The sequence below is a fragment of the Pholcus phalangioides genome, unplaced genomic scaffold (assembly GCF_987345545.1).
Source record: "Pholcus phalangioides strain wild (caught in Gottingen) unplaced genomic scaffold, Ppha-v1.0 ptg000031l_1, whole genome shotgun sequence".
NCBI classification, from domain to species: Eukaryota; Metazoa; Arthropoda; class Arachnida; order Araneae; family Pholcidae; genus Pholcus; species Pholcus phalangioides.
The window spans coordinates 6040398-6112486 of record NW_028301621.1 but is presented as its reverse complement, the minus strand read 5'-3'; the positions used below and the strand labels follow the sequence as shown (position 1 = coordinate 6112486).

General features: G+C 38.8%; 1 protein-coding gene across 2 annotated transcripts; it reads left to right on the top strand.

Annotated features, from left to right (window-relative positions):
* The first annotated feature begins 38942 nt into the window (after positions 1–38942).
* On the top strand, positions 38943–65610 carry Hn (phenylalanine hydroxylase). Of its 2 annotated transcripts, none has more exons than XM_089252878.1 (13): positions 38943–39087; positions 48259–48387; positions 48477–48654; positions 50293–50387; positions 54872–54939; positions 58784–58834; positions 59382–59527; positions 60386–60521; positions 60611–60737; positions 60851–60946; positions 61171–61304; positions 65109–65224; positions 65445–65610. In XM_089252878.1, the coding sequence occupies exons 1-13, from the start codon at positions 39046–39048 to the stop codon at positions 65486–65488; spliced, it is 1362 nt and encodes a 453-aa protein (XP_089109004.1). In that variant the 5' UTR covers positions 38943–39045; the 3' UTR covers positions 65489–65610. The 2 variants fall into 2 exon arrangements, with proteins under 2 accessions (XP_089109004.1, XP_089109005.1); XM_089252879.1 differs by lacking the exon at positions 38943–39087 and adding an exon at positions 44267–44444.
* Positions 65611–72089: the final 6479 nt, after the last annotated feature.

Genomic DNA, 72089 nt, shown 5'->3' with positions numbered 1-72089 from the left:
TATAGCTAATGCTGATGTACACCATTGATGTACACCACCGGTTCCCAAATACTTTTTCTCGAGGATCCTCCGGAAATCTTGGTGTCCGCCATGGACACACTTCATAGCAGCAGAAATTACAGCCATCTATCTACGAGAATGCTTTTAAACAATGGAAGACATTCTATCTAGTATTAGTAAATATGATGCGATAGCGATGTCATCTACTGGACTGCAAAATAACCAAAAGAGCTGAAACAACATTTCATACTCCTATCGACAGGTGTCGCCACAAGTACATTTTTGTCAAATTATAACAATATTACTACTGCAGTCTACCAACTTTGCAGCGGTGCTTTTTCACGTTAATTTAATCAAAGTTTTTCTTTTTTTAGTAATTCGTTTTATTTTTTTCCAACTTGGCATTTATTTTTTTTATAATTCTACGATTGGGCCGTGTATCACATTTACGAATTACTGATGGGCACCTTGCAAGGTGTGCATGGTGTCATGCACTAAGCACCTTGCTTGCTGCATGACACCGCCACACCCGTGTAAGAATTATTTCTTTTAAACTGGACTTCCATTACAACGGAAAACTTTCAGCACCTATTAGTCCGTTATAATGAGGGTCTACTGTTGTAGTATTTGGAGAGGATTCAAAAACAAACAGATTAAAAATGGTTCGTGTTATATGACAGGTTCGTGTTCAATGTATAAGAAATACATTTTTTTACTACACAGATATGGAAAAGCAGAAAATTCGCTAATCCCGAATTCGACGTCTATTTCTACACTGCATGCGTGCGTGCACCACAGCGTATAACTGAATGTTCGAACTGAAAATGTTTCAGTGCCCCCAAAGTTTCTGATTTCAAACTGTTCTTACTCTTCACAAGTCCACATAGGTAAGAGAAATCCTAGAGGTCATGTTGCTATGTAGTTAAATATTTTAAATATTTTTTCGAGCATAAGAGGGGGGGGTGAACGTAAAGGGGTGGCAACTTGGGCTTTAGGGGCACAAAAATTTCAAAAAAATTCCAATAACAAAAATCCACAGGACATCACCCTTAGCGACGGAGATGTTGAAAAAAACTTTGGTATTGCCATTCCAGACCCTGTCTGTTCCCTGAGACCAGAATGCACTCGATCACATGGGAGCTGGTGTGTGCATTTCGGTGACCGCACCCAGTAACTTTTCTGAAACGGTCAAATGGGGGCAAATTAAAAATTTGGCTTCTCACTTGTCCGGTCCCTGGAGAAACAAAAGTGTCGAGAAAATCGCCTAGATATTGTTCGTGAGTACGATTATTTGGGTACCACAATGAAGAATGATTTTAAATGTGGAACTCGCACTGTGATATTTTAATAAAAAAGATTAGAAAATATACAGTAATCATTTACAAAATAAAAAACTTGATCGATGAAACATTTTTAAAAGATTTATTTTACGCATGGATATATTCAATTATTAATTATGCAATCAGTGCCTGCGAAGGAGTATATACACTGCTCAAAACAATTAGGGGAGCAAGCAAAAAAGTGAAGAAAACCGTGCGAGACAGCCACGTATTGGCATACAATGTATAGTACACGCGTATCAATGCGCAATACAGAAAAAAGACGTAAAAAAATTTGGAATTAAGCTTTAATTCTTTAAAAATATGGAAAAAACATGAAAAGATGATTTAGGGCAACGATTTGGTTACATGTAAACGATAAAAAAAAGTACTGTTTAGACATTATGCATGAGTTTCAATAGGGCGTGTGGTCTCCTCGAACAGCTAAGACTGCTGCACACCTGTTTGCCATGGATGCGATGAGGTTATCTATCAGACTTTGGGGTCTGATTTGTTCCACTCCTCAAGAAGTGCAATCTGCAAGTCTCGGACAGTAACAGGCGGCCTTGGTCGCGCAGCAATGCGTCGTCCGAGCATGTCCCAAACATGCTCGATTGGATTCAGGTCAGGAGAGCACGCTGGCCATTCCATACGCTGTATTGTTTCAGCTTCAAGCATGTTCTCCACCAGACGAGCTCTATGCGGTCGGGCATAATCACCGTGGAAAACAAAGGAATCTCCAGCGTAAGGGATGACATGAGGTCGCAGTATCTCGTCTGCATACCTTCGGGCCGTCAAAGTGCCATTCCGAATGATATGCAGGTCCGTACGTCCGCCTATGCTGATTCCACCCCATACCATCCAACCAGCTCGTCTGTATTGTGACCTTTCACGAACGAATGCGGGGTTATTTTCAGTGCCCCTGTCCCTCCATACCAGAACACGTCGGGTGTCACACTCCAGACTGAATCGGGACTCGTCTGTAAACAGCACTTGGCTCCAATCATGTTGCTCCCAATCTCGATGTTCAGCAGCCCATCTTCTTCGGGCCGCACGATGGCGTGGGGTCAACGGAATGCAGACCATTGGCCTACGTGCATAGAGCCCTCCCTCATGAAGCCGATTACGTACTGTTTGGCTGGACACCCTTCGTCCTGTTGCCAAGAGCAACCGTCTTTGCAGCTGCGTAGCATTCTCTGTTCTGTTTCGACGGGCTGTTAACCGTACATACCGGTCATCAGTTGCTGTAGTGACGCGTGGCCGACCTTGCCCTGATCGACGTCTAACGTTTCCTGTTTCTTGGAATCGATTCCACAGCCTTGGAACAACACTTCTGGCGACTCCAACAGCGTCCGCGACACTACGTTGTGTTTGCCCGGATTCCAGTCTGCCTATAAAACGCCATGCCATGGATTCCGGTAAATCACGTTGTTGAGACATCCTCAAGTCACCTTGTCTCAAAAAAAAAAAATACTGCGCAATCGAATTTCACAGTTACGGCAGTAAAATTTCTGCAACATCCCGATTTCTGCCCTTATCTCCTTTTTCTGGTTTTTGACGTCATGAACTTTGATTTGCATATGAAGTTTTCATCTTCCGTTTCCTGCTAGGCTTTAAATTATGGATGATTCATTTTATGTTACTTATCGGTATACATCTTTGCGTAATTTTGTTAAAACCATGTGCTCCCATAATTGTTTTGAGCAGTGTATATTACGAGAATATTCGGAAATTAGATAAAAAATACACATATAACAGAACAAAATCTCAAATATTAATAGATAGTTTCAAAACACAATACCCTACTTTATCTCGAAGACAAATTTTTTTGTACAGGGTTATCAAATTTTCACAATCAAATGAAAAATTCTTAATGAAAAATCAAAATAGAACTACAAATAGATACAATCCAGTTTATCAAGTGTCAAAACCTAATAAAACATTATATAAAAAGAGCTTTCCATACAGTTTGCCCCTAAGATATTGAACATTTTTCACACTGAAAATCAATTTAATAATAATAAAAACATACATCATATAATATTTGACTTCGTTAGAAGATCACGCAAACATTTTAATGAATGTACAGAGTACGAGTAAAAAGTGCAGCAATAAAAAAGAGATGTGATTCGTGATCATTATAAAGTATTATATTGAGCTTCACAATAAGTAATTTAATTCCGAATTTTATTCAAAAACATACACAAACGAAAATACATTTGAACACATCTCCTAATAAATGTAATAACGCCCCGTTTTGACAAGAAATTATTTAATGACTAATTCTTTTAGGTCTGCTGGGAAAAACTTTTGAGTCCCTTGAGGCTACAAAGTGTATGTATTATGTGTGTGTGTATGTATTTGTTTATTATGTGTTTGTATTTGTGAAATAAATAAAAGAAATTCTCATTGCTACATTCGCTCGAATGTAACAGATACGCTTATTGGTTACATTTTTCAAATATTGTAAAAGAACTTTAATAGTACACTGAAGAGCCAAAAAAACCGGTACACCTGCCTAATATCGTGTAGGGCCCCCACGACCGCGCAGAAGTGCCGCAACACGACGTGGCATGGACTCGACTAATGTCTGAAGTAGTGCTAGAGGTAATTGACACCATGAATCCTGCAGGGCTGTCCATAAATCCGTAGGAGTAAGAGGGGGTGGAGATCTCTTCTGAACAGCACGTTGCAAGGCATCCCAGATATGTTCAATAATGTTCATGTCTGGGAATTTTGGTGGCCAGCGGAAGTGTCTAAAGTCAGAAGAGTGTTCCTGGAGCCACTTTGTAGCAATTCTGGACGTTTGGGGTGTCGCATTGTCCTGCTGAAATTGTCCAAGTCCGTCGGAATGCACAATGGATATGAATGGGTACAGGTGATCAGACAGGATGCTTACGTACCTGTCACCTGTCAGAGTCGTATCTAGACGTATCAGGGGTCCCATATCACGGCAACTGCACACGCCCCATACCATCACAGAGCCTCCACCAGCTTGAACAGTCCCCTGTTGACATGTAGGGTCCATGGATGCATGAGGTTGTCTCCATACCCGTACACGTCCATCAACTCGAAGCAATTGGAACCGAGACTCGTCAGACCAGGCAACGTGTTTCAGTCCTCAACAGTCCAATGTCGGTGTTGTCGGGCCCAGGTGAGGCGTAAAGCTTTGTGTCATGCAGTCATCAAGGGTACACGAATGGGCCTTCGGCTCCGAAAGCCCATATCGATGATGTTTCTTTGAATGGTTCGCACGCTGACACTTGTTGATGGCCCAGCATTGAAATCTGCGGCAATTTGCGGAAGGGTTGCACGTCTGTCACGTTTAATGATTCTCGTCAGTCGTCGTTGGTCCCGTTCTTGCATTATCTTTTTCCGGCCGCAGCGATGTCGTAATTTAATTTTTTACCGGATTCCCGATATTCACGGTACACTCGTGAAATGGTCGTACGTGAAAATCCAAATTTCATCGCTACCTCGGATATGCTATGTCCCCTCTCTCGTGCGCCGACTATAACACCACGTTCAAACTCACTTAAATCTCGATAACCTGCCATTGTATGTAGCAGCAGTAACCGATCTAACAACAATGCCAGACACTTTTTGTGTTATGTAGGCGTTGCGGACCGCAGCGCCGTACTCTGATTGGTTCCATATCTCTTTATTTGCATACGCATACCTGTACCAGTTTTTTTTTGGCTCTTCAGTTTCTATATATATATTTATACTAGTACATGTTACTTTGAATCTCGTATTTGAATGCATATTGTCCAAGTGTCCTCTAGGTACCCTAAAATAACGCCCTCAAACTCATTGCATAATCTGAGTCTCTTCGTCACATGTTTGACCTCGCATATGTTTTTTGTAACTGTATACGAATGCATATACATGACTAGAAGTCCTTTGGGACCCCAATTATTTTTTATCTTTTTCCTTGTAAATCTGTGAATATTTTCTCCGGCACGACTACGCAAGCAATGAACCTCTGTCGCGTATCCGACAGAGCCTGGTCGTGCTCGGTCCGTTCTCTTCACGGTCGGTATGCCACACAAAAATTTACTGCTCCTTCAATTTTGACGTACAGCAAATACGTCCTTGGGTACCAGTCTTCTAAGATATTTCAATAAGTATGTTGCGAAGCCGTATAGAGGCCTAACGAGGTTGTTACACTGAATATCGATTGAAGTTCGAAACTTCAGAAATTCAAATTAAATGTAAAACGCACGGATAGAGTTGACCAAAATTTTCTGTTTCGAAATGAATAAGTGATGAATTATTCAAAAGTCGTTTTGATCGACTGACGACGCGTCGAATCTAAACTCAGAACTTGCCCGATTCCATCGTATCGATAATCACATTCTTTTTACCTGCGCTTACTTTCAATTCCCAGCGATAAGAGGAAAAAAACTCGGTATGAAGCGAGATGTATTTGGGTCGTACGGAATTGATCGAGAGCTCGGTCGATCATTAAAATATCATTATCGTTTACCAACACGAACAAAAAAAAGTGGTGACCGCCTCTCACAAATGTTTCGCCACCGTTAATTATCTCTTTCCTCTCCCCCCTCCCCCTGAATATATATCGCCCAATTTTTTTATTTCTTTTTCAAATTAAAAAAATATTTTTTTTTTCATTTTCCGAAGAGGTGTAGCTGTGAAAATACTTGAGAATCTGCGCAGAGCTGGTTTTTGTTCTTCAAATGCGAGTGAAAAGCGAAGTTATCGGTGTTGGTGCAGACGCGGCGATGCCCAACTGGACCTAGTGAGAGGTTAACACAAGGAGAGAAGGTTCAAATATAAGCTTAACGTTTCATGGCTCTATTCGATTTGGAGATGGTTTTTCGATGCGAGTAAATAGAAAAATCCGGTCAATAAAGCAGCTTTATTCTTATATTTGATTTCTTCTCTCTGAGTAACACTCGGGTGGGTCAATATTATCTATCGTACTTGCAGGTTTGCTTCGTTTGTTTTGCCGCTGGCGTGGAAAAAAATATAAATGGTTTCACTCTTCAACTGCAACACGTTGAGGAAAATTTTCCTCAGACCAGTAAGAAATTCTAGCGGTTGAACGTGTTGTTCAACCGCTACAATTTCTTACTGGTCTGAGGAAAATTTCGCAAAATTCATTATAGCCACAACGTAATTCGAAATTTAATAAATATTGGCTATCTCTTCACAGGTTATTTTTGTTTTAGCTGTTATCAATCCTGGGAATTTTTTCTCATAATAATTTACTTTTTTGCCGATAAGCAAATTATTTCTCCTGTTTATTGAATTGCTGCTGGTTGTCAAATTATTTTTTCTCCTGCTTATTCTTTGCTGGTCTGCAAATTATTCCCCATACGTATGGTTTTTTTTGCCGATCTACAAATTATTTGTCCTATTTAATTTTTTTTTGTCGGTACCCAAATTATTTCTCATACTATTTCTCATACGGCATTTTTGAGCGTCAATTTACAGCAGGGTGTATTAGCTTTCGTACACAGTGGTATATCGTGTTAGCGATATCTTCATGGTATTTTACGCCCACGTGTATTGCTAGTCAGCACTTAACTCCTATTAAGCATTTTTCTCATGATGATGCTCACTCACGTACCGAAATTGTTTTCTATGAAAATGCCTACGCCATGTTCAGACCCTTTTCTATAGCTTGTTCACTGAACCAATCGAACATGCAGACATAAAAATCACACATAATTCCATTAGTCTTTCTTTGACGAGCCATTTCTTCTGTGATTGGGAAGCTACTACTACTATACGGTGGTATTTAGACGTACATGCAACTCGTACACACATTCCTCAGCGGAATTTCTAACGAATCGGTACATACAGAAACGTGCGTGCGTGGTCCTAACGTATTTATGTCGTCAGAGTTGTACTGGTTTTATGGACCGCTAGCGTTACATGTGTCTCTTCTACAAGGGTTAGACAAAATAATATGAACACCTACAAAATGAGACAAAAACTTTACTAATAGGCTGTTGGCCCTCCTTTTGCATTGATTACAGCTTGCACTGTTTGGGATGGAGAAATACAAGTCATGCACAACAGCCGCAGGGATACGTAGCCGCCACTCCTGCAAAAAAGTCACTAATTCAGAACGTGTCTTTGGAGGTGGAAACCTACTGCGCAGTTTGGCCTCCTAAATACCCTACAAAGGTTCAATTATATTAAGATAAGGGGACCGAGCGGGCCACACGAGGTGTTGCAGTTAATCATGGTGTTCATCAAGTCAGTCTATGACAATTTCAGCAGTGTGGACGGGCAATTATCTTCTTGGAACACAGGTCGAGAATCAGGGAACAAATATTGCACCATTGGATGAAGATGGTCGGCCAGAATACTGACATAAACAGCTGCATTAACCCGCCCATCCAGGACAACAAGTGGGTCGAGACCATGGTGAGACATCGCGCCCCACAGCATCACTGATCCCCCTCCATGCTTAACAGTAGGAAGGAGACGGTCAACATCAGAGGCTTGTGCTGGCGTTCTTCAAACGTAAACACATTCTCCCATTGTTGTTGTGTCCAATTCTTATGTTCGAGACACCATGTTCGTCGTTTCAAGTCATTGCATGGTGTCACCAATGGTTTTGGAATAGCCGCTCTACCTTGTATGTTTGCTGGCATTCAGTTCACGGCGGAGGATAGTTTTGTCGATTCACCTTCCTGTAGATGTGTGTTCATCTCAGATGTTATCTGGGACGCTGTTATCTTGTGCTTTCTGGCCACAATCCACTTCAAAACCCTTCTGTCTGATGATGTCTTTCCCTGTTTGCTATAGGCTTTTATTACCGTCGACACGATGCTTCTCCCGACACCAACAAGTGTGGCCGTTTTCGTTGCTGTGGCCCCGGCAAGACGGTCTCCAATATTCATGCCTTTTTCGAAATCTGTGAGGTCAGCCATAACGAAGTTTTAACGCCCCCATATGCATCGCATCCGAACGCTATCACTGCTATGACTAGACTGATGTGTGCAAATTCTCGCCCGCAAGGTGACACTCTTCCACACTAGTGGGCGGGAGTATACGACAGGTTCCCCCGAATGTTGTTTTTTTCACAGGTGTTAAGATTATTTTGTCCAACCCCTATATATCTTAAAGTGAACACGGTAAATGCTTGAAATTTAATGTCTGGTAAGTATCATGTTAAAGGTTTGCATGCTCTCTGCAGAAACCGGCTAGCATTCTCACCTCGAAGTTGGAAAATCACAAAAAATAAACTTCAGCCGATCACAACTGGGCTGCCAACGGGGTTCGAACCTGGATAGATTTGGAGGCTATACGAAATAATCTAGAATAAATTTTCCAAATTCGGTGATGGAAGACTCACATGAGGAGGAAAAACAGCCTCAATAAATGCAACTTTTTCATTCCCTTGCAAATCTTCTGCTCATTTTCATGAAAACGTCGTTTCGTATAATCGTACGTTTTAAGTGAAAAGATTACGTATTTCATACAGACGTGTATGAATTAACATCGTGTCACAAGATTGACGTCGGCGAATAATAGAAAGATATATCTTTTATATATATATGCGAAAGGGAAGACAAGTAAAGTGTAGAAAAAAGGTAGAAAAGGGGTGTGCGTGGAAAAGGCTCGTTCATTTCTTCCCAACAAGTCCTGAAGAAATGGTGACAGCTGCGAGAGACACGTCCTTTTCACTGAGAATCGGTGCGAGGAAACTTCCGATAAGAAGAACCATCGGCAACAGCGAAAAAGTCTTGTCCTTTTTCTCTCACAGCCGTCGCCATCTCCAACAAGATACAGCGTGTGTGTATATATATATATTCTTAGAAAGAATATTCGGTTCTCATTTATTCAAGTTCTTAGAACCTTTTCTGCCAAAGAGATTTCTTATTTTTCTTATTCGTCCTTTTTAAAGCTCTTCCAACTGATATTTGGTGCAATCGATAGCAATGAAGTGATGTAATAGCAACACTACCGATTGAGAAAGCGCATAGGGACATGCGCGTGCGTGTATTTCTCTAGACATTATTTGCTAGATGTGTTTGTATATGTGAGTTAGGTATATGAAGAGATAAATCAGCAAGGATACCTCCATATGGTGGACTTTGGTAACTTAAACCGGAGAGTTCATTTCTGCAGGGTGATGTGGCTGTTCTCCTATGGGAGGCTAGCCCAGGCCAGGGGCGTAACCAGACTTGTGAGGAGGCACGCTGGGTTTGGGAGGGGCACAATGAATTTCTTCCGAAGAATTCTTGGTTACCATCGTTCAAAAAGAATATTGAATTAACAGTAATTGATAATGAGATTTCTTTTGATGTTTTAATCATTTTACAAAGACATTCAAAAAAGTACAGTCGGCCCCACAGATAAACGGATATCGCGCTTGAACGGATAAATTCTCAGACACCAAAACTTCTCTCATAGAGACAATTTTAAAAATCCCGCTTTATAGAGTAAAAAGCAAGACGTTTTTCTCGTTTAACAGAACGTTACATTTCACACAGGACAACTGTAAATATTTATCAACTACTATGCGCATAATATCGTTATTAGATGACACATTCGAAAATATAGCAAATATATCGTCCCCCTCTTATGCTAGAAACATAAATGTGCAAATTTTAATTTTTTTTTATTATTATTTTTTTTTTTAATGTTTTGCCAGAAACACGAATGTGTATCTCTATTGAAACACATGCTACAAAATATTTCAGGAAAATTACCTTCTCAGTAACATGGATAGAACATTCAGACGTCCTTCTGTCCTTCTCCAAGTCCTTTCTTTTCCCAATAATTTGCATATTCATGTTTCTGGCATGACGAGGGACGATATGTTATGAGTTGAGAATTGTGAAAGGTGCTGACATTTTTAATGAAAATAAGGATCTCATAAAATCTGCACAGATGCCATGGATTCATGCATTATCTTGATATTTGAAAAATGATCGTGAAAAGAAAGGATCTGAAAAAGATTCTGTGCAACAAATTAAAAGTTTTGGATACAATAAACAACAACAACATAAAAAACTGAAACTGCCAAAAAGTATGTTCAGGTGTCAAACATTAAGAAAAATTCTGATGAAATGGGAGAAGATTCGCGATAGCGTGTAGCGTGATCAGAAAACGAAAGAGAAAAATCTGATTTCGAAAGTGTCAACCGAGTTGTATTGCAACGGTTCAACGTCACCATGATGAGGAAATCGATAAAGATTTTGAAAACTGGGAAAATTTTTCTGCTTCAAAAGGATGGTTACACAGATGTCTAAAACTATACTTATGGTATCAAAAGACAATTCAATTCCCCCCCCCCCTCGCTTAATCGGATATTATGTGCTGGAACCGGTGACATACATTCAAGCGCGCCCGACTGTTTTTTTTTTTCAATTTTTGATCACCTTGGGTTTGTCACGGGCCTCCCTACCCTGTGTCCCTCCTGGCGTATGCCTCTAACCCATGAATATTCAAGGCTAAAGAACTGTCGGGTGACTTCTGGTATGTTCGAGTGACCAGAATCGCTGTCTAGCTTCGAGAAATCAGAGAAAAACAAGCATAACTTCTCGGCTGATTCGATGCTTCTACAACTCGTCTCGTCATTTGCGCACTGATAAGATCAGAGCGTCGGTTATTCAGTACGAATACTCTTTCGGCATCATTACTACACTTTATCAGGTGGGTGTAATAATTTGGTAGCGGAGTTTTCCTTCAGATAAAAAACGTGTTTTCACAATTCCAATAAAAGAACTTTCCACTGTAAAGGATAAAAACGACAAGCAAGGCAAAGGTGGAATCCAGTAATGAGCATACATTGCACATACATATCCCCCCTTCCTTTCTTCTACCTGAAACGAAAAATCGGTGAAAACCTTTACGTAGGCGCGCGAGGTAGCCCAGGTCGATAAGATACTCGCCTCAAGTACCAAAGGATGTCGCATGTGTCGCGAGTTTGATACCCGGTTTGTCCTTGTCAGAAAACTTTCCTGATGCAGGGGTACAACAAAAACTGCGACATCGCCGCAGCAAAAATTGCTACCGCAGGGAGTCCCCCATCGAGGGGTTAGCGCACCAACCTCTCGACGAGTATATATAAAAAAAACAAGCCTGCCATTCGGAATCGGCAATAAATTGTAGGTCCGGATCTAATCAGCACTCGTGTGCAGAAAATGACCGTGGTGCGACAAAAATGATCAAATGAACAAACCTTCACTTAAATCATTCCTGCTCTTCCCAAATACAAATACAACGCCACAACAGGCAAATTGCCCAACAAGGTGGCTGAGGAATTATTGTTTGTGTAGAATGCACCTAAGTTTGTTTGTTTTTTTGTATTTAGGAAAAGTGTGCATTAATTATATTTCTAAAAGTACAAAAAAATTGTTTTTTTGTACTTGCATTACTTTCGATTTTTTTGTGTCTTAATTAAATGAGGATTTGCTAACATTCATGTTTTTAATGTATTTTTTGAGTCCAAGATTCATTGAAAGACTGGTTATTTGTGGAGATGTAGATTACAAGGAAGAAATTTCATCACTGCCCCACGGGGACTCGAACCCCGTTCTCTCGCTTGCCGGACGAGTGCTCTACCATCTAAGCTATGGAAACACTGGGAGAAGTTTTGTGTGCGATAATGCAAGATGTGTGTGATTCTTCTGTATGTGTATTCTTCTTATATACATGCAAGATATGCATGTATATACATGCATATCTCTGTGTGTGATTCTCCTCTAACATCAATGCTAGCGTGCACTACACGGCTTTAGAGAAGCACAAGATATCGATCGATTGGGACGTTTCTCTTTGCCACTGGTATTTAATTTATCATTGCCAACCTACTTCATCCCCATCTATCTTTTGCTTTGGTTCCGGAAATTCTTTTTTCCTTTTTAAATAAATCGCCCAGATTCTGAAGGAGTCAAGTGAGTCGCCAAGTGATTTCATTCATATAATCCTTTTCCTTGATCTTTCATCTTGATTTTTGTCTCGAAGAAGATCGAGAACCGATCAGCTGATTTCATGGTGTGAATGCTTAGGATCTCTCGCACACTCCGAACAACCCCGGTGCTGAAATTTGAGAGTAAAAAAAATCGTTATTTCTGTAGATTTCTGTCTGCTTTTGTTGGAGTTGTTTTCTTTCGCTTTCATTCCATTCTGATACGTTTCATAAAGAGCGATGATGGTGGAGAAGTGCAATTTTCGACGTAAAAGCGAATGTTATTCAGCTATCTCTATTCGCCTGAGGTTGGTTTCTAGTTTTCTAACTTCAACTTCGAGGGTTTAAAAAAAAGGCTCACCGCGTACAACTGCGGCAGTCCCAAAACATCTAATCTAAAAATACATTCTTTCTTCAATCTCGCATTCACTAGGTGTCATCTACAAACAAAAACGAAATTTGCACACCTCAGTCTGATATAGGCTTCAAAATATTCATGCTGCCTGATAGTATAAACTTCACTCACATTGGGCTCGTGAAATATTATTGTTTAAATTCGGCGGCAAACATAAAAAACACGTAAAGCGGTATATCATCGAGTATTAATGCTATCACACCATATGTTTTTCATTCAACGAACATTTCAAAACGAACAACCAATTATACTAAAAATGAATTTTCCCAAATTGTTTTGTTTTTATTTCATAGGTTGCACCAGCAATGGTTCCAATGCAATGCTGTTTTCGCATAGATAATAATAGAGCACATTGCCCTAGAACCTTTGTTGCCATCTATAAAAATACAAATCGTATTGGCTGGCTTCCGGAAAATACTCTATGGCACTGTAGTTTCAATTTCAACTCTTGCCATATTTGGCACAACAAAAAGAAATTACTGAAATACTGAGACAAAGAAACATAGAAACCGGTAATTTATTATTTTTTGACGCACAATATTTACACCGATGTGCAACATGATATTGATAACATATATGGTATGGTACCGTATATTCATTTCATGCTGCACACCGGTTTAAAACCACTAAACAATTTTACCTGAAGTAATAATAGACAATGATTGTTACAAATAATTTTGTTTTTATTCCCATCATCTGTCCCAGCGCAACGCTTTTAGAATCGTGTACAAAAATGTCGTATATATTAATGTTACCGTGTAAACAATGCTGTTATATGCAAAAAATAAAAGTGCTGCGCAAAATAACCGGCACGTTAGTTTCAATCATATTTACATGGTACAATATAATGGTATTCATATGATAACGTTAAATAAGTTTACGTAAGCTCGACAATAATCACTCTTAGAAGGATAAACATTTCCAAAAAACAATCATCGTTTTCACAACTGGTAATTTGCAGATCAAACGGAAAATATGACGACTTATCTTTCGCAGCGTGTTGAAACCAACTTCTGGTTCAAAAATTTAGTATAAGAAACTCCCAAACCAATCAATCGTAACGCAAAGTATAAAAGTGATCAGTTATAAATGAATGGTACGCAAAAAATAAATGGCGAAATTCTGTGGCAAACGTGAAAACGTGGTAACCGGTGCTGTCACCATAAAATTTACACCGATGCACAGCATAAAAATGAACAACATGTAGTATCATATCATTTCCAATTCATCCTGCACACACTGGTTTGAAAGCAGCAACCAGTTAGTCTTTACTTGAAGAACTTGAAATGAATTGTTCTGGATGTTATTTCACAGGTGGCAACAGGGATTTCAGGACGAAGCTTTTTTTGCATTCATGTTAATAGAGTATACCTCTCACTTCGGTAATCCATTGCATGACTGACGACCTAAATCGATGTGAACTTTACCAATGGTAATGTCGCTCCCTCCTCTCTTTTTTTGCAGGATTTCTTTATTCTTTCTCTCATCTAGTTGCCTCAGTTATTACTGAAAAAAAGAGGGCACACTCGAAATTAATTTTTGCACTATTATCTGGTAACTTAGCACGTTGAAGGGGGGGGGGGGGGGGTAGGAGCGATACTCTTGATTAGGCAGTGCATCTTTTCTTATCGGACTTTCATTCGTTCGTTTGCTCCACGTTGCTTTTTGAGTAAAATACCACTAACGGCAATGAAGTGGAACGTTGTCTGGACGAAATTATCGAGTCACGAGTAAAGGAATTATATCATGGTGGAATTTATAAAATCATAAGTTAGTAGAGGAGAGAGCCAATGCGGAGCATCTCGATGATTACGAAAGGATTTTATGAAGATCTTTCACGAATATTTTCCGAATACTTTTCTAATAATACTTGATTTTGAAATAAATCGCGAATATCTACATCCATTCTAAAAGAGGAATCTGAATGATCAGCCGAAACAGTACTTCGCCCATAGAGAGAACATAAAGAGCCTTTCTTTGTTTGATCTTTAAGGAGCACTCAGTATAATTACTTCACCGTGAGGCAACAAATGCTCGTGTTTCGGCAGAAATTAATTTGCGAAAGCGATTTCGCTCGATTCTCCGAATTCTTTTCCCGACACTCCTTAAATCGGCGAATCATTTCGAAATGAACTATAAAGCCATAATGATTTCATTATTTTATCTTAATATTATATTAATATAGCCTCGATATAGGTTATTTACAGTTCAGTTTATTACAGTTCTAAGCAGAAACAGCTCCTTTGAAATGATGTTCGTTGAATCACTATCGGGAAATCAAAATTAAGAGAACAGAGGAAAATGAATACACAATTCCAAATAGATGTTCCTTCCGGTGTGAGATAAGCGAGAAAATAAAATTCTAAAATGATTTCGGAAAAGACAATCACGATAAGCATCAACTACCTCTCATCTTGTTACATACTTTCGTTGAAATGGCAGAAAATTTCCGACTACAACGCGCTCGAGCTGAAAACGATAATGTTCTCTCTCTCTCTCTCTCTCTGTAAGTTCGGAGGGTTCAAATGTCTTTTTGGTTGGCCATTCAATTACCATCTTGAAATTCACCGGAATATGAACGCAAATGTTTTCTTGATGATGACGACGAGACTAAAATTGCCCCCCGTTCCAAAAAAAATGAGTTTCACAGCTTCAGTTTTCAAATTTAAATAATAATGGAAAATGAACTCCAATATGCCAGGAGTAGCATTACATTAAAAGAAAACAACAATATGAGAAAAAACATGTTCTTATTTTTTTTTCTATGTATACTTTTATTTTTATATTTCCCGATTTAAAAATAAATAAATGAAAAGCTGCAATTTTATATAAATAAGGGCTCCAGAAAATAAAATAAAACGTTTCTTTAGGGAGGATGAAAGCAACTCGGTGACTTTATGTACCTACAAATAATCGGAGTTGTATCGTGATTTCTTTTTTAATCGTTGTTGTATTAGAGGTATGGCCAAGGCTGGAGTGGGCCAAACGCTCCACAAAGGGCAAATGTGCCCGTGTTGGCTGGCTCTGAGCAACTCGAGTTGAAGAATAAGAAGATATGGCAATAAAGCAAGTTGTTGACCAAGAACCAACCATTGTTGACCGAGAAAGGTGTCTTTTGCAATTTTGGAGCTACCACAACGTCGCTCGTTCAATTATACACAAACAAACTTATACAAATACAACGCCACAACAGGCAAATTGCCCAACGAGGTGACTGACTTAAGAACATCATTGATCCCCGAGCCATTTTTTGGAGGCCCTACCTACTACTGCTACACCCCACAAACAACCCCCCCCCCCGGAACCCCTAACGAATCGGTACATGCGGGAATGTGCGTGTGCGTGTAGTGAAACCTGACGTGAAGTTTTTGTTTCTCTGTAATGCTTGTTATGTGTAGTGCTGCCATCTGCCACCAGTTTTTCTAACCATGAGTGAAGTGTTATGATTGAATGATTTATCGTTGTAGGTCTGTTGCTCTCTGTGGCGAGACTTTTTAACGGGGAGATCGGCTCGCATTTGCGCCTTGAAGTTGGGAACCACAGAAAACCAACTTCAGCCGACCACCACTGTGGGGTTCGAACCCGGATCCTCGCATCGCGAGTCCGTCACTGTAACCACTCGACCACCACAGCGGCAAACCTCTATTGATTGAATCACCTAACTCAAAAGGTAATTCATTTCTAGATATGACAATATTCTTCTTGGCATACGAATCTCGAGCACCCGCTGGTGATTCGTGTTTTGCCCAAGAAAGGCTAGAATCTGTATCTACCTCCAAATCATCGGACGATAATTAGAACATGCTCACCTTATACCTAACACGATCGCTTATAAAATGTAAACTAAAAGCCTCCTGTAGCTCGTCTCTTCACACTGGCAGGATTTCACTATGAGCGATTGAATTTAAAGCCCGTGTACCATCTACTCCGCCAGGTCCGGTTAAACTGTGCTCTCTCACCCCAAAAAAGTGAATAGTATCAGAATATATTTTAGGTGATCGGCTGGACATGGTTTTCTACGGTTTTCATCTTCTAGGTGCGAATGCGAGCAGGTCTCCCATTTGAAAAGATCTTGCCGCAGAGAACAGACAGAGCAGGCTCTGTCGCATACGATCATTGCCACGGAGGGCATTGTCGTGATAGAGATAATTCTTAGTTGCAAAAAAATATATTTTTGAGGTCCCTATCGTGGGACCTAAAAGACCTCATGTCATGTAAATGCATTCAGATACAATTTCAGAAAGCATATGCAAGGTCAGGCATACAAGAAAATTATCATGACGTATAACGAGTTCACAGGGCTCTTATTTTAAGATGCCTGAGGACCTTTTGAAAATATGCATTCAAATACTAGATTCAAAGTAAAGCGTTCGAATATAAGCATGTGCACAAAAGTTTAAAACTGTGCAATAAAATCGAGGGGCCCCTGGTGTTATAGGCAGATAGAGCGGGAAGCCCAAGACTGTGATCAACACCGGAGTCTGTATACGCTAATACCTGGCGTAGGACCTAAAGGACCCCGGGTTGTGTTCAATTTCAGCCGCAAAGAGCAAATAGATCTACAACACGATACTTACGTAAAGCGAAAATTCACGTAGGTATGTGCCGTTTTCATTGCAAAATGTAAAGACAGATTACAACAGAGTAGAGCACGAAAGACGGACAACTCTGACAACATAAATACGTTAACGCTATGCACACTCAGGGCACGTTTCAGCATAAAAAAAATTGAAGGAATATTTCCATTCCTCAACGAAATTTAGAGGAGGAAAATTGAATTTTGATGCGTATTGGTGAACACTGTTCATGAACCCAAATTTCTCTCATAGAGATAATGGTAACCTACCCACTTAATGTAAAAACTCCAGAAACTTGCCTAACCGAATATTATGATTCACACAATATCTGTGAATACATATTAGCCACTATATATATAATATAATATAATATATTATATATATATATAACATTTTTGTTACATGAAACATCTGCAAATTTGCAAATTATAGCAAGTTGTAGGCTCGTACGGTTGAATATACTAAATTTATTTGCACGAAGGAAATAGAAATTCACATCGTTGGGGGGGGGGGGGGGGGACCGTGCCTATAAGACCACACACTCCACGTGGGCAACTGCTTCTTCTTTCGAATAACTCTCGAACACTACACGCCACGAAAGCAGATTTCAGGCGCGCTAACCACATTCACGGAGACGGTCGGCCTTGACCGTCACGAAGTATGTATCCAGTTAAGACTTACAAAAAACCTAGACTTGGGGTGTCTCAAAGGGTCTAAACTGTTTTTAGTAGATTTGATTATTTTATTATATTTTGTGGTTTATGAGGAAACGAAAGAAAAAAAATCTAATTTCGACTAATTGATATTGCAGTGTTTTTGCGCGGAAAGAGTCAAAAATGCATTACGTGGTAATCAACGGCGCCATGATTAGACAAAAAAACAAAGAGAATCACTAAACATTTTGAAAAATGTAGAAAGTTTCTGCTTCAGAAGTATGGTTACATAGATGGCAGCAAGGGATGAACATTTGATGTTTAAGATATTGGCAAACTACAGTATATAAGATATTGGCAAACTACAGTACATAAGACATTGGCAAACTACAGTATATAAGATATTGGCAAACTACAGTATATAAGATATTTTACAAACTGTAATAATGATGAGAAACAGCAATTGACTTAATTGACTTGAATGCCCCCCCCCCCATGTGCTGAAATCGTTGATATCCGTTTAAGCAGGGCCGACTGCATATGCATATCATATTACACTCTAAAAGATTAAATATGAGTACCATAAATACACATTATAAAAATACACAAAGAAAAGAAAGAGGGAAGCCCAAAAAACACCATTTTCTTCCGATTTTCAACCACAAAATAAATCGTCAACACAAAAAGTTATTACCTCTCTTATAGGTATCAACTCGTGGTACATACTGTATATGATATATGTGCTCAAACATGCACTCTTTAATCGAAAAGGCACAGCATTCCATAAAATGACTCGAAACTTGCCCGAGGATCGTATTATAAATCTCGAATATAAGAGAAATGTTGATGGCGGCCATAGATATCCATTAACGCAACGAACGCATTAGGAAAGTTCCATAATGAAAGAGGAAGTTTTCCAGATTACTGCCGTTTTGGGAATAAGAACTTTTCATTTTATAGCTCTTTCAAAACCTCCACCATCCAACAACAGTGAATACTCACTACATGCAAGTCATAATAACAATGTATTACCGAATGTATGAGATCGGTCCTCTATACTGCGACGTCTGCATACTTTATCTTCTGAGGACAAGTAAATAAATACCGTCTAGTTCGGAGGGGCGACAACTTTGAGGGATGAATGATCAAGGAAATTAGTAGAATGAAAGAAGGTGTTTTGAAGGTATTGAGTTGAATCAGAGATGGAAAATTTGTATAACTCACAGGCGGTGAAACAATAAATCCACGTCTGCCTAGAGACCAAGAGACTGGGTCAATCAGCGACCAAAAGAGTGAACCGAGAGTTTGCAAGCAAAACAGTTGCGCAAGCACGTGAGTGACTAAAAAAGTGTGCATGCACGTGAGTGACTAAAAAAGTATGCATGCACGTGAGTGACTAAAAAAGTGTGCATGCACGTGAGTGACTAAAAATGACCTAGAAAACATGGGTACAGGTCAGTGAGCGACCTAAAGAGTTAGCTAGCACAGAAGTGGTGTATATCTTATATTACCTTAATTTATTATATTATTACACCTTTGAAGTAGTTTTCCCTTGGAAAATTTCTTTTAGGTACATACAGGGTGTATGAAAACATTGTAACATGTAAGACTAACGTTAATTATAATGAAGCATCAGTGATTAATTGTCTGGTTGCAATAGTATTTTATTTATCGATAAAATTGTATCTTACCATAGGAATTGACTTGAAAACTAATCTTTGTGATGTCAACGTGTTTCATATGCAAGAATGTAAACCTCAGGGACACTAAATGTCTGCTCGCGAAATGTTAATGGTGCTTCCTGAGGTAAAATAGGTGTGGTTTATTTTATTTTTTTATTTCATTTATTTTATTTCATTTATTTTATTTCATTTTTCCCCCTCCACAATCGAGTCTGACATCAGGCTCTCCAAGACCGACCATCACTTTGGGAAAGAGCGCAAACCATCCAAAGATGGTCTCTCTGGGTGGTCAGCGGTCCTGTCTGCCTCTGTCTATAGAGTTCAGATACTGTACGGTGTACGCCGTTCATATTGCAAGTGGGAGGTGTATAGTTATTAAAATGAAAAATTTTTTTTTTTCCTGAGTGTTTTGTCACTTCTGATATCGCTAGGAAATCACAATACATTTGTAAAAATTGGCAATCGTAATGAAATTACCCGAGATGATCACTCTAATATTTCGACTTAAGTAAAAGTTGCAATATATTTTGGGAGAATTAGCAGATACGCGCGGTTACACGTTCTCTTCTCTCTCTCAGTGAAACATGAATGTCTTGAAAAGTTATGTTTTATCTTTTGCATTTGCTCTTCTAAATAACCGTCATTTCTTAAGAATAACCTTATTTACAGTTCCTTGTCTAATCTGGTTATTAAGATTAAAAAGGTCTCGTCTTGACATAATTTTCACTTCGACGACCCTATAATCAATAAAATTATATTATCTATAAATTATATTACCCATAATAATAAAAATAATTAAAAACTGTAACATTATTTTTGAGAATCTCTTTAAAAATTTCTCATTCATAGAAATACATAGATTTGCGTCCAATAGCATTATCTTTGAAACCTACGATTTTCTCTGCGGCTAATTTTTTTAGTTATTTACTACATAACTTGAGCACTCAGTTACAGCAAAAAAATCATCGGGACTCGTCGGGAAACGTAACAAATTCCTTATCGAATCAATTATAAAAATTAGCAAAAAACACGGCATCTTTCATGACGCCTTATGTTATATTTTAAATATATAAAAATTTGTATTTACAAACGCACATGCGTGACCTTTCAAAATCCATAATTATTCAGTATAAGTAATAGTTTGGACCACAACGATAAATATTGAAATAATGCCGTCACAAACTTGAAGTTGATATTAGAGATGATCAATTTACCGCTACAAGAGAGTTTGAACTTGTCTGACTAACTATATATCTTACAGAAGAACAATGTATGGCCGTAAGTTGATTCTCACACTATTTGCCTTCACTGTAAACCATGTTTTTCCTGCATCAACTGCGTTTTGGAAAACGGGCTTTTGGCCAGTTCGATTGGAAGAATGTCCCTACGCACGTTGATCCTTAAGGCACACTTCCAATTAGAAAAATATCCAATTAACGTGTAGGGTTCAGATACTGTACGGTGTACGGCATTCATATTGCAAGGGAGATCTATACTTATTCAAATAAAAAATAAACTTTTTATACGAACACCTGTCCTAAAAAACCATTAGAAGGTTGTTGTTCTGTCTCTCCTGAGGACAACAAAAAAAATTCCTACATTTTCAAGTGCAATATTCGTCGAGATATTTTAATTCAAAAATCGGAGAAAAGTTAGGAAAGAACAGCACAATATGGGCTTGTTCGTTAATATAAGCTGTTCTTTCCCAACTTTACTCTGATATTTGAATTTAAATATCTCGGCGAATATTGCTCTTGAAAACGTATATTTTTTTCTGGCCTCATTCGAGACAGGGCTACATCCTTTTAATTTGGATTTTTAGGATAGGATGTTAGAATAAAAATTAATTTTTAATTTAAGTCCTGACGGTATTTGGATAATTTTTCTAATTGGATGTATGCCTCCAAGATCAACGGTTCTCCGGTAGTTTGCGACAAAAGAACTTTCCTATGCACTCTGTATGTGCCTGTATGCATGTATTAGGTTACCCGCACACATCTTTGATGGTAATGACACACATGAACCCTCTTTTCCTCCTATGTTTTTCTCCGCTCATGTTTTTAATTTAACATGCCTGTGTGCTACCGGCATCATCGCTTGGTGTTTCGGGTGGTCAGGAGAAAATAAAAATTCTCCACAGCACCCAGCAACACAGTTTTATGTTTTAAACTTTGATTGTTACGTTTCTTCTCTCGACATTTTTCTTTTGCAATTAGTTTTTTCTTTCTTTCTTTCTGAAATGAAACTCTACCAAACGGAATTTTTTTTTTACGGAAAACTAGGCTCTTTTATTTCTATGTCCATCAGCCCTTAGGGTGCCCAGCTTGAGAAATGGCCGAGTTAAGACGTCGAACATCGATTCGAAAACATTATACAACATGTAGACATTCCTCGAATGCGGCAGTAGATGTCCTCGGTCACGTGGCCCCGATATAAGTCAGTTGAGACGGGAAAAAAAGGGGGGAATAGAAATTGCAAGTTGGCTCCGAATTTTCTTGTTACTCGCTCACCAGTAACAATCGTTGCCATCGTGAATGAAAAAATAAAAGAATATCCGCGTTTCAGCTTTTAAATTCCTCCCTCTTTTTACCCGGAAGTCTGTGAACAGATCCTGAAAGTGATCCGGCGAAAGAAAAGAGAAATGAAACAAATAGAACGGGCTTTCCCGGAAGAAAAATTCCGTCGAAAACAAGAAAACGCTGAGAAATTCTTTCCTTATTGTGTTATTTGTTTAGAAACGCAACTTGTGGTAAATCCGATGTTGTGGGCGTACGATGAAGAGCTGCGACGGAATCCCACATCACCCTCCACCCCAATCACATTTTTTAGAATTTTCATCCTTTTAGATGCACTTTTTCTTCGCTCTTACTTTCTTTATCCTGGTCTGTTGTTATTCTTTCGCCAAAATCGACTGTTAACACCCAAGCAAAAAAGAAGAGAGGCCCTAACAAAATCTATACTTATAGGGTTTGATTCCTTGTCCCTCTGCAGTACATTGGAAATCTCCTGAAAACCATGAGCTTCTGCATTTATTTTTATTGTGGAAACGGATACGGAAACTAGACTGTCCAATAATTGTCTATATCTTTTCTTTTTCTTATTGTATGCAGAGGTACCAACGTAAAAGCTATCGCGGAACCCTTGATATTCTATGAAACTGTGCCGCGGAAGACCGATGCTTAGTAATCGCTAAGCTGGAAATTTATTTGGATTTCGCAGACCCAAATAAAGTATGAATACTGTATAAGTAATATACAGTGTCCCGTAGAATTTACGGATGGAGAATCGTCACTCCTAATGGATAAAAATTTCCCGAAAAAAAAAACCCATTGTTTCTACAATTTAACCCTTTAAGCGGTTTTTATAATTTCCTTGGTCCGCAATATAACTGCCTCAGTTTGAATAACTAAAATCTCTGTGAAATGCCACACATTTTTGCAAGAAGCTTGATTTCTAATATCTCCACCGTAGCTGCTCAAGGCGTATGAATTAGATCAGGAATGCGCAACTTCCCGCGAAAGGTTTTCCGGTATAAAAGTATTAGTACGCACAATAAATGCCTTGACTGGACATACAGAGTGGGTAAAAAGTCCATTGAAACTTTAAGAATCCATAAAAACCGGAAAAATAACCGAAATAAAAAACGGTGTGCTTTTTATTTTGGTTATTTTTCACGTGACGTAGCATCACTACGACAACGGTGAACTGATTGTGGATTGGGAGCGCAAGTTCTTATAACCGTTTCATTTGCATATTTCCATAGAGGTCGCTCGTACCAGTGCCACCTATCGACTGCTTTTTGGATTATATTTTTCTGTTAAAAAATATCCCGTGACGTAGCGGAATTTTTTTAAGTTCCGTAAACTGTGTATGTGGTGGACCTGCTGCACTCTGCCGTTGCTGGATTTGTGATTCGCTTGCAATGTGTTATCTCCTGTGGTGGTGGTCAATTAGAACACATACTGCTGGAATAAACGATTTGGAGGCATTTTCTGTTCGTTATTTGAGTATATTTTCTTTTACTTGTGTATGTCAGCGCCACCTATCGGCTGTTTTTTAGTCATTTTTTCCTGCCTTAAAAAATTCTCGTGACCTAGCGATGCTTACCCTGCAAACCGTTTTTTATTTCGTTTAATTTTTCCGGTTTTTATGGATTTTTTTAAGTTTCTGCGGATTTTTTGCCCACTGTATTTCCTTCATAAAAATACGGGAAATCGCGATCCATACAGCATGTTAACAATTATCGCCAAAAAATTGTCAAAGCCAAGTAGCAAATTAAAGACACAAAAATTGTCAAACGCGTAATGTAGCAATAGCAAGTCAATGTAGTAAGTCATGAACGTAATCTTTTAATTCTTGTTTTTGAAAATTCGAATAAACCTCATTGAAAATAAGTGGGAAAAAAACATTTTATGAAAAAGTTGGGGTGACCAAAATTACAAGAATATCCCGTAAACTACAGGTCACCCCTACATATACTAGCCTACAAGTAGCAGAATTACAGCATATCCGGCCCGTCGGACTGAAAAGGTTGCGCTTCTGACAAGGAAAGGGTGCCAAGGTGTGATTCTTAAAAAAATTTGAAAAAAATCAAATACATTCATCTCACCCAGAAACACATAAACAGAAAAAAAATTAGCGGCGGCATGCAATTATTGAAGCTGCAGAAAATTATTATAAAAATTAACAGTCGGCTACTCATCGCCTTTTGCGCTTTTCTTGGCGTCTATCTATAAAAAAAAAAAAAAACTTCTTTTCACTTTCTTTACTCTAGCTTGTGTTTGTAGAAACTAGTTATTTATACATTTTTTTGTCTTTCATTGTCTTAGCTGCACTTGATCATGAATTGTTCAAACAACATCACTGTAATACCCTTGGGTCGCGGGATTTTTAATTCATTCTTTTCCTCTATTGGCGTTATAAATGTTAATATATTTTATAATATTTTAAGTGGCCCAAAATAATTCCACCGGATTTTTTTTTTATGTTTTTTGCACATTAAAATGAGTAGAATTAGTGGTAATTTTTTCAAAACTCTTTGATAACGTCACCTTGGGACCTTTCCTAGTGAGTTAGATGTTCAATATGAAAGTGGCGTTGTTTGTTGTACAACGGAGAAAAAAGAAAAATTATTGATATTTCAGCTAATACACATACTCGTACGGTAAATGTACGCACCATTAAATGGTACATACACCACGTACGCATGTTTTGTGAAGCAAACCTCCTACGTATATATCTAGGGGTATACATGCCTACGCATTTGTAGGAGTAAGCAAGCTGTTCCTGCTTTCGCAAAATCCCTCGACACCATGTGGTAAGCATCGCCAATCTCTTACAGCTTGAATATTACGTATGAATACATACTCTTAAAATAGTGTTCTGACGGTGACTTTGACAAGAAAGGCAAGTTCAATATTGTATATTATTGTTATATTTTTCCATAGTTTTCAAGTGTGTGATACACGGAATTGAGTTTTTTTGCAGTCTGTTCCGTTCCCAGCGATATTCAGCAGCTTAGGTTAGAAATTCGGCTGATGCTTTTACAGCTCTGTCTAGCAACGCTCGAGGGAAATTTTCGTTCCGGGTCTTGGAATTCAGGCAATGATTCAAAATTTTACGCTTCTTATCGGTGAAACATGCGCTTGCCTCGTATTATCGGGATGATAATATATGTGAGGTTTTTTTTTTCTTTTTACAAGCAAACAAATGCTATAAATCCTTGGCGAGTTTTCTTACTGCGCCGAGCTTGTGTGCAAGTCAAGATAGAGAAGAAGATTCTGAAGCATCGGCTCTTCTGGCAGCGTTATTTGTTATGTATATATATTTATAGAGAGAGGGAGGGAGGGAAGTCGTCCCCGAAGTCGACTTTTTTCGACATATATAAACATGGCATCAACTCCGCTCATTCCGATCCCGGCCCCGAATAAATAACATCCAAAAAAAAAGGAGAGAGCAAACGTCATGTTTGGTTAACTCATGCGGTTCTCGGAAAAAAGAAAGAAGAATTAAGAATTACGGTTTTTTGAAGATCATGCTTTTTGTGATTCCTTCGCATAATCTCCATCCGTATACGGAGAATTAAGCTCCATGAAGAAATCAACAGGTTTTCTGGATATTATGCCGAAATGAACTTCGGAAAAAAGTGTGGTCCTTTCCACCGGTAATCAAACCCGGGACTTCTTGCATACCGGGCATGCATTTCCAATATAAAGGCTATCGAGAAACCCTTGGTGTTTATGAAGCTGTTCCGCGGAAGCCTTGATGATTACTAAGCTGAAAATTTATTTGGATTCCGCAGACTCAAATATATTATGAACATACTGTATAACTAAAACATTGTTTTCAAAGTTTAACCCTTTAAGTGGATTTTAAAATTTCCCTGATCCGCAATATAACTGCCACAGTTTAAATCACTAGACCCTCTGTCATATGACACGCATTTTTTCAATAAGCTTGGTTCCTGACATCCCGATTGTAGCTGCGCTCGGCGTATTAGTTAGATCAGGGATGTAAAACCTCCGGCCCGTGAAAGGTGTTCCGGTATTAAAGTATCAATACGCGCAACACGACAAATGCCGTGGCTGGAAATATTTAGTTCAAAAAAATACGGGAATCGCGATCCGTAAGGGGATTATCACCAATTATCGCCAAAAAAATTCATCACAGATATCAGAGATTGCACAAATTAGGATTTTTTCCGACTTGGCGCATTTTTTTCACTTGGACTCGTATATCACTTCTTTCGTTTCGCAGAACATGTCACGTTCACCCTGTATGTCAATAATTATTATAAAAATAGATTTTCTCTCAAATCTCTTTTTTTTCTCTCGTCACAGTGAGCTAATCTAATACAGCTACTATATATAGCCATGTATCACACATTGGCGATGAAAAAAAAAATTAATTTGGCGTCTCACATCAGCATATTGAACTTTAGCCAGTGGTCTTCAACCACTTTCGCGAATTGGCCGCCCGAAGCATTTATGCAAATCGCACTTTAGCCACACCTCTCGACCATTTCGCGAATCGGCCACACTTCGGGCTTTGGCAATAACATATTCACAAAAAAAAGGTCCTGGTCGAAAAGCTCGAACGAAGCCGAAAAGCACAACAGCAAGGAGGGAAACATCTTTTTCCGGTAGCAGCAGTTATCAATCATCGGTTATCCAACCTGAACCCAGAGTTAATTAATTTCGCTGTTTAGTGTTAATTCCGAACTTCACACAGTATGTTACGAGCGACAGTCGGCCATGTTGGATATCGTTCAGGAAAAATTCCCCTCTCGCAAAAATTACGAGTATTTTTTTATTCCCTCTTCGTATCTCAGCGAATGTATCCTGCTAGATAAAAAGACATCCATTAATCAGAAGTTCGACAAAAAAAAAGAAGATAATAATGAGCTTTAATGAATCAATGTGTAACGTTTGAAACGTGCGCACAAAATTAAAAAAAAATGAAAACACAGCTGCGCAATAAATATCAATCGTGGGGATTTATTGCTTCGTGAGATCATTATGAACTCATTACCACGTGTCCGTAACAAAAAAAAAGTCACCGTAATCGGAAATGGAAAAGAGCAGCTTCCATGAGGAAGAAACTCCATCAAAACCATTGTCGTCATCGCACCGATAAAGCAAATAATTTTACTGTTACGGAAGGAATCTTTGTCTAGAAATCATTAATATTAAATAACGGCAATTACCCATTGTTTTTAAAGAACGTTTTTTATTGTTTTCACGTTCCGTGGGGATCCGTCATCCCATATACGGAGTATGAAAATTACGGAATTTATGTGTGCTCCAATGAATTCGAAGCCGATTCTTTCTATGGAAAATAACCCTTTCGAATCCAAGCATTAATTTTTCGGAGCGCTCAAAGTGTTTTTGCATTTTTGATACTAAAAAAATGCATCAAAAACATAAATGTCAGCAAATCTTTTTTTTTTTTCAATTTCTTTTCAAATTTTCAATTTTTTTATTTATTTTCTTTTTGTGAAGAAATAATTCATTTCGTTCCAATTTTTTTCAATCAAGATGATGTGCAAGGTATATTCTTCTTCACATACAATTTTTTTCCAAAATTTTATTCCTAAATCTTATGTAGTAAATCACACTTTTCTCGGTGGTACTTTGTCCTTAGAAACCCCCCCCCCCCGTGAAAGTTTAATTTCAAGTGCTGCCCTCTGAAGAAAGCTCCCCAAAGTACGCATTTACCATATTTCGAGCTCAAAACTTACAAAATCCTCAAACACACAGTCTGAGGGCCCTTTAGGTCAAAAAAACAAAATTCTACAGTGAAAAAAAAGAACCCACACATTTGTGGCACCAGGATCTCAAAGGGATAAAAAGCAATCAACATATGTATTAACTACACTTTGAAGTGCCAGAAAAACAAACACATATCTGATATCGTGTAGGTTGCCGTCGAGCAGGCAGCAGAACTTCCGCAACACGATGTGGCATGGCCTCCACTGATGTGTGAAAGTAAATTGGAACTATACTTTTACGACCAACGGTTGATAAGATAAAGGCCGAGTTAAGACTAACAGACACCCTGTATATGTTCAATAATGTTCATGTCTGGGGATTAAGGTGGCCAACGGACGATGCTGAATTCAGACAACTCCTATATCATGCCAACTACACACGCTCCATACCATCACAGTCTCCACCAGCTTCAATAGTCAGTCCTATCGAGCTTATATTACTGGAGGGAGCATCCAGAAGCCGCGACTGCAGCGACATCAAATGCAAGGAAATCACGTGACTCGATGAAAAAAAGTTCTCGCCTGGCAATTTGCCCATAGAAATGTACAGTTCGGTCTCTAAATATTGCGTTTTAAAGATTAAAAAAAAAGGATAAAGAACTCATCTAAAGGTGGAAAAAGATTAAATTATTTCAAGATTTACAGAAGACTGGATGTTGTGAAGATATTTGTTATTTGAGATGTTAATTTTTTAAGGAAGGAAAAAACTCATCTCTGCCTCTACCGGGAGTCGAACCCGGGTCCCTCGATTGCAAAAAAAAAATTAACATCTCAAATAACAAATATCTTCACAACATCCAGTCTTCTGTAAATCTTGTATTAACAAGTGGAGAGCGACATTCATGTCATATTAAATTATTTATTTCTTTATTACTGGAATCATTTCTTTCATTAATTCTGAAAAATTTCTTTCATCAATTCTTGAATGTTCCTTCATTAGTTCTTGAATTTTATTTCATTAACTCTGGAATTATTTCCTTTATTAATTATTATTTCTTTCATTACTTCTCAAATTACATCTCATTAATTTTTGGAGTTATTTCTTTCATTAATGCTGGAATTATTTTTCATTGATTCTGAAATTATATCTCATTAATTCTGGAATTGTCTCTCCCATTAGCTTTGAAATTGTCTCATTGATGCTGAAATTATTTCTTTCATTTAGTGTTTTAAATTCCTGTGGATGCCATAAGAAAAGAACGGGAGATTGTGTTTGTTTCCACGTGATCTTCCGACGAAGGATGTTGGGGGACACCGTTCTCAGCACTACCAAGGCGGAGAGCGCTCTCACGTCATACTCTCTCCAGTAATATAAGCTCTATAGTCAGTTCCCCTGTTGACATGTGGGTCCATGGCTTGATGGGATTTTCTCCATTCACGGGTATGGAGAAAATCCCATCAAGCCATGGCTTAGTGGTCATGGTCCGATACAACTGAAACCGTTACTCGTCAGACTATGCAACGTGTTTGCAGTCGCCAACAATCCAAAGGCAGTGCTCGCTAGCCGTACAGTGTTGCGCCTTGCAGGTTGAACGCTTCAATGTCTCTATCCGATGGGGAGCGGTTCGCGTCTGGTATTAAAAGTCATGAAAGGTACTGGAGTGGGCTTCAAAAGCCCATATTAAGGATGCACCGGTATACGTTATACCGTTCGGACGCTAACACTCGTTTATACCCAACATTTAAATCTGCAGCAATTTCGGACAGTGTTGTACGTCTATTTCGCGTGAAACGATACTTTTCAACCGTCGATGATCCCGTTCCTTCACGGGCTTTTTCCACCGCAACCTCGGTCGGAGATTTGATATTTTTCAGATTCCTTATATGTGCGGTACATTCTTGCGATGGTGGGCCGGAAATCCTGTGGCCCATCTCACTAGCGCCGACTATTAAACCTCGTTGAAAGTCAATTAAATCGCGACGACCCGCCATTTTAGCAACAGAAACCGATCTAACAGCTTCTCAAGTTACCTGTTGTTTCATATAGGCGCTGCTGAGCACATCGATCTATGCTGATTGGTTGTATTTCTCCCTCATTGGCATATACAGTGGAACTTCGGTTAACGAGCGATGATTCGCATTACGAGCAAACATTTTGCGCTTTGTTTATTTATTGTCACGTTATCACAACTGAGCTGATGTGTTTTCGCTTTCGTCCACACATATATTCTCTCCCACATCTCCAGTCAGCGTGCCTTACTCGAAAAATTGACACTCGTGTACGGGCTTGATGATAACTACTACTACTACTAAGCCAGACATGCACCTCGTTCATATTTCTCTGCCGAACCTCTATCGCGAATTGGTACATGTTGGAATGTGTGTGTGTGTATGTATAGAGAACCTTCCGTGAAGTTTGTTTCTGTATAATGCTTGTTATGTGTGGTGCAATCAATTTTTCATACTGCGTTTTTTAGACTGAGTTACGGACTTGACTCGCTACGATATGAAACGAGATGTAGCATTGTAACCACGCGTATGAGCGCTTGGAGTTTTTTGGTTTTTTTTATAAATTTCGTTTGGCCAGTCTAAGGAAGAGAAAAGTGCCTCACTTCAAATAAGATGAGAGAGATGTGAAATGCTGGAATCTGTGCAAAATTCTGTAGAAAAGAACCAATCAAATAAAGCTGTAGCAGTTTGCGAGAAATGAATCTGTCCAACAAGAAAAATGCAAATTCCTCATTTTTGAGAAATTCTAAAAGGCAAAACCATTCGATACGTTCTTTTTCAAAGTCGGACAAAGAGAATAAGTTTCAAGAAAAAAGTGGGTCCCTATTAGTCGACCAAAACACTAGTACCCCCTCCTCTCTCGTCGTTTAGAGTAAGTTAATTTGTAAGCATTATCGTATTTTTGCATGTTTATATATGACATTATTATATTATATACATATTTTACTGTATTATTTATTATATTATTATTTTGTTGTATTATTGAATGAAGCCATTTTTCTTAGTCACTTTTATGTGAATGAATTATTGTGGAACGAAGTGTACGCGAATTTTCATTATTTCCTATGTATTCAAATACCGCTGCCATCTGACCTCGGAATTTAGAAGCAGCAATGCGGTTGGTTTATATTGCCTGTTTCGTTATTCGAGAGACATTTCAAATGAGAGATTGTGACTCACACTCGCGTGTTTCGAATCTGGAAAATAACTGAAAATCAACTTCAGTCGACTATCACTGGACCATCTCCGAGATTTGAACCTGAATCTCCGCGATGCGAATCCGTAAAGAAGCATGGTGGAGAAAATATGCGAGAGCAGACAAATGCGAATATGATCAGGTTATGCAAGGGGTTCAGGGTCCCCATATTTTAGGGTGCCTAGAGTATCCTTTTACAATATGCGTTCAAATTCGTGATGTAGTAGAGAAGCGAATGTACATATATGAACAAATGTATGAGACAGAAAAATAAAGTCATGGGTGCGCCGATGTGGGACCTAAAGAACCAAGAGTCATGTTTATTCAGTTACAATATCAAAAATCGTTAATAAGTTCATTCATAATAAAAAAAAATCAGGTTATACGAGGAGTTTGGAATTTCAATTCAAAATATAGAAAACCGGTGTCAGCACCACTAGCACACGAACTCTGACAACATAAATACATTAAGGGGGGTCACACATACACGCAGATCACACATTTCGACCTATTCCAATTCCTTAGGTATTCCTCAGAGGAATGTGCACGAGGTGCATGTACGGTTAAATAGTAGCCTAATAGTAGTCCTTCAGCCAAATTTATAGCCATTCCGTGGATTCACAGATTTCAAAACTACGTGTCATAACCTCACCGCCCGAAAATAATTGCGTCTTTCGCCTGTGCATGATCTATCCCAGAACAAACTTAGGCGAGGAAATCGAACTGAACCGAGTTAACTCAACAGTGAGACGTCGCAGTTGATCTGGCCGCGGCCATTTTAAAATATGAACCAGCGGCTTCTACGTTTTGCGTTCGTCGGCGGTTTCTTCGCTGCTAAATATGTTTACCGCTACGACCGTTATCCATGATGACCGGGCAATTTTGTCTCCGCGAGCCCGAAATTTGATAGATGTGGCTCTTGAGGATACCGATAAATCAATTCCGCGATAGAAGAAAATATTAAAAAAAAGGGAAAAAGATTCTACGGGGGCTTCATTTACTGAGAAAAAGTGTCTTTTTATTGCTGTATATATATATTTAACCCCCCTCCCCATATTCAAATATGTCTGACTACGCACTTTAATGGGTTGTGAAACGCTCTCTCTCTCGCCTAACGGATGGCTTAATTTAAATTCTGATATCGCAAAGCCCAAACTTTTGGCTTTATGTGGCTTGCAGGAAAACCCTTGTGAAGTAAGAAGACCCTAAGAATTTGAGTTCAATATACACAGGGAAAATATATCCCATGAAATCATGAGAATATTTCAAGGATCATAAAAATTGTAAGAGTCGGAAAATTTGAATGCGGTTTGCGAAAAAATTATTCTCACGAAGATGGACTTTTGATGTAGAAAAAAAAATAGTTCAAATTTTTATCGATAGGGGATGTTGCACGAATGTCCGGCAGGAGTGATTGGACCCAAATCTCTTTTGCGTTCGAAACGTTCGTAAAGCTTCAGCCGGCTATTCGTGTGTGGCTGAGATAAAACAGCAACTTCATCAATAGTGCTTTATCTGCGAATGCTAATATCGCAATGAAAATCTTACATATGAGTCAGTAACAGCAAAATTCAGAAATTCGTACATCTTGCATTTTATTACCTGATTTGCATATTTCTAGTGATTTACTTCCGTTTAGCACCCTCTATCGACAAAAAATTGAACTAATTTTTTATTTTTATTTTTTTGCAAAATTTAAGAAATCCTACTTTCGTGAGAATAACGCATTGAAATATCCAAACTCCAACTTTTATGAGTTTTTAAACTATTCGCGAATTTATGGGACACCCTGTACATAATAACTCACAATCACTGGAGTAGATGGCTCTGTATGCTTGGGTTTGGTTCTTATTAAACACTTGAAGATACGAATCGGGGGATATAATCGAGACTACTGTAATTCTCTGAGACACCTATAATATTCACTTTTATTCACCTGTTTCACTTTTATTACTGATAAGGTTAAACAATTTTTTATCAAACGAATAGAAATTTCAAAATCATCTTTATCACTCCTCCTCCCCAGTGCAGCTTCCTTATCATGCAGTTGCTTCAAGAATTTGGTAAATTTGGTAACACTGTTCTAAATAAGTACTAACTATTCTAATAAGTACTGTTCTAAAACATCAAGTGATTAGTAAAACCACAATAGGGGTCATTCAAGTATTACGTCAGCATTGGGGGGGGGGGGTTCGGATTTGCTGACTTTTGATGACAGGGGGGGGGAAGGGGTTTTGAAGGTTGCTTACGTCATCAACCACCCTTTTTGAAGATATGAAATACTCTAAGCTGCTGACGAAATTTTGCTGACGGGGGGGGGTCAAAAATGGCTAAAAATCTGCTTACGTAATACTTGAATGGCCCCATAGCAGTTCATAGATTTTCATTAAAAAAATTTTGGGTCATTTTTTGAAAGAAAAATATTCGAAACCATTTATTCAATTTAAACAAAAACCAGCCGGTCTGTAATGAAATTAATGAACTTCTTAAGATGAAGACGGAACAGTTCTTTGCGCTGCTTTTCCATTTTCACATTCTTCTGATAAATATCAACGAAAAAACCACATAAAGTACGATGAAGGTGCAATAACTCTCTAGGGTTCATGCGTAATCTATGTACAGTGTATATCTCTCGGCTCTCTCTCACGGTCATTACCAGGCGCAAAGGCATCAAAGAGAGAGAAAGTACATGACATACGATTCCGTTCGCTAAACATCTTCATGGGACATTTCACCCATGGCCGGCTATATAAAATGGCGAAATGATCTAAAATAGCTATCTCGGTGCCTGAAAACGTGTTCAATGAAAAATAAGGCGATACGTAGAAGTAACGAATAATAAAAAAGGGGGGCCACTGCGAGTGAAGAGAGAGATCTCGCGGAACATCATAAAAGGCAGCAGCTTTTGGGCATTAGGTAGAAAGTGTTACCGCCACGTGGTACTTCGAATCTGCGATGGGCACGTTATTTTTCCGAACTGCTTGCTTCGGAAAACTCAACTTCGACGGAAGTAATGTCTAGCAGTAAATCAGCTGTTCTATCTGCAACTAAACCATCAAACGCATACACAACCGAATGAAGTCGGCAAACAGACGTGAGACTGTGGCAAATGTCTTACCAGTATTGCCTAAAAAATTATCTTACATTCTATATCTTCATATATACTGTATACATATATTATAATATATAATGTATAGACATACGTATATTCCTAGTGCAAATTCGAAGCACAATGAAACCTATTTCTCCGGGATGAATCCGTATTAAATCCATTCGGCACCATCCAATAGTACCCACAGAGCTATAGAGACCTTAAGCCCTATACACATACTAAAAATGTCATACATGAATCTTCGATAATTTGCTAGACCCGTTGGCTCATTCCCCCAGACGCTACCACTTAACAGTACATGCACAACTCGTACAAATTCCTCCAGGGAATTTCTAACAAATTGGTACATGCCAGAATGGGTGTTTTGAGTGTAAGCGTGGCCACTAACGTATTTACGTTGTCAGAGTTGTACTTGTTTTGTGTTCTTGATGTTGATGCCACATTTAGCTTACATTATATTGTTGAAGCGAAGATGGTAAATGCTTGAATTTTACATGTTATGTAAGTACCGTAATGGAGGTCTGCCTGCTCTCTGCGGAGAGGTCCCTAAGGGTGTGAACATAGTGCGTCCGTATTTCAGATTCTGAAAACCCGCGTCGTCTCCGATTGGTTAAAACCCCGAATTTCAAGAAAAAAAAGTTGAAATTCGGTTTTTTAACCAATCGGGTTTCCAGAATCTGGAATACGGACGTACTATGTTCACACCCTAAGACACCACTGACAATGATCATCTATACATATAAAATAACGCGTCCTGATTGATTGACTGATTCACTGATTTATCATCGCCGAGCCGAAACCGCTGACGCTATAAACATGAAATTTGGTCAGAAGTTTAATTTCAGAACGTAAAGACTAACTAAGAAAGGGTTTTAGAGGGGGGTCCGTGAAAGGGGAGGTTCAAGGTTTATATAAATAAATCATGCCGAGCAAAAACCACTGAAGCCATAAATATGGAATTTAGTCAGTATTTTTATATTGTAATGGAGAGACTCACTGAGAAGGGATTTTTCAAAATTCAAACTCCTAAGGGAATTATCGGCAAGAAGTTTACAGATTAGCAAATACACGCGAGCGAAGCCGCGGGTAACAGCTAGTCTCCTTATAAGACGCCGGATACGAAAGAAGGCGATCAAAATTAAGGCAAATTTAAAATTGAACACCCAGGGATTAATGGAGAAATTAATAACTGGATTTTTATTTTCTCTGTTGGCAATCCATGTTGTCCCTTAAATTTAATATATATTGTGAATTCTCTATATATCTTTTATATATCTTATACTATTTAATATTTCCTCTGAGAATCTTGGTGTAAAATATCAAATTCTACGAGAAAAAAATATTGGTTACATAAAATCTACTTTTGCTGCCATATGCGTTCGAATGGAAGAATTGTAATGAAGTTGCTCTTCAACACATTCGGGAAGTCAACCACCGTAAATAAAAATCAGCACGATATGAAATTTTCTTGTTCGTGTGCCATTCCGTGTAAGCTTTTTTCAAATAGCGGAAGTCGAATACGAAGCTAAAGTGCTGCCCTGAATAAACCCTTCCCCTCTTCCCATCCCAAATATTTTAATGAATGAAAATGTTTTTGATGACTCCTCCCTATCTCAAGTGTTTTTTAAGTTGCCCAAAAAGATGTTTTTTGATTATCCTGATAAAATGACCTCAATCGAAGAACGATTGATAACTATCCTTCCAGTTCTTTCTAATTTGATATTAAGAAAATACAAAAACAAAAACAAGAAATATCATCATAGTATTGAAGTAGGCATTCGTATTGCAAAATCGTAATCGATATAATTAATCGGTACTTTTTTCTGCGATGCGAGATCGATTACATTGATGGCCTGAGGTCAAAAACCCGAACACCAATCTTGTGTTATCGCTGATCGATCGCCTGCACTGATCACACTATAATCGTCTGAGTTTACAAAGTATCTATCTCGGTGATAATCTTCTCTGAACTGCGTCGTCTTCCGTCCAGTCGAGAAATTACACATATCCTTAATCTTTGGTTAATATTAACAAATTCACTCGAACAGGAGGAAGTCGGGTTAAGCTTATATACAAGGTGTCCCGTAAGGACTATATAAACTCTGCAAAACAATTATCCAAAGAACCATACTTCTATTAAATATGGTCCATTACACTCTCTAAAAAGGGACATTTCTTGCCTTCGAGTAAAACATAAGAAAATATTCACGAATATGATCATTAGATATTGCTCCTTTATATTTTCTTTTATAGAGTCCTCAGAAATGACTGGTGTAGCAAACAGTAGACACTGTTCTAACGCCTTCAAGATGTTGTTTTTGCTTTTGGGGAAGCGACACTATTGTTGTCAGTCATTCTAAAAAAAAGCTGAAAGATTCATTGATATTCACGATGGACATTCTCAGCACTCACAAATAAATAAGGTAAATTCAAAGTAAATACAGTCGGCATCGCTTAAAACCGGATAACGGATAAACGGATACGGTTACCCCCGCTTTAACGGTTAAAATCCTCTGGAAACAAATTTTCTTCCATAGAGACAATGTTAAAATACCCCGCTTATTCGAATATTCCAATATACACATGATATTAATAATCAACCACTCAATATATTACATTACATTATACATTATATCTCAGTACATTATGATATAATGTATATCATATTAAATAAAACATTTATAATTGATGGCAAATATCTTTCCAAGTCGAGAGTCAGAAAAACTTTGACCATGAGAGTGGGATTCTGGCTTCGAAGTATAGTTGTCTTCAGTTTGTACGTTTGACCATTTCATTTTTGTTCTCTGTTGACGCTTAATTCCGCAATGAAAGGTAAAAATTAAGTGATCCTTGTAATATTTAATATAATTCTCATTTCATTTTGATGTCCGATTTATTTTAGAAGCTTCATTAATGTTGATTCTTCATCAGTTTTCTATGTACATGAAAACTATACCAACGGTGTCAAAGAGCAATTGAATTGTTTCCCGCATAATCGAATATCTGGCTAAATCAGATATTGTATGCAGAAACCGTTGATATCCGTTTACGCGGGGCTGACCTTAGTACTCCAGTTTGAGGGAATAAGGTAAATACGAACACTAAAGTTCCGGATGTCTCCAATTAATCTCCCTATTTCCGTGCACCAGTTGTGACCATAAATTAGTGACCAAAATTTAATATAGTGGTGAAGATATGATTCATTGGAAACATTTCACCAAATCCAAACGAGGAATCTTGTTCTACAGCATTTATGCGATACAGAACGCCCGGCAACAAAAAATTTAGGAAACTATGGTTCTCAATCCTTTATCAGTACTTTAAAATACCGGTTAGATAATTTATTATTTACTTAGTAACTGGTTTGAAAAACAATATTTTCCCTTTAATTAGAACTAGAATGACCTACCAAAACATTTACATTATAGTTATGTTTACATCACAATATTTATATTTATATTTATAATCCTTTTTTTTCTTATTTTTCATAATGTGGTAGACAGAGGGTCAAATCAGAAGGTTAATAGAGGTAAAAGAGAATTAACCCCCTTTACGATCAAGGACGAAATATTGCGTCCAAACACCAGTTGAATAAATTCAATCGAGCTGACTCTTTATTCAACCTCTTTTTTTTTCCTGATATCGAAGATTTATTGTAACCCTACGAAAATAGTCGTGCGTGTGTTCCCCCCTCTGTTCTCCTGCCACCACTATCGACATCTCAACGAGATAGCGATGAACTGATAACGATGGTGGCGGTTCTCCTCAGTTTTATTCCCCCCTCCCCCTGTTCTCTACGTCATTCTCGAGACACGCATATAATTAATGTTTCTCAAAACTAATCTTTCTATCATATACTGTACATAGAATAGTGAGAAAGAAAACAAAGAAGTAAAAAAACTGCAAAACAAGTTCGTAGGTGAGGGTGGAAAAAGCAGGGCACTGAACTAATACTGTCTTATCTAATATATCTCTCTGTACTGTTCCTCTCAACCCTTGTTTCTTTTGTTTCCGTCTTTCCCTTTCTTCCTTTTTTTAAAGTGAAACAAGGCTTCTCTATTTATTGCCTGTACGTCTAGATCATTCAAATTTATCGCCAACAGCTTGTACTCGAAGAGGTTAAAACATTAGAAGCAGGGAAAAAAAATCTTACTCTGGCATCCCCTAAAGGTAAATTGTATTTTGGCCTGCTCCAAAATAAAAATCACCAACAACTGAGTATTCTTTTCCCTGTCCATTCTGGGGCAATGAGACAATAAAAGAGCAAGAATGAGGTGACTGGAGAAAAAGAAATTATTTTCCTACGAGTCGCTGTATCAGCATGCAAATATCGCCATTATCACGCCAAAAAGTGAATTGAAATACACTTTCACAGCGCAGGAGTGGAAGATAGAGTGGGTGTCCTCTCCCCCTTAGCATAATGACTCTTTATAACGCACTTCTTATGTTGTGTGAACTCACCTGTTGTGACTCGAAGACCATTAGATTACTATGTTATAGAGGGTAGAGTTTTCACTTTTAATTCCCATATTGGTGCAATACATTGTGTGTAATAGAAAGTGTGATGTGATGAAAATATCTAATATTGTGGTTTGACGAAGAAGGCTAAAGAAAGAAGTGAATACCGTCGCGTAATGCGGAAGACACGAATGAGCAGCACCCAGTTAATGATGTGGTGCTCGGTGGATGACCAATTGAGTGTTTAATGGAATGGTCTTTGAAAGAGACGGAGATAAAAAGTCTCAAAGAGAGACGATGGATGAGATGAATCAAAAAGAAAGAAAAGAAAGCAGCGAAGAAGGCCGTGTGACCTTGACACCAAGACGCGATAACGTCTGATTCTTCATTTGATACGAATGAGGAAGTTCCAGTCGCCATTATTGAGTCAGATTCTGTAGCAGCCGAATGAACAAAGCCTTCTTTGCCATTTTTTAAATAATAATTTTAATAATTATTATATTCAAAAGAAAACAATGCAGGACGCTGTCGATTTACAGAGTCTGGTCTGCAAAAAAGTGAGTATAATTCATGATTCATGAGTCAAGCTTTGTTGTAGACGAAATTTAATCTGTAACTGATAATTTACGATATTGGTAATCAGGAAGGAAAAAACGCATCGCCGAGGAAATTGACTAGAAAGCATTAAGAGTCAAAGGATTAAGAGTGGTCCTTGAAGAGATGGAGTGAGCTTGGAAGTCCGTGTGAGACGCAGTTACTCCCTGAGCACAGGGAGTCTCTGAGCGAAGGAAATCCGCGTGCGTGTATGAGAGGACAATCAACTTATTGTTCCAACATGATTATATGTTGAATGTTATTCTATAAAGGGGTCCTTAGTCTTCCTCTCATTGGTACAAAGGGTCCGTGAAGCACAAAATGTTAAGAAGTCTTAGACTAGACTGAATAAAAATACGCTGTACAGTAATACCTCTGAAATACGTCAATAGTTTGCTCCCAGTATAGAATGAATCTTAAATATTAAGAAACGAGGAGTTTGGCATGAAATTTCCCATATTTATTGCTGAGAAATGGCATTACCAGCTAACCATTAACGATTTTTTATACACAGACGTCACAAATTTGGCAATAATTAATGCTTTGATGGTCAGCTGTTTTCACCATTGTCAAAACAGCCGTTCTTAGAATTTCGTACATGACAATCTAGGTTTCCTACCAACTCCATACATGGTTTCTTTTATTTTTCTTTTTTTTTTCATTTCCACTGTTTCTCTACTTTTGCACTTTTGGCACATTGCTAGCCTTTCTAGCAGGGCTGGACAAATCTATTGCCCAACATGGTTGGACATGTAAAAGTTTTGAGCGGGCATGTATTTTTTCGACCACATGCCTGACGCGACAGTATTAAAAAAATTCAACCTTTTTGTTTTCTGTATCGACGATGATGCACGTGTTCCTGCACATAAGCGGGAAATTTTACAGAAATGTTCTGTTTGGTAGCCATGATGCTAGGCCTAATAATTAGCAACGCCTTGCGCTCAAGGGCTCTCCTCTTCTCATTAACTGTACGTACAGCCCGTACGCTTTTCTCTGCAGAATTTCTAACGAATCGGTACATGCCGGAACGTGTTGTGTATGCATATGCTTGGCCCTAACGTGTGTCACAATTGTGTTTTTTTCGCGTTCAGCTGATGATAATTCTCATGTACAGGAACTTGGCTAAAAATGGAATACATGGAAGACTTCTTAGTTTGCATAGAAAAGTAAAGATATATTTTTCCAAAAACATTATACGTCATATGATCCTATTATACAGCATATAAAGTGTTCGAAACGGTTCTAAAGTTTGTGATTGTAAATTTTATGCACCAAAATACCGGTTAATATATTTTTCTGTTTACCGCTAAATTGCCTTTTCTGAACATCACAAAACATAGTTAGCAGTAAATTAGATTAACAAAATTTACATTGGAATGCAAAATGAAAAATTGCAGTTCCATACCACATGTTGTTCATTTGCATTTTGCACATAGGTTTACACCAACAATCATTTCATTTTGAGAATTATAACAGATAGTTTTGATTTTATTCCATAGGTGAAAGCGGGGGAGGGGGGGGGGCTAGCTTAGTGCGGTTTCTCGTGTTTATGATAGTGAACCATAAAAATATGGAATATAATATGTGAGAAGGTTTGCAAATTTTCCTTCAATTTTTTTTCTCCTTTTCACATACTATATGTATTACTATATTATACATATTACTCCCATTTATGCCAGTTTGCGAAAAATTTCACTGAATTTCAGCGATTTTAAGTAACAAAATGGTTAAATAACACTGAACTAAACTGTATAAGGGCCAGGCTTTTAGTGCCAATAGGTAATTTTATCTATTGCCTGATTAATTCAATACTAGTATGCCTTCTGCAAAAAAAAAAAGGAATTCCCGGTTTTTATCAGTTAACTTGAGTGTGACCCGGTTCTTATCAGGATTTGTCCCGGTTTCGCAATTGCGTGATCTGGCCACCTTATCCTAGTCCTGCGCCGTGCCGTAAATCGGTTATGATTCCATATATAAGAGAAGTGAATTGTAATTTGATGATGACTTCTTCCGTCGCCAACAGTGCGACTAATTTTAGATTTTTAATTCTAGACCAAATTCTTTTCGAATTTACGTACTTCTTTAAAAACTTTGATTTGAAAAAATTGTTAATTTCGATATTATTTATGCAAATAAATCAATTTGTTTTTAAAATTTTTTAAAGTAACTATTCGGCCATGTAAAATATTGATTCGGACACGTATTATTTTAAGTTGCGTGCCCGACCGGGCATGTAAATTTTTGGAGATTTATCAAGCCCTGCTTTCTAGTCTTCGTCGTGTTGTTAAGAAGCAATTAGGTACATCAGTTTTGTTTGTGAGAATAGAATGATTGAAACATAATAAATTCTCTGATATCTCTCCACAGGAGGCGAGCGCGATAGTATTATATAAAATCCTATGGTTAGCTTAAGTGGGGAGGGGGGGGGGAGGAAATGAAAAACATTCTACTTTGAAACAGGGGCAAATAATAATAGTAAATAGTAGGATAAAACAGTTTGAGAACGACAGTTGCAGATTTGCAAACAAATGGACGCATTTCGAGCAACTAAAATTTACAGACATTCCGTACTACATTAATAGCAATTTCAATTTGGAGGCTTTCGCAATGTTGGATATGGCTCATAATTGTCTCAAAGAAATGAAAGATTTCACGGAAAAAAATAATAGTTCCTAATTTTGATAAATAGTAAAAAATGTTGACAGGAGTTGCTTAAACTGTAACCAATTCAAAGAGACGAAATGCATCCAATAATAAGACGCGCGTTAAGTTATGTACCAACCATGCTTATGGTACGAGAAATTTTCGAAAAGTTGGAAAGTGAGGAAACAACTCAATATTAATTTTATGGTTCCGTGTGGAAAATTCTGAGAGGGAAATATTTATAGTGTCGTAACGAGGTTTGTGTTTTATGTTGTCCATGCGACAATAAACATCTGACCCACGAATAATTAATGACTTGCGTATCGTCTACGTACAAAATCGTCACTTCATCGCCATATATGTAGATGATACATTTGTAAGTCACTTGCGACATCGACGATAAACGACGCAAGAGAAATAAACTGTCCAGAAGATATGTTTAATCATATGTTTATTACGCTGTCGATAATAACCTTTTACGGCCGTTACGCTGTTTTCCTAAAACAAAACCAACGCATCCTTAACCCGCTATTGGACTGACATTTTTAAATGACGGTTTCAAAGTCATGTCATTAATACTCAGTAAAGTTCACTGTGTTGTCGTCTTAAAACAAATTATATGTACCTGCTGAAGTTTACTCTTTGAGCGGCATTGACGAGATATCTCGCCTCCTTGAAATCCTGTTATTTTGGTATAGACAAGCAAAGACTTTTCGTAAACTTTAAGAAGAACACTCAATACCCCCTTAGTCTGCATCTGCTGGATATTCCTCATAAATGATATGACATTTTGAAGGGGTTTAGTGATTTCTACTGTGCCGTTTAAAGGGAGGCCACCACTACTAAACTACGCATACACCTCGTTCATATTCCTCTACGGAACTTCTAACGAATTAGTGCGTATTGGAATGTGCGTGTAGGTGTTGTGTACATAACGTGAAGTTTGTTTCCGTGTCCTGCTTGTTGTGCGTAGTGCTGCCATCTGCCATCAAATTTTCTAACTATGAATGAAGTGTAATGATTTAATAATTGTACCGTTGTCGGCCTGTTGGTTAAGGGAGGCTGGTGACCCTCTATGTCGGTGCGTCACACAACACTGCGTAAATAAGGAAGGAATGGTCGTGTCTCCTGTGGTGCATACGGATAGCACGCTTGCCCGGTTTGCAAGAGCACCTGACAGAAAAAAGTATTTCCTTCAAAACAAATGCAGAGTGAAGTTCGCAGGTCGACCCCTATTAGATGTCTTTACGGCGTTGAGGGCGAAGCCACGAAAACGGCAACCATAGCCAGCTATTTTTTTTATTTACTAGTCTTGATAAGGCTTGTTGAAGTCTTGTTGAATCCCAAAAAACATACAGCGATACTTCGGCTTACGAATTTTTCGGCTAATGAAGATTATTTTCGTGATTTTTCTCTCTCCGCTAATGAATACGGGTTCCATTAACGAAAATTTCACTTGATATGAATGCACGCGCTCACTTAAAATAGCCGCGTTGCGAAGTGAATTTTCGCGCCAATCATCATCATAATTGCTATCACTCCAGCCCGATTTACTCCTGCGCACCTCGAAATCTTTTCCTGGTGTACCTCCGCTTCCTTTTCTGAAAGTTTTCCAATCATTCCATGTAAAATGAAAGATTCAGCTGAAATACGAAACTACAAAACGCATTAAACAATAGAAAAAAAAAGACGCTGATGTTTTCAAAGCACGCGTTTTTTCAGCGCAAGACGCGTTTTTTCACAGCATCAAATCAAACTGAACAGTTCGGACATTCTAGGAGCTTAACTTTTCCATCTGCATGTAGATATGGGACACCTACATCGACTAGGTTGACAACATCAGCTTTAGTAGACTAAAGTAGGTGTTGGTTCGATAAATAGTGTAAAATAAAAAAATCTTCTCTCATATTCCTGCAGATTCTGATTGATCCAATTTTGAAGCCGTTCATTTTAGCTTCCGATAAGTTTTTGTCTTTTTGCAGAGCTCCTTGGTGTTTTAAGGAGTTTATCTTTGTACCTGGAACGAATTGAACGATTTTCCACAGAAACTTGTTTTTCAGCTAACGAATGTGATTCTGGAACGAATTCTCTTCGTTAACCGAAGTATCACTGTATTCATATTTCATATATTTTTCGTTTTTCACTATGAATTCATGTCGAATTGTTATACTCAAGTGTAACCTAATTCAATTACATCTTCAAACACATTTTTTTCCGCCATTCCATCCGAATCTGTGTTTGTCCATTGATCTTAATTCACCTTGGTTGCTGATTTATATATATTTCGAAACGGAAAATCACGTGGATTAGTGCGCAGTCGGATCCAATCTTTGAGCCGGATGCCCTCGTTCGAATTATTCCTCTCAATAAGTATTCGGCTATTTTCTTTCTATATTTCGGTCTCTTCTCTCTTTTCTTTTTTTTCTTTTTTTTTTTTGGTGACGCATTCGCTGAATTTCGTTTATTTTCCCTCCGAGCATAAATTAAGTGCATTCGACGTGGACTCGAGAATAAATAAAGAGGATAATTGCTCTTCCTCTCGTCGAGAATATAGGTATATATTAATAAAGCGACAAAAAATATCATTTACACGTCGAGCATAAACCGCGGTTCAGCGAAACGAATATTTTGCTCTCTTTTTTTCTGAAGGATGCCGGAACGGATATCTGGAGAGGAGGTTAGTTTTCGATTTTATCTCTTCATTTTTGAATTATCTTGCTAAGAATCTAAGATTACAGATGCCTTCGCGTTTCAAACGCTCTAATCCGTGAGCCTTTGGAGTGTGGGCGACACAATATCTGGGTGGTGTTGTGTTATTCCGACTCCTTACAAAAACATTGGGAAAAGCCCCTACCGCACTGCAGTGAGAACGGCTTTAATAGCCATTACTTCAGCTATTGCAAATCTTCGATACTTGAACGCAAATTTTGAACGGTTCTTTTCCGCCAACAACCTTTCTTGACGTGCGTGAGATCTAGATTTCGAGGACTTGCGCAAGCTAGAATTAAGACAGAACAAAAAATGACAAGTAAGTAACAAGTTGTAAGTTGTTATTCACAACTTACAAGGGTCAGTGGAACCCGTTTGGGGGATTTTTGGATGATAACGGTATATCTGATGGTGTGATAAATACGTTATATAAGAGTTAAAATCCATTTTTTTTTTTGTCTGGGAAGAAGTTACCATAGACTTTTGATAGCTTACGGAAGGTGCTTAGTAATGGCGGTTTTATACAGCTTGCCTAATGCGGATATTTGCCTTCTATAACTTGGATGGCTTTGTGAATGCCTCTTTGGTAACTTTTCTAACGAACACAACAGCAGTCAGACTGTATTACAGTGTTCTGTTCTCATCGGATATTCCTTGTTGAAGTAAATCTCAATAAATCTACTCCAACAGGTTTCATATTATTGAGCATTTGAAATTTTATGGAAAGCAGCAAAATGACAAGATTTTTGGTGGTTTTATGCATCTTGCGGATTGCGTCACTGCAGCGAACCAACGAAGTTCTTTCTTATCCCTCCAACGTTTTTCCTTTTCCTCGCTCCTTTTTTCAATTTTTTCTTCTCTACATGCAGAAATTCAGCAAAGTGGAAAAAGCAGTTTGAAGAAAACTGGGAAAAACAGATTATTCTATTTCGATTATTTTTTTATGCTTTCACGTACTGGATAACTCGCACAAACATGTTTTAGCGATTCAACAACAATAGAAAACGTGATATATAGAGATTGGGGGACTGCTATGAGTGGATATTCATCATTGGAGTGGGTAACAATATTCAGCCGAGGATCAATTATTAGTTATCATTTGTTTTCTGTTTTTAAACACAAACCTCGTTTTCTCTTAAACGGGACATACTTTTCTTTGCCTGGGAAAAGAAGCCACCATAGACCTCCAGTCTCTAATGTAGGGAATTTTAATAACTTGGTAAATAAAACTGGTGCATCTCGAAGACATAGGTGCTCGAGCACCCTTCGTATTATAGAGGTCCGAGCAAACCATACTTTATTCAAAAATCTTAATTTTTTCGCATAAAGCTCAAACCGAGCACCAGCATCCACGAGTCTAAAACACTTCCGACGCACCCCTGAATTTAATTCATTTTACTTAAACTGCGCGTTTTTTAGATTCTAACACTCTGCATAAATCAGCGACGTCGAATGAAACGTGTGAAAAATTTAAAAAAAGAAGAGAAATAATAGTATAATAACAAGAAGCATAATATCTTGTCGAAAAGAACTTTTGAGAAAAAAATAATGGGCATATTGCAAATAAACTGCTTGCAAAATATATAATGCTTAATTATCGTAGGCGTAAACTCTGGCTCAGCGAATACGACGGTCTGATTACGTCATTACTAAGAAAATATATGTCGACAAAGAGGAAAGGAGAGAGAATACCTTCTAGCCTCCTACATTCTTGCAGCTTGTTAACGATAACTCACAGGGGGAAAAAATTTAATTTTTTGGTTAAACCTTAGCTTCAATGAGTGCGCAGAAAAATATTTAGACGGGAAAAAAATGGCCCGATAACTATAAACGAATTTTTTCCCACGTTATGATATTGTTCTGTTCCGTCCTTCGCAAAAGTTATAACTAGCTAAGCCCGGAAGTTTAGGCACTAAAAGTGGTCGAAAAGCACTTAAAATGCTTAAAATAGGCACTAAAAAAGCATCAATAGTTTTTGGAAGGAAGAAAAATAACTAAAAATGAAGATATTAAGGATCCAAAATCTAGCTGAAAAATTGGGTGCACTTAATTCGTCTGTTGTTTTAATTATAGTTTATGATAACTGCATTATTATCAGTTATATTAATTCAAGCCCAAAAAAAATAAAATAAATAAAATGTTATTAGATCTTCAGGATTAGGCCAATTTCAGGGCCACCATTACCAGACGTGGAGCCCGTAGAGAAAATGATGTATGGGGCTCCTCCGAGTTGCGAATAATTCTCGTTTATTTGTTGTATTATTTGGAATATTCAATATTTCTATAGTTTAAACATCGCTATCTTGTTCTATTTTTTATATAAAAAAACTAACTTTTTTTTAAATATTACCACGTATTCTGGACTCCTTCAAGCGTGGGGCGCTGCGTGGTCGCATCTGTCAAATGCCCCTGAGGGCCAATCTGGTGAATTTAATGGAATACTAAATATGTATGGTTAATAAGTAGCCATGGTTGCTTGCAGTGCATTTATGGTACAAAAAAAAAATCAAAACAACATGGGTCCCAAAGCCCTGTCTGCTCCTAACCTGCCGTGTGTGAGCCATGACGTCAATTAATGACCTCTTGGGACAGCGGTCAGCTATACACATACAACGCAGTCCACAATGCCTGAGCGAAACATATTATGTAAAGGGTGAGGAGAGAAAATGAAATTCTAGTTTTCCTCTGCTTTTCTAACACTGGGTTGCGTTCATCTGAAACAAAATCATTCGCACCTAATGCCATCTGGTCAAACCAAAGTTAATGCACAGCAACACCGATCTCTTAAATCTTAAAATTTACGCCTAAATACTACGATTATTTACGATTCTAATAAGCAGCGTGAACTGTATTTGGTTTGAGGGGGGCTCTGCCCCATATTTTTCATATACACTATTGCACTTGACATTATTTCTAATTTGATTTTACGTACTCTAGTCAGTTTCAAATCCTCTTTCTACGAAATATGCATGCCCTCAAGCGAAAACAAACATAGGAAAAAAGGGGAAGAAATTTTCGAGTGAAGAAACATGTTTTTATCTACTCACACAAAAAATTCTCGAGGTTACTTTTTCTTAGTTCAAATCCACGCACACACTTGGCAAGCGAAAGAAAGAACGGTGCCTCTTGTTTTCCTTCCATAGAACGTAATATTATGTTAGAAACATTGGACTGGACAAGGACTGTTTTTCTGCCCATTATTCTCTGGAGGTTGTAGACCTACATAAATGTTTCCATCTGGTGTGACCTATGTCATTCGTGAGCTATTAGTTAATTGCTGCCGCCATCCATATTCAGAGCCATTCAAATTATTTTATGCATACATACATACATATACACACACACGCGCTGCAAGGAAGAAATGTTCTATCTGTTTCCATAACTTATTGGTCGAGCAGCACTCGTTCGCTAAACGAGAGACCGGAGTTCGAGTCCCTGTGGAGTCTCAGAGATGAAATTTCTTCCCAAAATCGTCATCTCCACATATATAACCAATCTTTCGGAAATATCCTGTATTAACAATTGGATAGGGCATCTCTACATAGAAGTTGTAGGCTGACTGAATGCGAAGTCGGAATGCCGATGATGACTTTTGACAAATATAAGTGCATTCTGCAGTCTTCTGTCCTTTTGTTTTAATTCTGCCTCTAAAACTTATAAACCTCGATGAATCGTCCTTACGAATGATTTTCAGTGGATGAACACCTTTCTATTAACCAAGTCATTTTTCTTTGTATTGTGATAGTTGTGCGTAATTAAACATTTTTTTCCTCCATACATAGGCAAATGACGTTTCGAACGAGAAAGATTGTCGCAAAAGGACAGAAAGCGAAGAGCTCCACACCATGAGCATCATTTTCTCCCTCAAAGAGGAAGTCGGGGCTCTGGCCGAGGCTTTGAAGGCCTTCAAGGTGACGATGGCGAATAAGCGTTTGATTCCATCAACACTTATTAAATCTTATAAGTAAAGTAATATTTTTTTTCTCCTTTCCCCTTATAGGACAACAAGGTCAACTTATTCCACATCGAGTCGAGGTCGTCCAAGAGGCTGGACAAAGGTTACGAATTCATCGTCGACTGCGACGCTCGAAATGGCGATGTCACAGCGGCGATGGAAGAACTCAGACAAATATCGCAGTACATGACCATTATCTCAAGAGATCGCAAAGATAATCTCGGTAAGACAATCGACAAACAGATGTTCCTGAAAGGTCCGGGAAAATGAATCACCCTTCTTGTATTGCATTTTCCCGAGATTACACGAATCGTCATTATATATGACCCTGTTCGTTCCCTTATTCCTCCTGCCCACCTACCTTACTTCATGTTTAACTTTCGGGGGTGGGGGGGGGCGGTATCACCGACAGATCAAAAGCGACTTGTTCTGCGATCGTTACTTCTTGGACGTCGAGTTTTAACAACTGAAAAGTTCCTTTTGTTTTGAGTGAAACCTCTCCCGAAAAGGTTTTTCCTGCTCCGAATAAAGATTTGTTTTCGACGATTCCTGTCGAAACAGACCTTCATGAATTCAAATAGCGAATGGAATCGGAGAAGATATAGAGAGAGAAACTCTGTTTCTATTTCCATTTCAACTGGTAGAGTATAGGCTATATTTACGGCTTCCTTTCTAAACTTTCATTTCATCAATTCCAAACGGCGATGCCGCAACGTAGAAAACAATTTGATCGCAGACAAATATTTTCAATTTATTCTTGACATTCATAACAATTAACTGGAAAATAAAGAAAATGCTTCAGTTCGTGGTTTAGGGCTATTCCTTTCTCAAGAGGACAAGGGTTGCACCACCTCTTCGTCCTTAACGACAATACAGTCTTCAAGCCTTTTTTACATCTTCAACTGAGGCGGAAAATGACTTCTACTGGTAAAGTTTACAATGTCTTCGAACAATAGTAATTTCGTATATGAAAGCAGGCAGACCAACAATATGATACTTACATAACATGAAAATTGAAGCACTTACTATTCTTCATTAAAAGCAAAATGAAAGCGCCAGCATGAACACGAAATAAGCTAAACTCTGACAACATAAATACATTGTGAGACCACACACTAGATTACACATTCCGATATTTACCAATTCGTTAGAAATCCCGCAGAGGAACGTGTACGAGGTGCATGTATGGTTAAGTAGTAATAATAATTGAAGACTGAAAGTGGTGAATCGCAAAAAAGCTGTTTCTGCGCATAACTATACGTCCACACTAGCGACCTCTTTACACGCTCTTTTGAACTACTTAAAGGACTACCAGGCGCTTTTCATGCTTACAAAGCATTGCACATTCGATAAAGGAAAAGAAAATCCGTGAAAAACGGTGTTTGATGTTTTTCGTACTTACGACGTTTACCGCTTTTGTCTACCTGGGGATAGAGATGTAATACACTGCCTGTCGAAAGAAAGCTATGACCAGAAGAGTCTCGTGAAGATGCCACCGCAGTTATCCGCGAAAGGTTTGGAGATCAAATCTCTTTGTCAGTTTTCCCTCTTTGTGATGTAAATGTGCCAATCTACCATTTACAAATAATGTAAAATAAATAATCCAAATTTCTTCTGGATCATGGCTCTTTAGAACGTGCGTTTTTCATTTTGACACTGGTATTGAAAGATCGCGTTTTTTCCCAGATTGCTTCAGCAACAGGTACACGATGAATTCAACTTCGGATCGTTAGACCTTCACATAAACTCAACTTGTATAAAGTTGAATATATTTCATTCAACGCCGAATGCAAAATTATGAATTCTCAGTTCTTACTGTCAATACTAATAGATCCTCATTTTCTCTTTATTATTCAAACAGATACGGTGCCGTGGTTTCCGAGGAAGCTGAAAGATTTGGACCGATTTACAAACCATATTTTGACATACGGGTCCGAGTTGGAGGCTGATCATCCGGTGAGTCTTCGGTATAAGTGATGAAATAATTTGCGCCATATGAACATATCATTACATTATGCAGTAGGGGATGAAAACATCTCACGCTAGGCGTGTATGACTCTGTGTTGGGTAATTCCTGCTAAAAGTTCACTGCTAAATGTTTACTTGAGGTCCTTGCCATCAATGACTTGATTCATCTCATTGCAGGTGAACTTGCTTCTGTTTTCCATTTATCGGTTACTTTTGTTGACGCCGACGTGGTCGAAGATCATATTTCCTCTTAAGATCAATCACTGGGGCTCTTGCCGGTTGGAACTCATCATCGTTCCCACCGCTCAGACGCGTACTTCCAGTTTTCTTAGTATGTATGCGGTGTAAATTGTTATCGAGGAGCAATATAATCCACCGCACCCGAGCAAAGCTCATAGGGCTCTTCAAAACTCTTCTTTTGAAACACAGTCGACCGTTTCGGGAATAGCACCAAAATGAAATTTTTTTGTATATGGGCAAGATGTCAGGTAATGCCATAAAGATCCAATCTCACCACAAGCACACATGGCGTTGTCCGACTTCTTGAAACGTTCTAGATACGTCGGTAATGGGCCGTGCTCAGTTATCATAATAACTTTCTCTCTAGACCAAATGGTACCATTCCAGCGGACGCGTTTCTGTATCTTGTAGGCATCTTTATGTGCATTCTTGTCCCATAGCTGTTGCCCTTTTGTAACAGGTCACTTTTTAGCGGCTGTTTGATGTGACTGCGTGGTAGCAAGAGTTGTTCTTCCTTTGGGAGATTAAGAGCATCTTTGGCCAATCTGTCCGCAATTTCATTCCCCGCTATTCCTGCATGGCCTTTGACCCATTTGATACTGATAGACGGATGGTCGTATAAATGCTTGCGTATTCGCCGAGTATTTTCATGTGGAGTGCGCTGATCACGAATCGCATTAATACTAGACGCGCTGTCAGTATATATCGTCGTCTGTTGATTCAGCTTAATCGCCCATTCTACTGCAGCTAGTATGGCCAGAACCTCCGCCTGGATGATGCTGTTCCCTTGACGCAACCGTCGACTCCAAGCCTTTTCAACAGATCCTTCTGCATTCATAACTACGTATGCACAGGCCGTGGATGTCTGTTTTTCAGCCGTCCGTGAACATACTAATAGCTTCATCCGGGAAAACCTTCCGTTGCAACCCCAACACTAATAAAGGTCGCGGCATACTAATAATAATGCTAAATCTAAGTAAAATACAATATAACTAAATTAAAAGAGTAAAATAATGAGAAACATTTTTAAAGGAAATTAAAATAACCTAAAAGAGACATTACGCAATGCAAAATATCCGTAAAAGATTATACGAAAGAGGTTGATATTAACGTTATTCTGTATCGGGAACAGTCCAGGACCGGAGCTTTTTTTGACATGTGTTTATCCAAGGTGTCTTAACTGCCGTTGCACTTGACTTTGCCTGTATAAAAACCGACCATAAGACGACGGCTGAAACGACTTTTTCTCAGCCCTATACATCAAAGAAATAGACCTTTTCGGGATATTATGCCGTTTTAAACTAAAGAAAAACGTCATCTGGTCTCCGCCGGGAATCGAACCCCGGTCCTCTTACAAACCTGGCAAGTACGCTACCATGTATGCCACTAGAGACGCGACCCTGTCTTTCTTAATTCACGCACTGTGGTGTGAAGCGCTGGTATTTATGTTAGCACAGTTGCCCGGTTCACAAGATACCCGAGATTCGATTCTCGGCGGAGACCAGTGACTTTTTTTCATCCCGCGTTCACCACGGAATAAAGTCCAGAAAACCTATTTCCTAGATCATAGGACTATCATGAATAAACGCCATATAACATTTTAAAAAGCTGTTTGTATTTCATGACGTCTAGTTTATACGAATTCACACAAACGTGTCACACTTTCATAATGGCTATGTTTCCAGCAAAATGGGATGAAGTCATATCAGTTTCCAGATTTTGTGAGAGACGCCATATAATGTTTGTTTTGAAACCGGATAAAATTCACCCTTTCACCTGAAGTAATAATCGTAAAAAAAACTCTAGATCGCTGGAAGTTAAGGGCTCTAAGCTGCTGCCTCTACAAGATGTAACAGGAGGAAGAGGGTACGTTCACCCTCTTCCTTCCTTCCTTGTTAGAATATTTCAAGAAGATGCTTATGATAATGATGTTACTTCTGCTACTCAAAACAACGACCTTATGTACAGTAGCTCCAATCATTTATTTGCTAGAGAAGCCAAGGCTATTTGATGAGTTTGCTGTAAATAAAACTGGAGATTACTCTTTGCCACCGTTTATGGCACCCGCGCATTGCAATAAAAGCTGAGCGAACAACTCGGAAAGAGGTAAGTACTGTAGTTTTCGAGCCACCTACGGCAGGCTACTTGAGGCTGCCAGAAAAAGAATTCTTTCTTAACTGATATTTTTACTGCCGCAAGCTACTAAGCTTCTCGATATAATGAAGCTCGTGCCCAGAAACACGTTTTGTGCAAATCCGCGCACGTCGTACACTGGTACATAATGGTTGAATAGATCTATCTAAGGCGACTACCAAATGCAGCATCGAGTAGCTACTTAAATAGGTTCTTTCCACAGAGCTTCAATCCTTCATTCGAGTTGGATGGTGGCATTGGTCAACGACGTTTGCTAGCAGAGGCGATTTGAAATCTTCTTATTGAAAAAAAAAAAGAAATCATTACACTAGGTTATCTCGTTACTATTCCCGAAAAAACAATATTCTTTAGAAACTGCTTTCTTCATGATGACTGTGTTTTTATTCCTTACAATATCCTATGAAAACTGAAGTTCAAGCATTCTTTTATTGATGTACACTGCTCAAAACAATTAGGGGAGCACATGGTTTTAACAAAATTACGCAAAGATGTATACCGATAAGTAACATAAAATTAATCATTCATAATTTAAAGCCTAGCAGGAAACGGAAGAAGAAAACTTCATATGCAAATCAAAGTTCATGACATCAAAAACCAGAAAAGGGAGATAAGGGCAGAAATCGGGATGTTGCAGAAACGTCTGTTTTACTGCCGTAACTGTGAAATTCGATTGCGCAGTATTTTTTTTTGAGACAAGGTGACTTGAGGATGTCTCAACAACGTGATTTACCGGAATCCATGGCATGGCGTGTTATAGGCAGACTGGAATCCGGGCAAACACAACGTAGTGTCGCGGACGCTGTTGGAGTCGCCAGAAGTGTTGTTGCAAGGCTGTGGAATCCATTCCAAGAAACAGGAAATGTTAGACGTCGACCAGGACAAGGTCGGCCACGCGCCACTACAGCAACTTATGATCGGTATATACGGTTAACAGCCCGTCGAAACAGAACAGAGAATGCTATGCAGCTGCAAAGACGGTTGCTCTTGGCAACAGGACGAAGGGTGTCCAGCCAAACAGTACGTAATCGGCTTCATGAGGGAGGGCTCTATGCACGTAGGCCAATGGTCTGCATTCCGTTGACCCCACGCCACCGTGCGGCCCGAAGAAGATGGGCTGCTGAACATCGAGATTGGGAGCAACATGATTGGAGCCAAGCGCTGTTTACAGACGAGTCCCGATTCAGTCTGGAGTGTGACATCCGACGTGTTCTAGTATGGAGAGACAGGGGCGCTCGAAATAACCCCGCATTCGTTCGTGAAAGGTCACAATACAGACGAGCTGGTTCGATGGTATGGGGTGCAATCAGCATAGGCGGACGTACGGACCTGCATATCATTCGGAATGGCACTTTGACGGCCCGAAGGTATGCAGACGAGATAGTGCGACCTCATGTCAGTGACTAATCTAAAATAATCGATTTTTAAAAAAATCCCACAAGATCCAAATGAAGAGATTCCAGGCTTTAGCAAAATAATATTCAGCATACAAGTATTAAATTGCTTCAAGTGGCAGCATTAATTGCTTGTCTATTCCTATACTTGTTTATATCCAGCGAAGAGGAATGAATGGAACGAAGAGATAGAAATGAATAAATTACATTTTTATAGCATCAGTTAATATTATATAGTTACGAAAATATTCTATTGAAATTCGATTAATCGGTCGATTAAAAATTTTTGATTAACCAGATAAAAATTTCACTCGATTCCCAGCCCTATTCGAAAGTTGTTGCCCTGTCTCTCTTGAGGCCAACAACGAAACTTCCACGTTTTTCTTCAATATTCGCAGAGATATTTTATTTCAAAAATTGAAGGAAAATTCGGAAGAAACAGCATAAACTAACGAACAACGCTTCTTTCCCAGAAGAATATTCAAAAATTTCATATTAACAAAATGAAAATTTTTCACTACACCTTTTTACTGCAAAGTTTGCACCTTTTGAAAGAAAAATAACTGCCCACACAGGATATTAAATTGTAAGTTTAGTGGTCCATGAGGTTCGAAAAAATGGCGACGGCTTCACTAGACCTTGGCCCGGAAATTTTTCATTATCACTAACATATTTTTCATTTTGCAGGGTTTCAAAGACGATGTGTACAGGGCAAGAAGAAAAGAATTCGCTGACATCGCCTACGACTACAAACAGTAAGTTGACCAAAAAGAAGTATATACTGTAGTAAAACCTCGATAGCTCGAATGTGCAGCGGCAGCAAAAAAAATCGATTAATCGTTAGTTCGACTTATCGGAAATTCTGATTTCAGAGTGGGAAAAAGGAAATATTTTTTGAAATCACACGCTACTGACGAATTTCGTAAAACATGGTAAACTACCGACGATGAAAAAATTGGAAAAAAATAAGTTATTCTAATTGAGTCATATTTAATTACTGAGTGAGAATATTAAGCAACAAACGACGAGTGCATACATCAAATAGTATAGGCTTCTGCTAAGCTTCTGCGGCAAATAAATGATGTACATAAAGTCATTTTTTGCGTAGCAGAAGTAAAATCATTATGGAAACGGGGCATACATTGTACTTACATAAATGAAACGAATTATAAGTAAAGTGTATACAGAATATTTTCTGTCAGAAAATGCAGTAATTTTTTACTGTCTCACTCTTTTCTTGCACTTCTTTCATGAGAAAGTTGTACACCTTTTGTAAGCAGACAAATGAATCTCCTATATTCTATTGCTAAATGCTAAACTCTGCCATTGACTGATAAATTCTATTATTGACCTAAATTTCTCTTATTCCCGAAAATTGCAACTTATTGTACTATATTATTTAAAGTATTAACACACAGCAATATATGTTAACATATACAGGATGAACGGGACATATCCTAGCAAACGAAGTGGAGCATGAAACACCCAACCAATACTGTTCTACCTCGAACCGTTTTCGGAAAATGGTTGGAAATAAAAATGTGTGAAGTCTAAAAAAAAAACCCGAATTCGTGAAGTTTCTAAGAAACTCACACGCAAACTAAGCATATATAATGGCGGAAAATAAAATCCCAGCACCAAGAAGAAATTAGTTTAGAGGAACGAAATTTAGGCAAAGCAATTGTCTAGGTAACATATTTATTTGATTAAAGTTTCAAGGTCACAGAGATTACAGTCAGCGTGAGAAAATTCATTTCAAATGTGAAATGGTGGTACCCCTGTACTCGCCACGATTGTGCATGCATTGTGTCATACAGGGGCCGTATGACATTTTGTGGAATGAAGTTTCGTGCCTGTTGCACTTGGTCAGTCAAATCAGCAACTGTTAATGCTGGTTGTGGATGACGCTGGATTTGTCTTCTAATAATGTCCCATACGTACTCGATGAAAGAAAGATCTGGTTATCTGTCAGGGGCCAAGGCAACATATCGACACTCTGTAGAGCACGTACGTTGGGTGACAGCAGCGGTATGAGGACGAGCGTTATCCTGTTGGAAACCCCCCCCCCCCCTTGAATGCTGCTCATGAATGGCAGCACAACTGGTTCAATCACCTGTCTGACGTACAAATTTGTTGTCAAGGTGCTAGAAATAATGACGAGAGTGTCCCTGAAGTCATAGGAGATCGCTCCCCAGACCATAACTCCTGGTGTAGGTCCAGTGTGTCTACGCCGCAGACAGCTTGGTTCCAAGCGCTCGCCTGGCCTCCTTCTTACCAACGTACGACCATCCCTGGCACCAAGACAGAAACGGTTCTCATCTGAGAACACAACAGATCTCCACTCCGCCCTCCAATGAGCTCTAATTTGACACCCCTGACGTCGCAGATGGCAGTGATTTGGAGTTAGTGGAATAAACACTACAGACCGTCTGGCTCGAAGCTGTCCCTCAAGTAATCAATTTAAAGCAAACTTGAGTTGCATGATCATAGTGGCGCTACTAGCGCCACTCTTATTCGTCTAGTGCGAAATTTGAATGGGCGTCATCTTTCAGATGTGCAAACACGCCTCCCAAATTTAGTTTATCTAGCACAACTCCTTCTTAGTGTTGGGATTTTATTTCCCGCCGGTGTATTTCGAAATAACGGAAAAAATAATATAGTGACACTAGTTTCGTTGAAATAATTGGATCTAATGGTGTGCTACAAGCGCTAAGAAATTCGCTAAGTTCATAATCGAATTGTCGCCAAAATTTTTAATCGCCAATTCCGCAAACACCCTTGTAGCTGCAATCAGTCAAACGTACTAAAAACTTTTCCATTGCACCAGCTTTCGAAAGAGGCTACAATAAACCATATCGGTGTTTTGGTTCAGGAGAAATTTAGCCTTTCGTTCGCAATATACATCACTGAAATCAGCGTTTGTGGAAGTAGATATTCGACGAAAATTCGGAATTAGCGGTTACAGATTTTGGCGACGATTTCTTTTTGCAGAAAAACCTTATTTGGTCACATTACCTCTATCTGCAGGATATCTGTATTTAATGGTGAGCTTCCAACGCAGAGAAGATTGGTGAAATGAAGAACCGCGAATTGTCTCCAAAACCTACTAAAATTACTTCGACGAACGCAGATTTCAATGATGAATTGCAAACAAACGACTGCATTTCTCCTGAACTAGATCACCTATATGACTTATTGTGGGCTCTTTTCGAAAGCAAGTGTAAAACCGGGATTGCACTATAAAAGTTATTTTATAAAACTTAAAAATGCAACCAATAAGACTATCGGTTACACTTGTGCGAATGTAACCCTTACGATTATTGGTTGCATTCTTCAAGTTTTATAAAAGAACTTTTGTCGAACTTTTATAGTGTAAACCGGCCTAATGGGCAAATTTTTGGTAAATTTGACCGATTCTAGCTGGAAGGGTGTTTGCGTAATCGGCGATAAAAAATTTTGGCGACAATTCGATTTGGAACTTCGCCAATCTTTCGGCGCGTGTGTAGCATCATTCCTCTATAGACATTTTTTTGAATTTTCAGTATTATTCCTCAGCTGCTTGCTCCTTTTTCATTTTTTTGGCGCTTTTGCTTGAAACAATAAAAGCCTTTTTTTTTTCGACGCCCAATCCAGCTGTCCAATAAGCTGATAAAGGTGCCTCGATGTTATCAAATCCTAACAATTTCTTGCACATTTTTTAGTTTTTTTTCACCTAAAACACCCTTACTTTGACAGTCTAGGATTACTTTTGATCCCCATTTTTTTTTATTTCGATAAAGTTCACACAATGCTCTTTACTTGCTCCTTTCTCAAAAACGGCAAGTGGAAAATGTCGAAAATATAATAGACCATGTTATAAATGTATTTGTCTTTATGATTTGGCTTACCTGTAGAAAATGCATAAAATTTGTTTTAAAATTCGAATATTGAACTCAGCCGTAGTCTCTTCTAATTTATTTTTTGTTTTAAAAAGGCGCACGATTGCGCGACGAATTTTTGCGTTTATAGAAGCTCAAAGATGCCCTCTTCAAGTTGACCAAAGAAATTTGGCCGGAAACAGGCCAGAGTTAGAGTAAAATGCTTCGTGTTTCAGAAAAAGTCATGTTCAACATTTTAGAAGTTACATCACGTTTCAGTAGATCAATTAAAAAGAATGCTAGATTTATACAATACAATATATACGTATTCGCGCACGTATTTGCTCAAGCTTCCTCAACCATTAAAACCCGGATGATTTGTCTTGAAAGTTTCTGAAAAGGGAAGAACTGACACGTGCAATTTCTAAACACCAATTTTTAAAACTTACAAAACTAGCCAAAACATGCTTCCACGTCCGACCGACAGGAGAAAACCGAGGTTGCCAAAAAATGCACCGTCTATTCAGCGATATAAAGAAATATATTTTTCACCCATTGTGAAAAAATCGACTTCGACCAGCTTTTCTGTTCCCCACCGTGCGGCGGCTCATTGCTATCGAGGCGTACTCATATTGCTATAAGCAAGATACTGTGGCTAATTCAATGGCTCGTGGTGTGTGTAGAGTATATAGTGTATATTGTATATTGTATTGATAGATTATTTTCGTTTTTTTCGTAACAGTGGGCAGCCGATACCCAAGATGAAATACACGGATGAAGAAATCGCAACTTGGTAAATCGCTTTATATGTTTCGTACATAATTGTATAGTGCTTTATTATTTAATACAGTCGTAATTTAAATCAACACTATGTATTAATGAATGGAAGAGTTTGCTACAATGCATTCACTCACTCATGAATCGCATGTCTATGTATACAAGGTGAACAATTCCGGCGCAACTCGATAGTGAAATCACGCAAAAAACACCCAAGTTTCAGACCAGGGCTGAACGCAGTCCACACAAACCCCCTCAATTTTAAAATCCCATTTATGAGTTGAACTTTGCCCCGATATGAACGATATCACATATTTTGGTTTTGAGAGTAAAAATAAAATGAAAAAGAGAAAAGCGTGACTTTGACGACGAAAAAAGTTTTCTTGTTTTATTAGTTCACGCGGAACGTGTTTCGAAACGTTTACGCCAAAGTGAGTTAACGTCACGTTTTCCGAGACAAAAAATACCACCGCATATGCCTAACGTTTTGTTTGTTTACTTGCTTCTGAATTCTTCTTTTTTTCTTTTTTTTTTTGAAACGTTGCTTCTGTTTTATATTTAAGGGGTCGGGTTTTCCGGCAACTTGTACAGCTTTATCCTACTCACGCCTGCAAAGAACACAATCACATTTTCCCGTTGATGATAGAAAACTGCGGCTACAGGGAAGACAATATTCCGCAGCTGGAGGATGTATCCAACTTTTTAAGAGGTAATCCTTGTTATTTTTCCCTCAAAATTATAGTCAACGTGTTTCCTATTTGCTTGTGTAACGTGAAAACAAAACACACACAAGGAAAAGCTGTGGAGGTAGGTGCTTCAAAACATAGGCCGGCGCTCACTAATAACAACGCTGTGGCATTCCGTTGGGCGTTCATGTCAGGTTGGCTCTTTTCTAACGAATGGTCATCTTAATTAGAGCTGTGTTTCCCCTTTTCCTGATTTGAGATGAGATTTCTTACGGCCGTATTCACCGACAGAGTTTACACTACAATCGCAGGTTAAAGACGTAGAGATCGACACAGATTGGTTGAAATCCTGAGTTTAACCAATCCGTGTCGATCTCCAATCCTTTCACCTGTGACTGTAGTTTAAACTCTGTCGGTGAATACGGCTGCTAGAGGTTCTTCGACTTGGACTTCTATCACTTCCAATGTATCGCACTTCTCTGCCGGGACTTATTGGACAAAAAACCGGAAAAAGAGTAACAGCTACCCTTCCTCCTTTTTGTCGATATCAGTTTCTGAGATTTATCATCATCACTTCATTTGTACATCATGCAAATTCGTTGCCAAAAGCTTGTACGTAAAGAAGTTAATAATGAGTGACACATTAAATGTATAATCATAATGCTTTCGCGTTGTAAGGCACTGTATACAGTCCAAACTCCGTTTAAGGTACACTCCGAATGAAGGACATCTCTATTTAAGAGACGGGTGTCCTTTAATAAAGATTTCCTTTTCAATAAAACTCATTTACTTTTGAATAAGAGAGACCTCTATTGAAGGAACTAAATTATTCTCATTATTGAAAGGTTTGTTTGTATATTTACATGCTTCGTCTGTTACAGATTGCACTGGTTTCACACTGAGACCTGTAGCTGGCCTGCTGAGCTCTCGTGATTTTTTGGCCGGATTAGCTTTCAGAGTATTCCACTCAACTCAGTACATCCGTCACTCTTCGATGCCTCTATACACGCCTGAACCGTGAGTGTGACTGTTGTTGTGGACATTTTATTTCAGTCGATGCATTTTGTTGCTCGGTGCGTTGTTCTTATCCTTGCCTTATCTCGTAGTGACGTGTGTCACGAATTGATGGGTCACGCTCCCTTGTTTGCGGATCCAAGTTTCGCTCGATTCTCTCAGGAAATCGGGTTGGCATCACTGGGAGCTCCGGATGAAGACATCGAGAAGCTTGCGACGGTGAGTTCAACTTCATAATTTCTAGCAAAAAATTATCCCTACCTTTGCAAGTGTAACTAACAATATTATTGTCTTAAAAAGAAACCTTACCATCTTCACATCTCGTCTCGTAGTGTTATTGGTTCACCGTTGAATTTGGCTTGTGTCAGCAAAACGGAGAGATGAGGGCCTACGGCGCCGGATTGCTCTCGTCCTTCGGTGAGCTCGAGGTAAACTAACATTCTTACTTCCAATAGAAAAAAAATATTTAAATATATGCACAGTGGAACCTCCCATGACGGACCCTAATCTAAGTCCCGGGGCCTTAACGCTCAAAATTTTTGGTCCCACGGGTGTTCCTTATGGAGAAGTTGCACTGTGGCTATTTTCTAAGAAATTCTTGGTATGACTCTGCAGTTTTTGCTTTATTTTTTGTGTTTTCTTTTCCACGCAGTATTGCTTGTCCGGCGCACCTGAAGTTCGTCCATTCGATCCTCATACGACGGGTACGCAATCCTATCCAGTCACAAAGTACCAACCCATTTATTACTTGGCAGAGAGCTTCGAAGACTCGCAGCAAAAAATGAGGTAATTACTGGTTTCATATCAGAAAAAAAAATCATTAGCCGATCGCAAACCCCTTCGTCCAGGCCAGAGTGCGAATGGGTTCTTTACAAGTCGTCCAGCTCTAGGGAGATTATCATCCTTGAAAAAGGATTTTAGCTAATAATGAAGACGCATGGTAGCACCACTAGAACACGAAACAGTCATTATTCTGACAACTTTGAATTAAGATCTGTGATGGCAGCCTATAGATCTGTGATACAAGTTGACATACTGACGTTTGCATTGACTTTCACGGCGCAATATTTCGATTTGATTCACGTCTGAATTCGTCGCCAACAACTGATTGACAAAACCTCATCAATAGATTTTATTGATCAGATTTGCATACTACAAACACAGAAAAAATACAGTTGTTGATTATGTGAAACTAATCACGATATCCGTTTGATAGAAGCACAACCAGCGAACGCCTCTGTCTATGAATGGGTACACAACATCGTCTCTCCTGGCCAATCCGGCCCTTAAGAGAATTTCATGCGACCCGCACAGCAATTATAGAAATATGCCATCACTTTGAAATATAACGTCGATGTTAGATGACGTTATCGAATTACGCAGAAATAAAGGTATGATCATGAGTTTTTAGTTCATGTTTGCTTGACGAAGCTTTCAGGCTCTTAAACAACCGCTTGGTACGACCAAGACAAAAAACGAATCTCCTCAAGCAGAAAAATTTGAATACCAATGAATTACCCTTGATTACGAGTTATTCACGTTAAATTATAAAAATTCTGTTAATTTTCTATAAGTTGACCGAAACACCTCCTCTGCCCGAATTAAATTTCAAAAGTCTCTGCGCAGAGAGCAGGCAGACCTTCAATACATATTACGAAAATTCAGACGTTTACATTTGAATATATAGAAGACAGATGGCAACATCACGAAAACGCGAAACACGCATAACCCTCACAACATGAATATGTTCGAGACATGAGTGGTTTACGGAAATTTCTTATCAATATATGTACGGATTATCACAAAACATTTCATTACAAGCCAAGCAACGCGCAAATGACGAACGTCAAACTTGGAAGGACCCACGGACGGTCTTTACATCAAAGCAAAGCTGCATTAAGAGACCTTTCAAGCGGCTTTGCACAACGAGACTTGAGTTGAGCCTCTTACATTTGTATAGCGGTGGTTGCGATGCTGCGATCGCAACTGGTTGAGAAAGAGAAAAAGACAAAAGCAAAAAAAAGTTACGAATATTGTTACCCCTCGCTCAAAGCGAATAAGCATATGGTGGACGCACCTTTGCAAATTCCCCCAGAGGTATGCTTACGTACGGCTAAGTAGTATCTAATAATTTTTGGTCCACGGACCGGGACCAGACACTGTGTATATACAGGGTGCATAGGTAACAGGACGTATGGTATTTTACTGGCGAATTGTTGATCCTACAGGCATACTTCCAATTAGAAAAAAGTATCCAAATAGCATGTGATACTCAGATATGTCATTCGTGTTGCCAGGGGTTGCGTAGTTATTGAAATAAAAATGTTAGGTAACTTTCTATACGGACACTCTGTGCTCAAGAACCCGATTACAAAGTTACTGTCCTGTCTCTCCTGATGCCAACAAAAAAACTCCGTTTCTAAGTGCAATATTCACCGAGATATTTAAATTCGAAAAATGGGAGAAACATGCAAAAAAAAACAACACATCGTTAAATGCGGGAAAAATGGTTTGCCTCTATTTAATGATGTTTCCCCAATTTTCCTCTTTGTAGGAGGAATTCATGAACACGGGGTGCCTGTATAAAAAGTTAACATTTTTTTTTATTTTCATAACTATGAACTCCTTGCAACATGAATGACATATCTGAGTACTACACGTTATTTGGATACTTTCTCTAATTCGAAGTATGCCTCTCGGACAGCGGTTCGCAACCGGTACTCCGTGTGCACTCCTCAGGGGCCTCCTTGGTCACTCGAGAACCAAAAAAAAAACCCAGTAAAATTGTAAAAAATATATAAATATTTTTAAATAATAAAAATGAATCGGTAACATCGATAAATAAATAAAAAATAGGCCTACATGGGGCTCCACCATAGAGACTATAGGCCCAAAAGGGATCCGCGAGTAAAAAAAAAAGGTTGAGAACCGCTGCTCTAGGATCAACGTTCACCAGTAAAATGCCATAAACCCTGTTTTATTAATTTATTTATTCACGTCTCAACAGGCAAGGATTGCCCAATTACAGAGATGGACAAGAGAAGAAAAATACAAAAACGCAAATACAACATACTACAAAAAAACAAAAACGAGTGGAACAATAGAAATACATACGAAAAAGCATAATAACATTGGTGTAGTCGAATTCGGTCGATGACAATTTTCTTGTATAGCTGATAACGTGGCATTTTGGAACATTGAGCTGGAAGAAATTAGCCCGCACCAATCATGGAGAGACTGTAGGTCTCTTTGTAGAGCCATGCAATCTTCCAGACTCCCAACTTCGCGATAAATTTTCACGTCATCAGCATACATCAGACACTTTGATGCACTGAAGCACCGAGGAAGGTCATTCACGAATATTAAGAAAAGCAATGGTCCAAGATTCGAACCCTGGGGAACACCTGATCCACTGACATACTTTGCTGAAATTACGTTATGAAATAAAACTTGGGATGTTCTCAAATTTAAGTAGCTGGTGAACCACATGATAGAATTCTCGGACACATTGAAAGAACGGAGATTGTAAAGTAGTGTCTGGTGATTTATTTTGTCGAAAGCCTTAGCGAAATCCGTGTAAATGGCATCTCTTTGCTTGCTGGCGTCGATCGACTTAGCAAGATCGTGAGTGAGATGAACAAGATTTGTTTCAGTAGAGCGATTCGGCAAAAACCCATGTTGAGATGGAGATAATTCTAGACGGATATGGTTGTACGATTTGCAATATACGATGTGCTCGAAGAGTTTAGACACTGCGGATAAAATAGAAATGGGTCTATAGTTGTTGACTTCGGATACTAGACCGCTTTTTAAAACCGGAATGACATTTGCGAGCTTCCAAGAAGATGGGAAAACATTTTTACGCAAGGAGAGATTAAAGAGAATTACGAGAGGTTCTGAAAAAATATCTCCACATGCTTTGATTATGTAGGCTGGAATACCATCCGGGCCTATGGATTTGACAGATTTCATATGCCGTATAGCGCCGATAACATCACTTTCAGTTATTTCACCAATGTCAAAAATATCAAGTCTATTAGCTATTTGATGTTCACTACTGTAGTCTTCCCAAGATGTACTTTGAACCTGAGAAGAGAATACAGACTGGAAGTACTCGGCGAATTTGTTTGCAATTTCCTCATCCTCCGAAAAACTCATTCCTTCATAATTGAAGGTACTCGGTGTAAGTTTTCGTCGTTGAGATTTCATAAAGTTCCAAAATTTAGAAGGGTCCGTATGAATATCATCTTCAATGTGGCGATAATACGCGTCCCGTGCACTTCGGATCAAGGATTTAACGAGTCTACGTTGGTCACGAAAATTGTTAAGATGCAATTGACTATTACTAGATAGAAGTTTAGTTCTAATTGAATTTTTCTTGCGTATATCCTTGATTACATTAGTGTCGAACCAACGAGGAAAAGATTTTTTTGGAGTCACTTTTTCGAGGGACCTGTGTACCCTGTATATTGTTAGAGTGTATTCCCCGTATCGTAGACTTTTGTATTCCTCAACTCAGGAGAAATTCTAATCGTGGTGTTTGAAGTGCGTAGTTTTGTTTTGTTAACGATACCTTATAATGTTTTTCAGAGAGTTCGCTTCAACGATTCGTCGTCCGTTCGCAGTTAGATACAACGCCTACACCCAATCCGTTGAGATTCTAGACGCCAAACCGCAGGTGGAATCCCTTGCCAGGGATATACAGTGTAAGCATATTATATCCCCCCTTTTCTTTTTAAAGCACATAAACTGCGATGTATATATTATTCTTATGGATTTACGATCTATTGATTATATAGGAATACCTGTCGTGTGTGCCAGGCGATTATTTTGTATCAAAAATTCCGTAATCAATAGTAATCATTAACCTTTCATTAATATCGAATGAGGTATCATTGATTTCTTATATTACCGTTTCATTTCCAGCGGAGATGCAATTGCTGCTCGATTCGTTGAAGAAGATCCAATGAAACTCTTTACAATTCGGTGCTAAAATACACTCGAAACAAAGATATAGACAATTTGTTTGATTTGTACGCTTCAACATCGGCTTATCTGCTTTTAAAAAAATAAACAATTTTAATTTACAGTTCATCTGCACCAGCACTATGTTATTGTGACTTGTGATTCATTATTTTAACAACACTGACGGATTGGGGACCGGGATCCACAAGAGCAAATAAAATATTCTCTAGGAGGGTATCTATCCCATACCCCCAGGTCCCTCTGTTTGTTGCACCTTCCGATCAACCAACCAACTGCCCCCTCCCCTCAAAATGGCATTAATCCGCCACTGATTGTCATCCACGTAAAACTGCGATGATTTTTTTATAACTGCTAGTTGATATTGACAGATACGTCAAGTCTCATCCACAAACACGTGTTCATCAAATCGGTCTAAGGCTCGAACTTAAAAAATCCGGCCTTATTCCGGTATTACACTATAAAAGTTTGATACAAGATATTTTACAAAATTTAAAAAAAGCAACCAATAAGCGTATTGGCTCGAATGTAACCGATGTCTTATTGGCTGCATTTCCCCCCCCCCCAGTTTTATAAAAGAACTTCTACAGAAACGGCTACTGGCTGCGCGTATGTGGTACTAGCTGAAGATGGTTCAATAGAGGAGCAATGGAGTCGAAGGTTAGCTAAAGAGAATAGCGTATTCCAAGCCGAGATTTTTGCGATACTCAATGCTGTTAAACGTGCGGAAGAGATGCTTTGTCCAGTAACAATCTTGACAGATAGTGCATCTGGCCTCCTAGCCATACAAGATCCCAAGATCCTCGTTCACCTAACCCTGACGTACGAAGTATTCGTCTTATCCTACGCGCTCACGACAACATAAGGTTAGTCTGGGTCAAAGCGCACGTAGGTATTGCTGGAAATGAAAAAGCGGATCAACTTGCCAAGGAAGCGACAACATTGAAAGACTTGGTTGTTCTACCTTGGCCGAGGAGTCATGCCTCAATATCTTGAAAGACAGAATGCTTCATCTTTGGCAAGTTGAATGGAACAAGAACTCAACGAAAGACGCCTACAAGATACAACGTCGAGTGGCTTTGCGCAAGTGTGTATGGCCGCGAACAAAAACGATCCTTTTAACTGAGCATGGTCCATTTCCGACATACTTGCAGCGCTTTGGACGATCATCTCACAATGCTTGTAAGTGTGGTGCTACGGGCTCGCTATGGCATTACGTCTGCCAATGTCCACACACATCAGCGTTTCATTTTGGTCAGATGTCACAAAGTCAGATGACGGCATTCAAAAGAAGAATACTAAAAAGTCCGATGAACTTCTCGCGCATTCAAAATTTGATTCAATTTTTAGACAGTAACTTATATTTGCTGCACGACAAGAAGGGTGGACTACGGAAGAAGCAGGATGAATTTCATCCTTCCAAACCAGTAAAGCTGATACCAGGGAGAGTCTACAACTTGCGGCCACGTAGGGGTACTGGAAATTCACAAAACTGATACGTCGTTGAACGGCGAACTTTATTGGAGAAACTATAATCACTTAACATGCTAATGAGGTGAATCAATGCCACCCATAATCCAGCTAGCCAGCCGATGTAGCTTCGGGAATGATGAAAATCTCCTAATTGCCCAGGAGAATTAAGACGTAGGATGCTTATGGAACAGGAATGTCTGCCTAGAATGAGCTAAACATCTGGGTGATCGAACATTGGCTGACTTGGACACTTGAACCATGACATGTGACGCAAACATGACATCGATTCGTCGTTGTACGGCCTACACGACTAGTGACATCCAACGAACGCGGACGGACCGCCACCAACGGAATTTGATTATCGAGTCCGGACGTGCCAAGGACGTTATAATATCAATTTAGATTTCGATTCTTAGATCACGATTTATCATAATTATTCCGTTGATTTATACTTCTGTAATTGACTTGTTATTCTGTTATACAAATTTATATAGATAGATATATATACATATTTAATAAAATTCCGGATGCACCCATCTTTCGGGAACGCTTTGATATCTCCTTGAGATGGGAAGCGGGGTGCGTCCGGTCCTTCAATGTTCAATGCCTCACAGCTATATCATAAATACACTGAGGGAACTACAAATCCCTGATGACCTAGGCCGAACACTCGAGAACCTTTTTGTTTGATAGAAAAATCTGTCTAACATTCAATGGAGGAATGGCGCAACACTCGATGCGGAGGGCCAACCCTTTGGAACTTAGCCATCAACCCACTGTTGAACCAGATTCGACCGGCAAGAGTCCACCTATAGGCGTACGCCGATGATTTAGTATCAGTCATTGCTGACAAGTCAGTAAATGATATGAACGGTTGGACCGGAGAAATCCTGAACTCAATAAACGACTGCGTCGCCAAACACGGTCTAGAAATAGAGTGGAGCAAGACTAGCTATCTCTGGCCTAATAAGAAACGCAAACTACCGAAGATTTACATGAGTCGCCAGAGACTTCGGCATACTTCTACATTAAAAATTCTGGGGATAACATTTGATGAGAAATTTAATTTCATTCAACATTCAATGAATCTAGCAGTTAAAGCAAACAACATATTAAATGAACTTCATCGTATGGCTGACCCAAAGTGGGGAACCAAACGTATATTTAGAAACTTATTATACAGGTCAGTACTATGTAAAGATAGCGTATAGTGCTGCTTTCTGGTTCTGCAATCCTACTGCTAGAGCAATCAGGAAGGTGAACTCTATTCAACGGCCTTTCTTACTATACGTTGTATGAGCCTATCGAACGACAGCATCATCCGTACTTCCGGTTGCTTTTCCGACAACCCTCCATTTAATCTTTTTCTTTCTTATGAATGCAATTTGGCTCTTATCATAAGACTCAACCAAGATGTGGTAAACGAGGACTTAACTATGCTCAGGGCACACTTCACGCTCGTGCAATTTTTCTCCCTGGTCATTGGGTTCAGCTATTCATTTTCAGTCAAATGGCTTGTATATTACATCGATTCGATAGTTGTCTTGTGTCACCAACGTGAGTGATTTGATACTTGCGATCACGGGTCTTCTGTGTGGTCGTGTGGGCATAGTGCTGGACTTTTATCAGGAAGACTCAGTTTCGAACCCAGTTGACGGCACAGTAGCGACCGGCCGAAGTTGGTTTTTTGTGATTGTTATGGCAATAGTTAGGGGGTCCACACCTCTTACCCACGTAGGAAAATTGGTGCTATTATAAAGTATTGAATAGTTTTAATGTCTTATCGGAAGGTACAAAATTGCTGTAGGGTGATATGACCAGTGTTGATGCACGGTATAGTTAAAGTTGTATAAATAAATTTACCGCATGCATACAAATCGGATATTATTTAAATTAATGATTAGAATTGGGTGGCTTCCTAAAGTATACGTCATAAATATACATGGTGATCCACATAAAGCCACTACTTATTCATATTTGAAAGCGAAGATAGATATATGAGAAAAAGAAAGTGGGGTTTTGAAGCGGTTACACCTTTCACGAGGCATATATGTACAAGAAAGAGATTTCTCGAAGCCAAACTACTAAAAACCGTTTTTCCTCCGAAAAAAAAAAGGCAGCAGATGTGGCTTACTAAGCAAAAAAAAGGGAACGTTATGCGAAGCGAAGAAAGAGAATTTGAAATGCAAAATAACTACTCCGTTATGCAAGTGGGTACAGAGATATGCAGTATGAAGAGTGAAATGGGAAAGGAGGAGGGAATAAAGAGTCTCCCTTAAGTGCCCTCTCATTTCAATTTTTACTCTCTTTTTTCGCGACCTAAAAAAAGACCGTTTTATTTCTGACGTCATCAAAGATATGGAGCTCGGGCATTTTGTTGCCCTCTACAATATCTGTAAGCTTGACCTCCGACACAACGCTGACAAAGCTGGTCCACACTAGACGTTCAAGCCTGATCAACCGTTGAAGGGGACACACTGGGTTCTGGGTTCGAGGAGGGGGACAATGAATTTTTACAATTTTCTAACCTTCAAAAGTTATTTCAAATCGACCCCCCCCCTCCTTCCCCACGGACATGCCTATGTAGACTTATATCAACCTTTCCTTTTCTCTACTTTTTGCACAACACCAGGCCCATGAAAGGTGTTCATAAACACCTATAAATTTACTGGAAACTCAATGCAATGGCGCTCAGAGTCCGTCAATATATCAGACATTATCAGAGTTCGTCAAGACATAAGCGGGTATAGACTTGACGATCTGAACGGGGGGGAAGCATGATATTAATGCATTTATACACATATATATATTAGATCAACCGCACATATTTTTGAGATTGATCTCCACCCATGCCAAAAAAGCATAAATAATGGAAAGGCATTTAGAAATGTCTTTCCATTATTTACTCTTAGTAATTTAAGGCAAAAAGAGGAATGACAAATGAATCAAAGGAGTAAGAATTTATAAGTAAATTGAAAGTTTATTATATACAGGTTAAAAAAGACTGAATAATTTTGAGGCGGGTTTGACACAATTGATTCAGAGCCTTTAAGACTTATGGAAATCTTTCACGCGCAAAGAAAGTCCCATCCCACAAGAACTTTTCAAGAGGCTTGTTCAGTCACCGATGAATATACAACGAAACGGAGAACCTAAAAATGCATGTCCTCTGTAGTTCAATGGTAGAACGCGCTCCCGGAAAGTGCGAAATGGTGACTTTTACAGAGGAATGTGACTTTTCCTTCTAATTATCTTTGTATTCAGTCATCTGTACTTCGTACCGACGAGTATGCTGTTTAAATTTGAGATACTAAATCATGAGGCCCTGCAGAAATTTATTTTCGCTCAGTTCTGAATATTAATTTAACGTCTAAACATCAGCAGCTTTAGCTTTATTGCCGTCTATATACAAGCACCGTTCACAAGGTATGAAGAAAAAGATAGAATTTTCATCAATGACAGGTATTCATTTCTTTCCTTACGAAGGAAAACAGTCGTCAAGCGGATGCCCAATTCACTCCCAATGCTACCGCAATATTCGCACACGTGAACGGGGCTAAAGACTACTTTACCGCACACCAACTCTGGTCATGCATCGCCATTTCCAACCAGTGGAGTTGGGTGGAAAATGAAGATACAAACTTTTGGTGATAAGATATCTATCTATATACAGACTGGAAAGCATCGTTAGAAAAATTAAACTCATCATAAAAATCTGCTGCCATTCGATTTTATGAAGAAGAAAAATAAAACATCTAGCATCATCCTTAAAAACTAGATGGCAATAAACTAGATGGCATCAAGGAAATATTTTTCACCGTATGAAACTATATAGGTCAAAGCCGTACAGTTTTCAAGAGAAAATACAGCAAATCTAAACCGACCACGTTTACATCAGTAATGTGTATAAATATGGATGTTGTTCTTGTCGGTTATTCGGACAACCACAAGCGCGTTTTTTTGTTGTTTTTTTTTTCCTTTTTCCAATCGGTGGTTTTTAGGTAGCGTTTGTTACATCGACGGTATCAGCACCAGGCTGGAAATTCAACATTCGGGCCACTATGTTTGTTGACATATAAAAGTAAAAGCTTTCCCGGCTGGCTTGCCGGTTTGAGTTTTTTCCGGCACGCCCACGATCTCACGATCAATGAGCTTATATCGCAAAAACGACAGAGCCTGGTCCTGCTCGGTTCTATGCTATATACTATACTATACTGCAGTAAAAGCCGACTACTCGTCATTTTGTATCTCTTCTGAGGTTCGAGCCCAGACCTGCTGAAATCGAGATTGTTGCAGTTGCCACATAAGAAGTAATTTTTTAGTGTAGACTCAACCACTTGCAGTGGCTTTCAAGTGCTACCAGGAGAGAACCAGAGACGGCTGTATGACCTGTACGGCCACGCTGGATGCCGCAATAAGAAAGCCGTATAAAATAAGGGATAAAGGGGGGGGGGGTGATAATTGCAGAAAATGTAAAAATGAATTTAAGATAATAAATCTAGAATAAATAATTTAGAACAAATATAATGAAGATATTATTCAACGTATTCAAACTAGGAATACTATGAGTAATTCACAGAGAAGACTATGATTTCTGGCGCATTTCACCTATTCGTGACCACAGCTGACAGTTTCTCTGCGTCTTTTTACCAATGCGGCTGTAGGAGTGTCTCGCGCATGGAGGAGAATTCTGTCTCGACATGCCTCTGAGACCAACAGTCCTCTAGTCCAATTTAGTCTACTGCTAATTAAATAGTCTAATTAAATGTTTGATTGCAAGTAGAGCCTTTGATTTTAATCTGCCCCCGGGGCACCTGCAGCCAATGGCACGGGCTAGGTTCTCTCCTATCCGACATCAAACCTATTTCTCAAAGAACCTTTCTGATTACGACACTACTGCTGCCGTATATTCGAGAGCGCGAGAACTGAAAACTAAAAATGCAATATTTCGCCAACAGATGGCAGCACACGGGCCGCAATAAATAATTACACGACTATGATGTGAATGTGATCCTGTTTTACCATTTAACCGTGTTGTGTGTGTGTGTGGGGGGGGGGGGGAATTCAAATTCATTAAAAACAATTTCTAAATATTCTACACAAACTCTTACTTAA

Excerpts from the sequence above, each read along its gene's own strand:
- Hn (XM_089252878.1), top strand. The coding sequence starts at position 39,046 with ATGCAGGACGCTGTCGATTTACAGAGTCTGGTCTGCAAAAAA. Across the intron at positions 48,655-50,292 it reads AGATCGCAAAGATAATCTCG|ATACGGTGCCGTGGTTTCCG; the intron begins GTAAGACAATCG and ends TTATTCAAACAG. Across the intron at positions 65,225-65,444 it reads CCTTGCCAGGGATATACAGT|CGGAGATGCAATTGCTGCTC; the intron begins GTAAGCATATTA and ends TTTCATTTCCAG.